Below are 58,428 nucleotides of genomic sequence, written 5' to 3' on the forward strand. Positions count from 1 at the left end.
CTCTTACTCATATACATTTATTTTAATACATCCATTGATTTGATTTGAACGTTTAAGCTCAAATATGCAGGCGGGATTGTATTTGAATCATTATTTGGCTACGACGTTACAAGTCCAAACACCCATATTTCCGACAGCCATGAACTACTCAGCTCATGATGCTGTTGACGTCTTTCACCACTGAAAACAGCCGCTGCCTGCCATACACAGCTGCATTAAAGCGTAAACCAATGGGACCTGACTGAGCGCGCGCTGTTGGCTTTGCTGGAGCATCTGGCGCGCGCCTCCGTCGCTCTCATCCTTCCGCGCGCTCGTTCACGTTGCGGATGCTCTCGCGCCCCTTTGCTCCCCCTGTTTGCTCCCTGTCATTCTCCCCCAGCCAGCTGAAATCAAGGATTAGCTATCGAACACAACAATGGCGGGCTTTGACGCATAGCACCGCTCTATTTAATTCCAATTTAGAGCGTGTTTTGGTGTCATTCCCCCGCTGAAAATGGCGTCGGGGGCAGGCTGGCAGCCTCCGTACAACACCTACACTAGCAGCAACCCCAAATATACCCCCTCTCCTACGGCGTCCAATATGTTTTACGAAGGGACTTTGGCGCTGAACTACTCTCAGGACCTGCATTTCAAGATGAGCAAGAAAATCGCCCAGCTGACCAAGGTGAGTTAGTATGTGTGTGTGAATGAGTGCGTGAGGTATAGTAGTAGGATGCTGCCGCTTTATTCACAGCAGGTTGACGTAAGGTGCGTCGGGGAGGATGGGACGGTTAGAGACGAGGGATGTGCTGGAATTTTGAATGTGTTTTTCTACATTTACATTTGCGTGCAGGTCGGGAGCTCGATTCCAAATGATATTTGAGTTAGTATGTCAGTAAGCATAAGTCACTGCTCTTGGGCAGTGTTAGATATTGGTCAATCATTTTAAACATTAGCTAGTCAGAGTTTGTGTTCTGTTGTGATCTCCCCTGTGTGTGTGTGTGTGTGTGTGTGTGTGTGTGTGTGTGTGTGTGTGTGTGTGTGAGCGAGAGACAGTGTGTGTGTGCGTGCATGTGCATTTGCTGTTCTTTGAATCATTACACAGATAAACAAGATTGTTCCACATGCCCAGTGTTGTAATTAAGTATCGCCCCCCCCCCCCCCCCCCCTTGCTGCCTAAACCATTTCTCAGATATCACAGCAGGGCTGCCATTGCTTGGGAAAGTTATGTAATGCTGGAGGATGCACAGGTCTTAGCAGAGCTGCGTCTGTATAGTCCCACCTGAAGACAACGATAAAGGGATACTAAAGTCCTTTACTGTGGTGGAAGATTTGAGCTGGCAGCGGGGTGGTTTGACAGAATTTGGAAGGCTTTTTGTCTTTGTTAACGGTGTATCAACTGTAAAAGAAAGCAGTTAAACGATCATTCAGGAATAAGGGAGGACAACAGACAGGGAGACAACAGACAGACAGAGAGACAGACAGAGAGACAACAGACGGAGAGACAACAGACAGACAGAGAGACAACAGACAGACAGAAAGACAGACAGAGAGACAACAGACAGAGAGACAACAGACAGAGAGACAACAGACAGACAGAAAGACAGACAGAGAGACAACAGACAGACAGAGAGACAGACAGAGAGACAGACAGACAGACAGAGAGACAGACAGAGAGACAACAGACAGAGAGACAACAGACAGACAGAGAGACAACAGACAGACAGAGAGACAGACAGAGAGACAACAGACAGAGAGACAACAGACAGACAGAGAGACAACAGACAGAAAGACAGACAGAGAGACAACAGACAGAGACAACAGACAGACAGACAGAGACAACAGACAGACAGAGAGACAGACAGAGAGACAACAGACAGAGACAATAGACAGACAGAGAGACAGACAGACAGAGACAACAGACAGACAGAGAGACAGACAGAGAGACAACAGACAGAGACAACAGACAGACAGAGAGACAGACAGAGAGACAGACAGACAGAGACAACAGACAGACAGAGAGACAACAGACAGACAGAGAGACAGACAGAGAGACAACAGACAGACAGAGAGACAGCATATATAACAGTCAGGATGACTTGTATATCGTTCTTGTTTCTTTATCAATAGTTAATTTTTAATGATAGATAATTTGAAAAAAAAGCATCAAAACCATATCCACACTTTACCTATGTGCACCAGATTTATAATAAGGTATTTTTCAGGCCCCCCAACAGGAATAAAGGAAGACATAACAACTACACAAGCGTGACTCACTCACACAAATATACAACGGATACACAAATCACACAGCCTATGTTCAGAAAGAAAATAGAAAACACAAACGCACTAAAAATAGTCAAGGGTGTGTGTGTGTGTGTGTGTGTGTGTGTGTGTGTCCGTGTACGAGCATGCGTGCATGTAAGAGAGCAGATGCGTGTGTCTAGGTGAAAAAAAAAAATTAGGATGTGTCACTTTTTAAATTGTGTGTGTCTTTCTGTGCGTTCCGAATCTCATACTCTTTCTTTTTTCTATTCTACATACTACATCCGACGATAAAAATAATCTAGTTAGGATGCAGTAGGCATACTATTGGGACATACTTTTACTGTTTTATTTCATCATAACATTGCGCCTTAATCTTGCCTCTTGCTTTTATATCCGGCGCATCCCCGTTTGTTTTCATACGGAGGCTTCGTCGATGTGACGCCACTTTATGTGCGCAATCTTGGCCGGATGAAGTAGGACATCCGGGTACTTCTAACCATCCTAAATCTGGCCACAAGAATCGGGACATCCTAAATCTTTTTTCTACCATACTATATAGTAGAACGTATGCGATTCGGAACGCATGGAGAGTCTTATGTTATTCACGTAGATTCTGATGCACTCATACAGACCTAACCTGTCTCACTCTCTGCCTGTCTGCAGGTCATCTACGCTCTCAACACCAAAAACGATGAGCACGAGGAGGAGATAGATTCTCTGAAAGAAGCCCACGAGGATGAGGTAATGGACACACATATATTATTATTACTTGATTTCTGGTTTACAGCACAGTTCAATATATTTATTTTTCAACAGTGTTATTTTGTTAGAAAGAAGAGAGAAATGTTACATCTTTGGTTATTTATTTATTCCTGTTCCTGTTATTTTGTTATTGGTGTTCACATCTGTTCAGGTTTATTTGTTTATTAAATGTTACATTAATACATTAATAAAATGCTTTTTTTAAATTTCATAAATCGTTGTACGTATGGAATCGTGGGTTAAAAATCGTTATACAAATCGAATCGTGATTTTTTGTATCGTTGCAGCCCTAGTTAGTGTACCAGTTTAATACGTTGCTGAAGGCTCACTTTTGTTGCATTGGCATTTAAAGCTGGGGTATATGATTTCTGATTGGTCAAAGTTAACATGAGCTGTACACTTTGACCAATCAGAGTGAGGTTCCGATTCTCTGTTCTTATTGGCTGTTGGGACTGTCCTCCACCTCAGCTTTAACAAAAGTTGAGTCTTTGACACTCCTAACTTTTTTTCTCATGTATCTTCTATGTTATTTTGTATCTTGTACAGCACTTTGGTCAACTGATGTCGTTTTTAAATGTGCTCTAGAAATAATTTTGACTTTGACTTAAGTGTCAACTTAAATGTTGTGGTGACATTTAGGGCCACTTTCCACAGTGACGATTTCGACACAAAAGTTAAGCATTAACTTAGCGAAACCATTAGTAAATGCTTAGTTAAGGCGTATCAAGCATTTCCTTAGCATTTATTAATGCTTGACGATGTAATGTTTAGTATGCATTTACTTTGCATAAACTAACAGTTAATTAATGTACCCTTGTTGTCAAGCGTTTAATTTCTTATTTTTTTTATGGACCCTCGGCTGTGTGACTCGGCCCGGCCCGGCCAAGTCACACAGCCGAGGGCCCTTCCCTCTCGGGAGTGCCATGGACATATAATTGTGCATGCAGGCTGTCAACTTCACCTGAAAGTTAAATAAAACTTTGTCCCAGGCCATTACTCATTATGAGTGGTTCTAGGCTGGGCCTGGCCCAAACACACACACAGCAGAGGGCCGCCCATTCAGAGGCTGCATTAAATTGTATTTATCATGCATTCAACTTCTACTCGGTAATTATGAGCATCTGACGATGGTCAGTTACGTTCAGGGCCGTACAGAAAATAGTACTAAATAGCTTACATAGGAAACAGTTGATTTAGCCTTAGTTTTCTCCTCAAAGTGCACCAGATTGATGAATTTTACTTTAACATTTGAAAAAAAATCTTCCGGGGGAGCATTCCCCCGGAACCCCCTAGAAGGTCCAGGGTCCACGACACAGTCTCCCAAATTCCTGTGAGAAACACTGTGTGTGTGCATGGTTATTAAGAGTCATTAGACCAGGGGTTGTGTTCAAGTACGCGTAATGATTTGGTAATTCATCAATAGAAACATTGTGTTGTTATCTAGCTCAGAGAGGGACCAGTCACTCATACGTTTTGGACTATAGACAAACATAGCTTTTACATGTTTGTATTGTAAGACCGCCTCTCAGAGGGCCCATCAGGACTTCCTGTATAGGGGCCCAGAATTTGGAGCAACGCCCCTGCCTCCACATATCGTATAAATAATCATGGTGGGCTGCCATGGCCAAAAATGCCAGGGCCGATTTTTTGTCCCAGTCCAGCCCTGCTAACTTCCTGTCTGTTACTGCAGTTAGCAGTCCCCTCCCTGGTCCCTACGTCACCACATTAATGCACTGTGGTCTTCAAGCAGCGAGTTATCTAGCATCATCTCAGATCCATAAGTGTGATAAAACATGACAAAAACCATCAAAACAGACACATTCACCCATCTGTCGCTCTGCACGTGCACCGGCAGAGAGACGGGTTTGTAGCGTTCTCTCTTCTGATTGGTAGTGGGGATCCCCGTTGAGAAAATATATTTGCCGATTACATGCAGAGCGGGTGACTGAGAGATCGGCTTTACGAAACGCGCACACTATACAAGTGATCACTGTATGCATAACGAGCGATTTAACACTCATATTAACATAAATAAATCACTTACTTCTCCTTTTTATCTGGCCAAAAACTTTTGATTTGAGGGTGTTTCTGTGCTAAAATCACTTCATTCTCATTTCTGTTGTTCCAGGTTGAACACATTGTGACGGAGACCAGAGACAAGATCCTTCAGTACAAGAGCAAGATGACGGACGAGGCAGACCTTAGGCGCAGGCTGGCCACCCTGGAGGAATCTGTGGAGCTCCAGGAACACATGAAGAGACAGGTACCTCCCATCCTGTAATCCCATCCTAACATCACGCCTTGATCTCGCCTCTTGCTTTTATATCCGTCTCATCCCCGGATTGTGGGTCAGAATCGCCCAAATAGGATGCAGTTTTCAACACTAACAATCTTGGCTGGATGAAGTAGGACATCCGGGGTACTTCTAACCATCCTAAATCTGGCCACAAGAATCGAGACATCCTAAATCTTTTTTCTACCATACTATATAGTTGAAAGTATGCGATTCGGAACGCAGGATTATTTTTTTGAGTGCACTTTGCGCAAAAACCGGAGTGTGTCAAAACGCAGCGCACTGTAAATTCCTCGGTCGTGCACTCAAAACGGTCCAAAACTTGAGAGTGGGACCGATGGCGATGGACGCTTTCCACACTCAACGTCCGCCATCTTGCCCACGTAGCAGAGAGAGGGCGGAACATTCAAATCAAAATAGAGGAGCTTGAAGCAACCATGGAGACGGACGCGCTCTACAAAAAGTTAAATCGCACATTTGTTTTGTTTTTCCGTACAACTACACTACTAACGTGCCTGTTTTGGCTATCGGTACCACCGAAGAAGAACCGTCAAAATGCAAAAAGTCATTTCCGGTAGGTGCGCGACAGCAGTTGTGACAGTGCACTGTAGAAATGAGAGCACTGCGCCAATAAGTAAGTGTACTGTAGGGATAATAAAGTGCACTCAATGTAAGTGTGCTTACGCAAGGATCAAATAAGATAAGATGAGAATTCTATGGTATGGATGGCCTAGAGGAAAAGGTGGCCGACCAGTAACCATGAGGTCGCTGGTTGGATCCCCGGCACCGGACAGGAGGGTGTTAGTAGCAATACTAGTAGTGGCTGGTATTACGTCTACGGTGGCCACCATCTTTACCATTGTGTCCTTGAGCAAGACACTTAACCCCAAAACTGCTCCAAGGGGCGCTGTACTATAGCTGACCCTGCGCTCTGACCCCCTCTGGAGTGTGGTAACTTGAGAGGGGGAAAAGACAAATTTCAATGTAACCATTTACTAATAACTTAACTAAGAACAAAAGGATACAATTTGGTAAAAAGAAGATAAGTAATATTTACAAAAAAGTACATTCTAAATAGTTCAAAAGGTAAGGCAAAACAAAACGGTATGTATCAAATAAAAATAAAAGAAGTAAAATAATTTCAATGTGCAATATGAGGAAGATTATTTACATTATTCACCGCTGTTCTGTGTGTGTGTGCTCGTGTGTGCTCGTGTGTGCTCGTGTGTGTGTGTGTGTGTGTGTGTGTGTGTGTGTGTGTGTGTGTGTGTGTGTGTGTGTGTGTGTGTGTGTGTGTGTGTGTGTGTGTGCGCGCGCGCGCGTGTGTGTATCAGCCAGCACTGCAGACACCCCCCCCATATGGAACGGTTAAACATGTACACGAAAAACAATCGCAATTGAAACCGTGCGTCCGTTTAGACAGTCATGCGAACGTTCACACCCCTAACTGTTACAGTTTTTTTTATACAGGTAAATTCCATTGAGACCGGAGACTCTTTTGCAAGGGAGACCTGTTCCCATTCCCACGTTACCATTCACACACACATTCATACACCAAATTACTTACCTTACTATCGACATTCACACGTCATCTGCAAAAATCTCAGAGACCAACAATCCACATCAGTACATGTGCATTTACTGGTAAAATAGTCCTATGCCCAGCCATGTGTAAGCTAACACTATGCTAGTTGTTTGCACTGCATCCAATAACATTGTAAGGCTATTGAGCGTGTGTGTGTTCTGTTTGTGTGACCGTCAGGCGCTAGCAGAGTTCGAGATGTACAGACAGAGAATGGAGGATTCCCAGCTGTGCACCGAGGCCCAACACACACAGAGAGTGGTGTCTATGAGCAGAGAGGTAAGAGAGGGCGGGCTTTTACACACACGCACACGCACACACACACACACACACACACACACACACACACACACACACACACACAGATGTTTTGCACCTTGTTCATCATAAGGGACATTCAAGAGGCGCTGTGAACCTTAAGCTTAACACAGGGAAATCTATAGAGGATGCAAAGAGAATAGAATATCCCTGCTTTCCAAATCACATTTTTTCTTTTTTCTATTCTACATACTACATCTGACCATAAAACTAATCTAGTTAGGATGCAGTAGGCATACTATTGGGACATACTTTTACTTATTTATTTCATCATAACATTGCGCCTTGATCTTGCCTCTTGCTTTTATATCCGTCGTGTCCCCTGGTTGCTTTCATACGGAGGCTCCGTCGATGTGACGTCACTTCCGGTGTGCACTGGATTGTGGGTCAGAATCGCCCGAACAGCACTCATGTTTTCAACGCTAAAAAAAATCTCGTCCCGAATGTACTGTAGTAGACATCGGGGTATTTTTCTAACCATACTACATCTGACCACGAGAAAAATTTGGACATCTTAAATCCTAAGACATCCCCTGCGTTCCAATCCCCATACTATTTAGTACGCCAGAAAAAGATTTAGGATGTCCCAAATACATGCACGTCAGTTGTAGTATGCTGAAAATACATAAATGCCCTACTAACTCCAATAGCATTTTGAAGTATTCGTCTTTATTATTGACATTTCTTGACATAATGAAAAAAAATCTTCCTTATCTGATTTCTCTCCTGTGGCCCTAAAACTCTTCTGTACTTTAGTATGTAGTGTAGTAAAAAGAAAGAGTATGTGATTTGGAACGCAGGGAATCTTTTTTTCTACCATACTACATACATAGACCACAGCTTTTATTGTTTTTGTTTGCTATGAAAACAGGTGGAGGAGATGCGTCGTGACTTTGAGGAGAAGCTGCGGTCGTTCAGCCAGGCCCAGGCCCAGTTTGACGCTGACAAACGCCGGGTGCTCGAGGAGTTGCGGGCCAGCCACAGGCACGAGGTGGAGGAGCTGGTCCACAACCAACACAACCAGAGCGCCACCTCCAGCGAAGACCAGGAGAAACTGGCCGAGCTCCATAGACAAGAGGTATGGGCTGTGAGAGAGAGAGAGAGAGAGAGAGAGAGAGAGAGAGAGAGAGAGAGAGAGAGAGAGAGAGAGAGATGATGGCTTGGTAACACTTTACAATAAGGGGTACATTAATGAACTGCTGGTTAAGGCTTAATTAAAGCTTAAGTAGCATTTACTAAGCATTACCAAACTGTTAATAAATGCTTAGTTAATGCTTAGTGAACACAAAGCACTAACTGTTATATTAACGCTTCACTAAGTTAACAAAGCATTAACTAACCGTAAATAACTAAGCATTAACACTTACTTAATGCTTAATAGGCATTAACCACACATGAACTACTCATTAATAGCATTAACTTAGCATCATATAACAGTTAATTAATGTACTTTTATTGTAGTGTTACTAAAATGTAAATACATTTCATCAGAGCACAAAGCCATGCTCTCTAATGTGTGTCTACAAATTAACTGTCAGATTAATTTTTGATCCTAGTAAAGTATAAAAATAATATGCGACCGTGTGTGTGTGTGTAGGTGGAGGCTTTGATGTCACGTCTGGAGGACTTAACCAGGGATAAGATGGGTCTGGTGGAGGAGTATGAAGCTAAGCTAGCTAAAGCCCAGGAGTACTATGAGAGAGAACTGGAGGCCATGAGGAGAACACACCAGCTCACTACAGAGAACCTGCTAGCCTGGAAGAGGACTGAGGTACAACCAGACAATATCCATGTGATCCAAACCTAACACCCACATACTACATCTGACCATAAATGTAATCTAGTTAGCATGCAGTATAGGCATACACTCGGGACATACTTTTTACTACTTTTATCATAACATTGCGCCTTGATCTTGCCTCTTGCTTTTATATCCGTCGCATCCCCTGTTTTGTTTTCATACAGAGGCTCCGTCGATGTGACGTCACGTCCGGTTGCGCACTGGATTGTGGGTCAGAATCGCTCAAATAGCATGCTGTTTTTCAACGCTAAAAATCTCAGTCGGATGAAGTAGGACATCCGGGTATTTTTAAGCATACTAAATCTGACCACAAGAAATGGGACATCCTAAATCTATTTTTTTCTACCACACTAAATAGCAGAAAGTATGGGGATTGGAATGCAGCCTATGTTTCAAGGAGCTTTCCTTCAAAGCTAACCGGTTACATCGACACTGCACTAGCATTAGCCGCCCTTTATGTATTAAATATTTTCAGGAATAGGGGCGGCTGTGGTGAAGTGGGTAGGGTGCTCGACCACTCAACCACAGGGTCGGTGGTTCGATTACGTATGTAACTACGGCTGCATTAACCTCTTCCGCCCGAGAGCCCCCGGTACCGGGGGCAGCTGCGCTTTTCGCAACATACACCATATAAGGGCATGCTAACCATGTAGCAACATATCATGAAGCACACCCACTTAACGGAAAGTATCTCGGCTAAAAGCTCATGATATTTATTTTGACCTAATCGAAACACAAGTCTGACACCAAGCAACTAAATGAGCAGGTAGAAACAAAAGACGCTAACGGCTCATGTCCGAAAAAATCGGCGCTAGCGATTATGCTACTTCATGCTAACGATACAAACAGCAAGTCATATGAACACAGTGTTGCCTCCTTGTGATTGGCGGATAAGTGTTGTTGTCGTGTATCTGGGGTCTGTATCTCGATCCTATTGGCTCTGACGGATCATCCACATTGACCAATGGATTGAATGAAGACGTTGCGGGTGATTGACAGCCCCGCGAAAATTGACAGCTCCGTAACAAAACAGCGGTTTTCGACTATTTAGATAATAGACAATTTGTGTTGGTTGTCTTGCCATTTTCTTCCGCACACCACCACAAGGAATAACGGCAGACAGGAATAAAACCAAATGGTTCACAGTTTTGGAGCTACTAGAGACTAGACATAGCCTACTACATATCGACAGCGGCACCCGGTTTAGTCCTGTCAACTCACCGTCGGAGGAGGAAGACAGCAGCGAGAACTGGATCCGGACAGCAGCAGTAATCAGATTACCTATATTATTGGCTATTTATTAAATCTGCTCCAGTTGGAGATAAACTTCAGTTCCTTTGTATGGTGTTCTTTGAATGGGAAAATGTATATAGGTCTGGTTTATTTTTCAAAACAAAGCCAAAACTGTTTTTAGAACAGTATTTAGATGGGTGGCTAATTTCCGCCTGAAAAATTTCTCTACTAAAACCTCTCTAACTTTGCTCTGCTTTACTTTATTAGCACCATTCTTGGCACAGGTAATATTCAGATTGTTTGCTATTATTTTCTGGAGGTTTTGGGCTGCAACTGCATGTTTCAAAGGGGATATTCACTCACAAAAGTGTACAGTTCTGTTAGGCGGAAATTAAATCTTTTGTTTATGCTGTGTTCCATCTTCATTTACTCTGACCCAGTAACATCTATACTTATGCTTACACCTTCTCAGCAATCTCACAAGTGTTACCTTTATTATGATACCAAGATTATTCATATAGACCTTGTAGTTGCAGAGATATACTCTATTCAATATGGCCATGTCATTTTCGAGCGGAATCCTGAGCCAGAGGCCTAGGGCTTAAGAGGTTAACAGAGTGTTAAGCACAAGAATCCTAGTTACATACACAATATATATATTTATATTTATTGCAGTTGTTTAACACACACAAACCAATATAAAAAAACAGGAAAGAAAAAAACAAAAACAGAACCGGAATAAAACAAAAATTAAAAATTATAAAAAAAGATAGTAAAGGTGTAGTGTGTAATATGACATCATCAAGAAAGTTCTACAAAGTTCTAGAATGCAACGCTCCCTGGGTAACCCGACCCCTTTTGAATAATAACAGAAGCTACAGTGGCCTTTAAGGACAAGAACAATTCTAAATTCTAAACAATGCACCTGATGACATTCCAACCAACATGGATTCCTCCACGAGACCTACCCGCTCAATGTACAAAATGTAATATTAATATTTGTAATTCTCCGCTCAGGAGGATCATTCAGATTATTGGCAGAGGTGATTTTACACCAATGAGGACATATTTTATGAATGAGGATATTGATTTTTAGCTAATAATAAAATGTTACACAGTGTCCCTTTTAATGTAACCCCCTGCTTGTGTTAAGGTGGAGCTTCGTAAGGAGTTCCAGGCCCAGGAGGTGGCTTTGCAGCGCTCGCTCTCCAAGCTGAGGAGTGAGCTGCAGAAAGCCCAGGAGGAGGCCAGAGAGAACCGCGACAAGACCAACCGCCTGCAGACCTCGCTGGCCAACGCAGAGGGGACTATCAAAGTGTGTGTGGGTGGATTGGACACGTGGGTCAATGGGTGGATCACGTATTTTCTGTTTAGGACCAATGCTTACACTGGCTGTGTTGGGAAAAACCCTACTAATGTCCTACCTCTCCTACATACTCAACATGCATATACTACATACTGTCGACTTAACTATCACCAATCGATTGTGTATGCGAGGTTCGTCGGACCGTTTACACTGAATCATAACAGAACCAAAAAAGAATAATTTTTTTTTTTATAAAAATGTTGTTTGAAAAGACGCAATGCATTGTGGGGCGGTTGAGTAGGAAAAGTAAACCTATCGATCCATACACAAATATATTGCTGGAAGTAAGTACTCATCCGGGCATTTTTCTCGTCTACACAAACGCGCATACACAACCACAACATACTCAAATTGACGTCAAAATGAGTAGGAGTAGGACGTTAGTAGGCTTTTGGAACACAGTCCACTTGTAGCTTCCCAACACTGATTGTGTGTGTGTGTGTGTGTGTGTGTGTGTGTGTGTGTGTGTGTGTGTGTGTGTGTGTGTGTGTGTGTGTGTGTGTGTGTGTGTGTGTGTGTGTGTGTGTGTGTGTGTGTGTGTGTGTGTGTGTGTGTGTGTGTGTGTGTGTGTGTGTGTGTGTGTGTGTGTGTGTGTGTGTGTGTGTGTGTGTGTGTGTGTGTGTGTGTGTGTGTGTGCGCGCGCTGCAGAACCTACACAAGCAGCTGGAAGAAGCCATCCAGGACGGGGAGATCTGGGTGATGCAGCTGAAGGACACGGAGTATGAGCTAGAGGGCAGCAGGGAGCGAGTCCAACAGCAGGCCACTGAAATCCTCCATAAAGCAGGTAGGATGTAGTATGATGTTAGCCTGGCAAATTAAATGTGCTGCGCCTGTTGGCCTGGGCACTCTCCATTGAAGCTCATTAAATATGTCATGAAATCCTGAGCTACCAATCAAATCGTTCTATCTGATATGGGCGGGCCAGAGCCCTATGTATGGTGCTCTGGGGCGGACGTAACCGGATGACGACAGTGCTGTGCATGCGCCGTCGAAGACATGATAGTATTCATCAAAGATGGCTGTGGATATGTTGTTTGAGTTTGAGACTGCTTTGGCCTCGACCCTTTACGATTTGGAAGACGGCACTCAAATCTTTCATTAGCAAGTAAGTGGAATGTTCTGTTTTGCCGACCGACCACGGCAAAAGTTTAATCTAAACAGTTACCCCGCCGTTCGCTAAATGAACGGGGCTTAACACGTTGTTCATTGCTCTGATTGGTTGAAGTGCTATCCAATTGCGTGCAGTGGCATTTGAAATGCACGAGTATGAGCCGCCCCTTGTGCTGGGAATTACTATTGATCGTGGCCAGACCCTCTATCGTTCAAGATATCAGGCTAGTATGATGTAGTATGTCGAATAGAAAAAAGAAAGTATGCGATTTAGAATGCAGGGTATGTCGGAAAAAATCGGAGCTACCAATCAAATCGTCCTATCTGATATGGGCGGGCGTAACCGGATGACGACAGTGCTGCACATGCGCCGTCGAAGCTCCGATAGTAAACAACAAAGATGGCCGCGGATACGTTGTTTGAAACGGCTTTGGCCTCGACTCTTAACGATTTGGAAGCGGCACTCAAATCTTAGATTCATTAGAGAGAAGTGCTATCCTATTGTGTGCAGTGGTGTTTTGAAATGCACGAGTAGGAGCCGCCCCTTGAGTTGGGAAGGTCTATTGATCGTGGCCAGACCCTCTATCATTCTAGATGTGGGTCTGGATTTCCAGGCTAGGTAAGATGTGCATGGAATTATTGTCATTCACTACAGATGGATGGATGGATAGATGGATAAATAGATAGATGGATGGATGGAAAGATGGATGGATGGATGGATATATGGATGGGATTGATGGATGGATGGATGGATATATGGATGGATGGATGGATGGATGGATGAATGCATTGGAGCTGTTTGCATGCTTCATATTTGCATACCACACCAGTCCAGCATTGTATCTTCTCTGGTGGAGCAGGTGACAAAGTGTCGAAAAGTCAGCAGTGAAACAAGTGTGGCACAAGTCTCCATAGATCGATGTGAAAGCATTTGGCTGTGACTGAGCTAATGACACCCCTCCCTCCTCCCCCCACTTTGTCTACAACTGAGATTTTCGTGGCTCAAAATTCTCATCTTATCTTACTTTATCCTCTTGTCTTTATTGCACCGTGGGTCAGAGAGAAAAAAAACATAATTTCGATTCCTCTGTATGGCTGGCACATATTGCAGAAATTGATAATAAAGTTGATTTGACTTGACAATGAGCGGAGGCTTGTGACATCCTGTTTTCTCTACAAATCCAGAAGCTAGCTGCAGTAAATGGAGGCCACTGCACTATTTCCCCTTTCCCATTTACTTATTTCCCCTGAAGTGTCCCTGAGCAATACACTGAACCCTGAATTGCTCCCGATAGTTAGCCTGCTATCGCTGTATGAATGTGTGTGTGTGTGAATGGTAACGTGGGAATGGGAACAGGTCTCCCTTGAAAATGAGTCTACGGTCTCAATGGAATTTACCTGTATAAATAAACCCTGCGTTCCAATCCCCATACTTTCTACTATTTAGCATGGTAGAAAAAAGATTTAGGATGTACCGATCCTTGTGGCCAGATTCAGCATGGTTAGAGATTCCCCGGATGCCTACTACATCCGGCCGAGAGTTGTAGTGTTGAAAACGGCATCCTAATTTGGCCGATTCTGACCCACAATCCAGTGCGCACCGGAAGTGACGTCACATCGACGGAGCCTCCGTATGAAAACAAACAGGGGATGCGACGGATATAAAAGCAAGAGGCAATATCAAGGCGCCATGTTTATGATGAAATAAATAAGGGAATCACATTTGTCAGGTGGCAGTTGGTTCCACAAGCACGGAGCAACTAGTGCAAAGTACATTTCTGAGAGTTGTGCCAGTGGCATGGCTGTATACGCTGGTCACCAAAAGAAAGTGATTGTCTACAGTAGCTCAGAAGAGGGTGACATCTCAATTCCACTTAACGACACCACTGATGAGAGTTCAGATGGCCAGAAAGATGATGATGGTGACTTTGTCATTGTGACACAATGACGCACAAATCACCCCACTACGTGGGGTGATTTGTGCGACAAGACAACTTTTTTTCCAAAAGCTATATTTCTTAAACAGTTTATTCCAGATCCAAAGTTTTTATTGCCAGGGATGCACAACATCCTGAAATATATGTACATATTTGAGTTGGAGACATAACTGTCAAGGCCTGACTTTAAAATCACTTTGAGTAAAAAGTTGCACAAATCACCCCACCTTCCCCTATGTAGAATAGAAAAAAAATATGTGATTTCAGGTTAAAATACATTTCTGACAGTGGTGCCCTGTGTGGTGTGTGACTGGTCCCAGGTCAGATAGGGTCTCTGCAGGCCACCCACATGGCCCACGAGGCCTCCATCAGGAACCTGGAGACGGAGCAGAGTCGGCTGCAGGAGAAGATGAGCAGGCTGGAGGAGGAGAGGGGGAACCTGCTCAACCAAAGCCAGGCAGCCAACCACCAACACAAGCAGCAGGTCACCAGGCTAGAGCAGGTACTGTACCAGGCTATGAGGGGGCGACCGTGGCTCAGGTGGTAGAGCGGGGTCGGTCAATGATCCAAGGGTTGGAGGTTCGATCCCCGCCCGCTGCCCTGCCACTTGTGTCATGGTTTGGGCAAGACACTTCACCCGCCTCGCCTCGTGTGAATGTCGATAGTAATGCCTGCTATCGGTGTGGGAATGGTAACGTGGAAATGGGAACAGGTCTCCCCTTGCAAAAGAGTCTCCGGTCTCAATGGGATTTACCTGTATAAATAAAGGTAAAGAAAAAGAATGAAAAAAAAGGCACCCATCCACCATTTTTCAGTCTGATTCGATTCCGATATCTTGGTTTTTTGGTTATATCGTCCGATACCGTTACTGTCCGATATCATAATCATTATAGGCTACATTTCTTTTGGTGGTGGGTGATGTTATGTGTAAGGTTAGGAAGGCTTAAGCAACACAGCAATTCTAAATTTGAAAGAGCATATCAAAATGAAACAAGGTTTATCTGAACTGCTTTGAACTGTGTGAATGCAGGAAGGACATCAGAACTCAACTTTTGAATTGCTAATTACTAATATTAGCGAGTGATATGTCGCATAGCTATGGTCTTAAAATTTAAATTTCTTTCATAGTGAATTTTTTTTAGATTTCTTTAAAAAAATAAAATTATCGGAGTTGTCAGTCCGATATCCGATAACTATATTGCAGCCATATCGAAATTCTATATCGATATTGGATCGGCTCGGCCCCATCCATACTACCAAGCCTTCTTTATGCCCTGTCTATCTGTCTGATGGGGGGGGGGGGGGGACACAGCCTCATCTTCCTCTGCTCTCCTCCCACACAGTCTCTGCGTGAGGAGCACCAGGGCTATGAGGGGGAGCTGTCCAGGCTGCGTGCCCACTACGAGGCAGAGACCCTGGGCTTCAGAGAGGCTCAGGGCCGGGCTCTGGAGGACATGGAGGAGAAGCACCATGCCATGAGGGAGGAGGCCCTGCAGGAGAGGACTGAAGAGAGGGAACTTCTTATGACGGTCAGTCCACAACTTAGCGTTCACTGTCGAGCCGCTTGTCTTCACGGCATCTTGCTTCAGTACAGGGCGGCAGTGGCAAAGTGGGTAGGGAGATCGCCTCTGGAGTACAGGGTTGGAGGTTGGAGGTTCGATCCCCCGCTTACCCGCCACATCCCTGGGCAAAGACACTGAACCCCACATTGCTCCTGATGGTTCAGAGAGCGCCTTGCATGGCAGCTACTGCCATCGGTGTATGAGTGTGTATGAATGGGTGAATGTGGTAAGAAATGGTAAAGCGCTTTGGGGCTGACAAAATCGGCAAAAAATCGCTATATAGTCCATTTACCATTTTTGCACTTTGACGACACAGCAGTGAATGATCTGACAAAATAATCTCAACTCTAAACTCCCTTCCCCTAGCTGTCAATGGGGAAATAAATGAGAAATACAATTGGAAGGCCTTTAATCCCTAAAGTATATACTGCGTTGGTTGAAATTGCAATACTTTGAAAAACACGTCTTAAGCTAAAGGATGAGATTTCCAGGATAGATTGTGGGTTCATTCTTACACCCAAAACTTCCTTTCACTTTTATCTCCAGCTATAGATGTTCTAGAAAATCAACTTGAAAATGATCAAACCATGTATTTATTGCTACTTTTTTAAGTCCAAACAATTTGGCAGTTTGAAAAGTGTTGTAGAAGGGACAAATTGTTGATTCTTACGGCACCACAAAAGCGATTGGGTCAGGGTTAGGGTTTTGGGTTTGGGTTTTTGCAACATAATCGCATGCCGGCGGCGCATGTATTTGTTAAAGGTTCAGTAAGTGGAATGGTTCTTTTAGCTAACTTCCTGTCAGTTACTGCAGTTAGCAGTCCCCTCCCTCGTCCCCACATCACCACATTAATGCACTGCGGTCTTCAAGCAGCGAGTTATCTAGCATCATCTCAGATAAGTAAGTGTGATGAAACATGATAAAAACCATCAAAACAGACATGGGGAAGGATTTTTACCTGCTCCGCCATTGTAGGCGCATAAACATTCATCGACCTGTCGCTCTGTGCGTGCACCGGCAGTGAGACGGGTGCCGGTTTGTAGCGTTCTCTCTTCTGATTGGATATCAGTAGTGGGATCCCCGAAAAGTTTATTTGCCGATTACATGCAGAGCGGGTGACTGAGAGATCGGCTTTATGAAACGCGCACACTAAATACGTGATCACTGTATGAATAAAGAGCGATTTTACACTTATATTAACATAAATAAATCACTTACTACACCTTTAAGGAAGCGAGTGTAAGAGAAAGAGCGAGAGACCCCAGGATGTGCTGTATAGTACATGTACGAATTTGTGACTGTCAGATTTATAATGGTGTTATGACCAGGGTGATGCAGCTTCAACTTTGGTTTGGTAGCCTTCGGGAAACACAGGCTTTTCCCATCTGCCTCCCGTAAATCATTTTTGGATCACATACACTTTCATAATATAGCTCAAGTTAACTTATTTTCTGACTGTGAAATAATAAGGATTTTTACTTGTCTGTCTCTTCATATTTTTGACTCTTCCAGAACATTTCTCTCTCTCTCTCTCTCTCTCTCTCTCTCTCTCTCTCTCTCTCTCTCTCTCTTTTTCTCTTCTGTAGCTCATAGAGCCGATGCCGTTTGAAGCTGCCTGCTAATTAGTTGATTTTCATTGACATTAAAATCCTTCCTCCGAGCGCAGTGAGTGAGCATGTGTGTTTCCAGATTCCCTTGAAGAGAACAGTGGATGGAGGGAGGGTTGAAGAGAGAGAGAGAGATATTATATAAGCTAGAGTGTTTTTTTTTAAACATTTTCCCCTACTTCACCCGTGGAAATATGAAGGTGTATTGAACTCTGAGATCCTATGTAGTATAATTGTGCAAAGAAAATTTAAATGGGTTCATCCTAGCCTGAGAAAAGGCAGAAAGAGTGTTTTATGGTCTCACTGTCTAACCCTACATTTTCCTATGCGTGACATCACACCTCATGGAAAAAATGTAGGGCTAGGATTAACAGGACAGCTGGGGCCAAGGGAAGACTGAGGGAAGACTGAGGGAAGAAAAACTTAATTCATTATATTATAATAGCGATTTTATAAATGATAGAACGCCGGTTCCGTTTGGGTGAAGTATTCCTTTAATGTCTGTCAGCGAGATATTAATGAGTTTCTGAACCGAGGCGATACAGTGGGATCATTCCACAAATTGCTTGTGCAATATTAATTCATAATTCACAGCAGTCTCCTTAAGGCCAGATGAGATGAGGCCAGTTCTATCTAGTAATGTAGTAGTGAACAGTTCTGATACACTTGATTGCCATCAACCTGCCAAGTGAAAAAATGAGCCTGCAATGGCTAAATCTGGCACATTTTACACGTTGAACTTTGGTGCTCATGTTTATCAGTGTTGTGGTGGGAAAATCAAGCAAACAGTGATATGTTGTATAGCATCAGGTTTATTTTCAATCAATATAGCAAGAATCTCCGCGGAGAGGCCACTAATACAATCACAGGGAAATGTGTTGGCAAGAGTGACACATTCTTCCTTAAAACGTCATGTATTTAAGGGACATTTGCTCCCCAGGGGGGGAGGCGTCTAACAGTAGTCGGAGGGGAGACAGGCTGAGAGGCAGACAGTTCTAATGTACATAACTTAACCATAGGAGGAGTTTGAGCTTAGGACAATAGAAGAGCAGACAGAGTAATTGTGCATAAGTTAACCATAGGCGTGGCTGTCCGAGTGGTCTGTTGGGTCACTTCACATTTGAGGGATCTACATTTCAGTTTACACCAAAACACATTCAATATATCATTGCACTATGGTCTACACAAGATAATAGCAAATGTTTACTATTGCATTATTAAGTATTCCAACATTTGAGTCCAGAGATATATCATATGCAAAATCTGCTACCACAGTGTCAAAAATCAATTGAGAAAGTATATAGAGTATATATTTGATATAACATATAAGTTATACGTATAGTTAATAATAAATTAAAATATTAATAAAAATGATAGTAATGGTTACCGAGAAGGGGTGGGATTAAATAAGTGTATACTTCTTCCCACTCCTTTTCGAACATGTTGTTACAATTATCAAGTATTTGTCATTCATGTATCTAAGTATGCTTTCTATTTTGTGTAACATCATTATTTTTCCGTATGATATTTTGTCTGTTTTTTGTTTGACGTAAATTTCAATCGAATCAAATCAAAATGTGCACTGTCTCTTATTGAAAAAAAATAAAATAAAAAATAAAAATAAATAAAAAATAAATAAATAAATAAATAAATAAAAATTAAATTAAATAAAATTAAATTAAATTAAATTAAATTAAATTAAATTAAATTAAATTAAATTAAATTAAATTAAATTAAATTAAATTAAATTAAATTAAATTAAATTAAATTATAATAATAATAATAATAATAATAATAATAATAATAATAATAATAATAATAATAATAATAATAATAATAATAATAATAATAATAAATCCTCCTCTCTTCTCCTCTCTCTCTCCCCCCTGTCCTCCCCAGAAACTGAGTCAGGAGTTTGAGATCAAGCGCTTGTCGATGGAGGAGCAGAGAGACCGCCTCCAGCAACAACTGGACAACCTGAAGGAGGAGCTCTCGGCCAAGCTGAACATGGCCAATCAGGAGGTTGGAAATTGTTACCTCAACTCTTCCAGCCCTGCATTCCAAAATTTGCATACTCTTTTCTTTTTTCTATCATACTACTATCTGAACATACAAATAATCTAGTTAGCATGCAGTAGGCATACACTTGGGACATAATTTAACTTGCATAACAATAACAATGCGCCTTGATCTTGGGGGGTGCACACTTTTTCTTTTGTACAACAGCAATGCTGTAGGCCTTCAACTAGCATCCTTTTCTCGTTCACATAAATTAGATAAATAACATAAGTCATTTAATAAATAGCACCTAATTTCCCACAAACGTTGCGCCAAAATTTCAAAATGCTCCCCTCCTTCCCCCAAGACAATGATAGGGGAAACACTACATGCAGCATTTATAAAAGGCGCTGTACGCTTGCTTGTCCTTTGTCTATGTGCATGTGTTTTCTTAAATTGCAGTGTGTTGAGCTCTCAGGGCCACCGTAGAACAGAAAATTTTTTTTTTTAGATTTGAGCCGCCAAGTAGCCCAAACCCCATCAGGTTGATAACGAACCACTGGGCCATGCCGATGATGTCATCCGAACCCTGTGTTGTCTCTTCAGGTGTCTCACCTGGAGGAGCAGGTGAGGGAGGGGCAGCAGAGCCTGGGTTCAGCCCAGACCCAGATCAGCTGTCTGAGGGAAACGCAGGACAAACTCAAGATAGAACTGGACGTGACCAGATCCAGGGTCAGAGAGACCAGCAACCTGCTCACTGACCTCCAGGTATGGAACCTTGCCTTTTTTACAGAATATTTGAATATGTGTTTGTTAAGTTAGTATTCAAAGCTGAATTCAGTATCCGGGAGGTGTGTGTGTGTGTCTGTCTGTGTGTCGTCTGTGTGTCTGTCTGTCTGTCTGCCTATCTGCCTGTCTGTCTGTCTGTCTGTCTGTCTGTCTGTCTGTCTGTCTGTCTGTCTGTCTGTCTGTCCGTCTGTCCGTCTGTCTGTGTTGCTTTTCAACCATCCAGCTAGCAGTTGTGATGCAGCATACTACCGTGGCCTTGAACAGGGATGATAGTATAATGTGTGTATAACGTGTGTGTGTGCGCGCAGGAGGAGATCGAGAGCCAGAGGCAGCAGCATGAAGCCAGAGTCATGTCCATCAGGACAGAGGAGAAGCAGAAGATGGACAAGATGGCCGACGACTTGGAAGAGAAATGGAGAGATGCACTGCGGTAAAGAAGTAGTGACTGTTGCTCCTTCCTCATGGCCTGGAACTTTAGGACGCATTCACACTAGGCCATTCTGTACTGTGCACAAGTACCTTTGCCCTCTAAAGTCTAGTCGTTTGACCAGTGTGCCGCGCTTTGTACTCAGTACACTTGGATGGTAGGATGGCCTAGAGGAAAAGGTGGCCGACCAGCAACCATGAGGTCTCTGGTTGGATCCCCAGCACCGGACAGGAGGGTGTTAGTAGTAAAATTAGTGGTTGCTGGTATTACGCTGGTATTACGTCTAGGGTGCCATACCATCTCTACCATTGTGTCAAGACGCTTAACCCCAAAACTGCTCCAGGGGCGCTGTACTATGGCTGACCCTGCGCTCTGACCCCTTCTGGAGTGTGGTAACTTGAGAGGGGGATATACAAATGTCAATGTAACCATTGTCTTATGAAGTAACTTAACGTCCTCGGCACACTTGGCAGAGGTGTGCTTGGGCACGGTACAGCTGATAATGAAGCCGACACACGCATAAGCAATTTATATGAGACTGTTCCCCTGCGACCCAATACTTAATCTGAAAACAGCACATTTCAAAATAAAATACGATTATACGGACAAACATTATACAGAAATCCTTCAGCAAGACAAAATCAAGCACAGTGGGTCTTCACAAGACGCACTAAAAATCTTCCTTTACCTTTAAGTGTGTGTGTGTGTGTGTGTGTGTGTGTGTGTGTGTGTGTGTGTGTGTGTGTGTGTGTGTGTGTGTGTGTGTGTCTCTGTGTGTGTGTGTGTGTGTGTGTGTGTGTGTGTGTGTGTGTGTGTAGGGAGGAGGTGCGTCTGCTGAAGGAGGAGTTGAGTGAGGAGTATGAGGCAGACAAACAGGCCACGCTGAGCCACATCTCCCAGCAGAAAGAACTGGAGCTGATGGCAGCCAGGGAGGGTTGGCAGAGGAAGGTGGAAGACCTGCTGGAACAGGTACTGACACACACATCCTTTGTATTGAAGGAGACCTGTCTTCTGCAAACAAACTTAATTAAAACTTAATCAAACATCCATTTAACAAAAAAAAAACCTTACTTTCTTTAAAACCACGACTCTTGTCTGTCTATATGAGCTGTTTTTGTGAAAAATTGTTGAGTCATTTTCAATATTGAGGTGTTTTTTCCCATCCGACCTGGCGAGGATGGAGTATACCTGAGGGTTAGCCTACAGCAGAAGGCTAACATTAGCATACATTAGTTAAGAGTTTTGTCTCGATATTGAAAATTACTCAATAATTTTTCACAAAAACAGCTCGTATAGACAGACAAGAGTCGTGGCTTTAAAGAAAGTAACGTGTATTTGTGAAAGACATGTCTTATTAAGTTCTTATTAAGTTTGTTTGCAGAATACAGGTGTCATTCAATATAAAGTGAATGGAGCTCTGTGTATTGTTGTATGACTGTTTGGTACTTTTCATGCTTTTTGCACACTGGCCTGTCCCATTGAGCCTTTTATTATCCGTCCGTTTGTCCATTCTTTGTTTCCATTTGGAATGCAGCCTAGTACAGATGGGTAGTTCCCCCTCAGTATTCCCTCCTCTCTCCTCTCTGTGCAGATCTCTCTATTGAAACAGTCTCTAGAGCTCCAGTTGTCCCAGTCCCAGTCTGCTCTCCAACAGCTGCAGTCTCAGTTCAGCCAGGAGAGGGAGCTCCTTAGCCAAAAGCTCAAAGGTAAGCTGCTACAGTCAAGTTCAGTGTTGGAAATGCCCTATTAACGTCCTACTCATACTAAAAGTCCTACTAACATCCTACTCATACTCATTTTGACATCAATTTGAGTATGTGACGGTTGTGTATGCAAGTTTGTGTAGGCGAGAAATGCCCGGATGAGTACTTACTTCCGGGAAGATTTTGTGCATGGATCGATAGGTTACTTTTCCTACTCAACCGCCCCACAATGCATTGTGTCTTTACAAATGGAATTTTTTTTTTATTATTATTTAGTGCTCCTATGTATACCTCAGTGTAAACGGTCCGACAAACCTCACATACACAATGGATCGTTAAGTAGACAGTATGGAGTTTATACATGTTGAGTATGTAGGAGAGGGGACGTTAGTAGGCCGTTTGGAACTCAGCCCTATGTGTGTGTTTGCAGAGCTGCAGAGGGAACATCAGAGGAGAGAGCACCGCTTACAGGACGCTCACTGCTGTGCACTGAGCACAATGGAGGAGGCCAGACAACACCAGATAAGGGTAGGACTCAAACACTCCACACCACCTATGAGCATGTAGGCGTGCACTCTTTGGCTTGGGATCCCTCACGTCTACTGCACTCTCTAGTCTGTGATTTGGTATTACTAATTTGACAAAAATCTCCTGAATATTGTCTGATGAAACAAATAGCAACAGAGGCATCCGGTAAATGCTAAGATAAATAAAATTGAAAAAATAGATTTTTTGCAAATTATGAATAGAATCAGATTCTCAGATGATAGGAATCACGATTTTTACATGAAGTAATATTTTTTCCACACCCCTACTTAAAGGAGACGTAAGTGATATTGTACTTTTAGTCTAACTTCCTGTCAGTGACTAGCAGTTAGCAGTCCCCTCCCTCGTCCCTACGTCACCACCACATGAACACACAGCCGTCTTCGTCAGATAGTGCCGCGATGGAGAGCAGCGAGTCATCGTTAACGGGGCACAGAGACCCGCCTCTTTATAGCGCCCTGTCTCCTGACTGGATAAAAACGAGCAGGATACACAAAATGTTATCTGGCAATTACTGCCAAGCTGGATGACAGGGAGACCTGTGTTATGAACTGTGCATACTGTTTAAGTGATTGCTGTATGAATAAAGAGTGATTTAACATGTATATTAACCAAAAAATATCACCTGCAGCCCCATGAATAAAGGTGTGTGTTTGCTGTAAGTTGTGGTCCCTTGGCTTGCAGGCCCTTGGGGTAGGGGTTAGGGTTAGAGGGTTAGCGTTAGGGTTAAAGGATTAGGGTTAGGGTTACACTTTTGTCAGCCCTGTGTCACAACTGTGTCAGCCCCCATGTAAAGGGTTAGGGTTAGGGGTTAGGGTTAGAGGGTTAGGGTTAGTATAAAGGTGTGTGTGTGTTTGTGTTTGCTGTAAGTTGTGGTCCCTTGGCTTGCAGGCCCTTGAGGAACGTCTAAAGCAGGAGCAGAGGGAGGAGGTGCATGCGCTGAAGGAGGCCCACCGGAGAACCTTTGACATCCTCAGACAGCAGTCAGACCAGGAGCTCCAAACACTACGCTTTGAGCTGGAAGACGAGGGCAAGGCCAAGCTGGGTAAAAAACCTGCTTTTTTGGGGGGCTCTTTCAACCACCTCTCTTTCCCCCCATGCTTTATTTTATTAGATACTTTCCCCCGCGTTCCAAATCGCATACTTTTTTTCTATTCTACATACTACATCCGACCATAAAAGGAATCTAGTCAGGATGCAGTATGCTACAATTGGGACCTACTTTTTACTTATGTATTTCATCACAACATTGCGCCTTGATCTTGCCTCTTGATTTTATATTCGTCGCATTCCCCGGTTGTTTTCAGTCGGAGGCTCCGTCGATGTGACGCCACTTCCGGTTCACACTGGATTGTGGGTCAGAATCGACCCAAATAGCATGCTGTTTTCAAGACCAAAAATCTCGGCCGGTTGTAATAGCCATCCGGGTATTTTTAAAGCATACTAAATCTGACCACAAGAATTGGGACATCCTAAATAGTTTTTTGTATCATACTAAATAGCAGAAAGTATGGGGATTGGAATGCAGGGATTGTGTTGAAATGTGTGACATAAAGAGAGAGAGCCATGTTGCTAAGATGTTGATTGATGTTTGGTGTAGATTTTATAATGTATAAAAAAACGGTGGTGTCTCTTGTATGGCAGCTTCTCTCCGTGCTGAACTCAACCACCTCCATGCTACAGCCATAGAGCATCTGAAACAGATCCACATCAAGGAGCACACTACTGTCAAACGAGAGCTGGAGAAGGCCATGGAGCACAGCCACCAGCAGGTAGCTCTTCTCCTTTTGTTTGAGTGTGCTACTTAGTGTACACTTTTGAGTGTGCTACCTAGTGTACACTTTTGAGTGTGCTACCTAGTTAGCACCTTCGAGTGTGCTACCTAGCTTGCACCTTTGAGTGTGCTACCTAGTTAGCACCTTCGAGTGTGCTACCTAGCTTGCACCTTTGAGTGTGCTACCTAGCTTGCACCTTTGAGTGTGCTACCTAGTTAACACCATTGAGTGTGCTACCTAGTTAACACCTTTGAGTGTGCTACGTAGTTTGCACCACTGTGTGTGCTACCTAGTTTGCACCACTGAGTGTGCTACTTAATTTGCACCTTTGAGTGTGCTACCTAGTTAGCACCTTGGAGTGTGCTACCTAGCTTGCACCTTTGAGTGTGCTACCTAGTTAGCACCTTTGTGTGTGCTACCTAGCACCTTTTGCTAACACTGTTCATGTATTGTGTCCAGGAACAAGAGCTCTTGGTTCGTATCTCAGACCTCCAAGCGGAGTTGTGTTCGCGTAGCAACCGCATCAGCGACCTGGACCATGAGATCCACTCGCTGAACGAGACCATCCACACTCTGACCAGAGAGCTGGAGATCAAGGGCAAAGAGGTGCTGCGTGTGCGCAGTGAAGCTAACCACCAGATCAGGTTACACAATACAAATACTGTCTGTTTTCTAATTCAGATTGTATTGCCACCTGTGTCATGGTTGTTGTGTCCTTGGGCAAGACACTTCACCCACCTTGCCTTGTGTGAATGTCGATAGTTAGCCTGTTATCGGTGTGTGATTGTGTGTGTGAATGGTAATGTGGGAAAGGAAAACAGGTCTCCCTTGTAAAAGAGTCTTCGGTCTCAATGGGATTTACCTGTAGAAATAAAGGTTAAGAATTGGGACATTGTATATTAATTTACATATTTTAGGATTGAAAAATTAAAAGCTAGCTTTCATCGGCTGTCCCTTCGCCTGTTGTAAATAGGCATCTTGAAGTAAAGAATAAAAAAAGGAATATCAGTGTTGGCATCGTTGCCATTTTGAGTGAATAACCATTTGAACGGCTTGTTTTACTATTAACATCCTCCTGTCCGGTGCCGGGGGATCCAACCAGAGACCTTTGTCGTTATTAATTGCTTTGTCAATCTTGTGGTTCCCTGTGTGTGTGTGTGTGTGTGTGTGTGTGTGTGTGTGTGTGTGTGTGTGTGTGTGTGTGTGTGTGTGTGTGTGTGTGTGTGTGTGTGTGTGTGTGCGTGTGCGTGTGTGTGTGTTCTGCAGGGCGCATGAGCAGGACCTGACCAAGAGACAGGAGAGAGACCTAGGGGAGCTCAGTGTGCTCCACCACAGAGAGACACAGATCATGCTAGCTGACTTCAACAAGGCCCAGGAGGTCCTCAAAGACAAGATCTCAGCCCTGAAGATACTGTACGTACACGGCTTGCTTTTCCTTTTTAAACAGCAACTCAACTGTCTGTCTTTCTGTCTCTACTGGGAAAAAATGGGATTGATTTCTTCTTTGGGCGGTTAGGGTTGGGAGGTATTACCGTATACCGGTAATAAAAAATAGCAAAGGTATTCCTTTAATTACCGTGGATACCGTCATAGAAAATGCCTGGTGCCAGCAGTCCAGAAAAGTGATGACAAAACTCCTGTTAATAATGTAGGTGTTATGTGTCCATTAAACCTGTCGAAAAAAGCACACAGATTTTTTTTAAGACCTGCCACGCTCACACTAGCGCCTCACGTGGTAGCTCAGTCCGTGTTGCCAGTGTTGGAGTGTGGACTGGTAAGATGCTCTGCTGAGGTGAGGCGAACCCTTGAGCAAGGCACCCCAAACCCTTGCACTGCTCACAGCGCCCTCTCTATGAGACAGGCTGGCCATCATTCATGCTGTTTGCATGTCTGTATTTCAGGCCTGTTTATGACAAATGATATAAAAGTATGTAGAATTTGGGGATTTTTTTCATAGCAGACTTGGTAGAAAATAATTATAATATCCATAAGTACGTTTAATTTAGTGCATAATAGCTGATTTTTCTTTTAGGATCATTATTTTGCCCTTAGAAAGGGTCTCTTATATCTCCGTATTTCTCCATACCATGGACCAAGGCATGGGCGCCGCCATTTTGGAAGCGTCATAGTTGGAATGTCACCATTTCAACAATGACGCTGGAATGTTCTTGAAGAATTTCTGTTGCTTCTCTGAACAGGAGCCATAGACACCAACTGTTGTGATGATTTCATGTTACACACTGCACCTTTTAATAAATGAATCTACAGACCTAACGTTACTACTCTGCATTACATCCCCCCCACCCCCTGTGTGTGGATGTCCAGGTTGGAGGGGACAGAAGATAAGCTCCGACACAGAGAAAGCCGACCGGAAGACCTGCACGTGATCGCAGAGCTGAGGGAGATGGTGACGGAGAGAGAGGGGCTGGTCAAGAAGCTGGTGGTAAGCACACTGACTGACTGGCTGCCATTAAAGGGACACTGTAACATTTTAAGTAATTTATTAGCTAAAATCAATATTCTCATTCATACATATGTCCTCATTGGTGTAAAATCACCTCTGCCAATAATCTGAATGATCCTCCTGAGCGGAGAATTACAAATATTAATATTACATTTTGTACATTGAGCAGGTAGGTCTTATGGAGGAATCCATGTTGGTTGGAATGTCATCAGGTGCATTGTTTAGAAGTTAGAATTGTTCTTGTCCTTGAAGGCCACTGTAGCTTCTGTTATTATTCAAAAGGGGTGGGGTTACCTAGGGAGCGTTATATTTCTAGAACTTTCTAGAACTTTCTTGATGATGTCATATTACACAGTACCCCTTTAATAATTAAGCATAATTAATAGTAATAATAATAATATTAATAAGCATTAGCTTAGCTTTAACAAACCATTAATAGCATTGACTAATCATTAAATGACAGTTAATTAGCGTACCCTTTATTGTAAAGTGTCACCCACGGCAGCCATATTGTCACGTTATCTTTCTTCATAGGACGATAAAAAGTTCTACCAGTTGGAGTTGGTCAACAGAGACACGGGCTTCAGCAAGGTCTTCAATTCCAGTGCCAATGTCGGTGTCATAAACCCTCTGATTAAGGTAAGGGCGCCATCTTGTGAGCCAAGTGTGAGTGCTGTGGATGTGTGCTATCATGCCCTTCATTCCAAATCGCATACTCTTTTCTTGTTTCTATTCGACACACTACATCTGACCATAAAAAGAATCTAATTAGGATGCAGTAGGCATACACTTGGGACATACTTTTAACTTGTTTATTTCATAATAACATTGCGCCTTAATCTTGCCTCTTGCTTTTATATCCGTCGCATCACCCGGTTGTTTTTTCACACAGAGGCTCTGTCGATGTGACGTCACTTCCGGTGCGCACTGGATTGTGGGTATTTTTTTTAAGCATACTAATTCTGATCAAAAGCATTGGGACATCCTCAATCTTTTTTTTCCACCATACTAAATAGCAGAAAGTATGGGGATTGGAACACAGGGATTGTGTTTTAGAAATCATGGCCACTTTGAGCTGAGTGTTTTTCATACAACAGCCCCTGGTTACCCACAACTCACCAAATGAATGGACTATGTTGTTAGTGTCTAAAGTAGGTGGCGGCAGTGGCGAAGTGGGTAGGGAGATCGCACTGATGGGGTGCCTTACTACACACAACCTAGCGCCTTTTTATCGTATAAAGTGTTCTTGCATTGACACACGGTTAATAAAGTAAAGTATATGGCCAATCAGATCAGCTTTCCTTAGCCAACCAGCAACCTCCAATTCAACAGCCCTTCCACCATTGGTCATAATACTTCACCGATACGCAAACAGTGTTTTATCATTAGAAAATCGCTATTTAAGAGTCAGAGATCAGACCACATGACACGGTAAAGGCGGGTGGTGCCTCGGAGGGCAGCGAGCTAAGCAGCGAGCGCAGTGCATTGTGGTAGTTGGAGGATTTCTTACTTTTGAGCCGGAGAGAGAGAGACCATAAAAACACTCTTTCTGCCTTTTCTCAGGCTAGCTTGAACCGATTTCTAAAAATGTCTGCACATTTATACTACACAGGATCTGCGAAGTTCAATAAAGCCTCATGTTTCCACCGGTGAGATAGCTCTTTAACGGAGAGGGAGAGGTAGTTTTCAGCCCTCTCTGCCCCCCCCCCCCCCTGTCTCCTGTCTCTCTCTCTCTCTCTCTCTCTCTCTCTCTCTCTCATAGCGTCCTTCTCCTCATCCACACCCTCCCATCATCTCCAGCCTTTGTCTCCCTCAGGAAGCCCTGGTTCTTCCGGGCTGTAGGAGGTGAGAGCCTGCCTGTCTGTCTGTCTGCCTGTCTGTCTGCTGCCCGGGCCTCACTCACCTCACCGGGGAGAGAGTAACACACTGTCACTATCCCTCACCTCCCTCACTGTTTAAATTGACCCCCTCCCCCCCCCAAACCTGAACAAGAGCTAATGCTGGCCTAATGTAAAAAAAAACTCAACTTTCAGTACTACAGCTGATAGTGCATCTTTACCATACTGTTATCAACACATACACTATATTGCCAAAAGTATTAGGTCACCTGCCTTGACTCGCATATGAACTTAAAGGTTCAGTAAGCGGAATGGTCAGTTTAGCTAACTTCCTGTCAGTGACTGCAGTTAGCAGTCCCCTCCCTCGTCCCCACGTCATCACATTAATGCACTGCGGTCTTCAAGCAGTGAGTTATCTAGCATCATCTCAGATCCATAAGTGTGATAAGACATGATAAAAACCATCAAAACAGGCATTGGGAAGGATTTTTACCTGCTCCGCCATTGTAGGCGCATAAACATTCACCCATCTGTCGCTCTGCACGTGCACCGTCAGTGAGACGGGTGCCGGTGTGTAGCGTTCTCTCTTCTGATTGATTATCAGTAGTGGGATCCCCGAAAAGTTTATTTGCCGATTACATGCAAAGCGAGTGACTGAGAGATCGGCTTTATGAAACGCGCACACTATATAGACACACAATATGGTAGATCCCATTAAACTGATCCCAGGCCTGCGGTGTGGCTGGCTGCTCGGAAAACGAAACCCCTGGGAATAGCAACTGTGAGTGACCCAATGAGAAAGCGGGACTGCTTAAAGCACTATCTATCTATCTATCTATCTATCTATCTATCTATCTATCTATCTATCTATCTATCTATCTATCTATCTATCTATCTATCTATCTATCTATCTATCTATCTATCTATCTATCTATCTATCTATCTATCTATCTATCTATCTATTTCTGTCTGTCTGTCTGTCTATCTAATTAATTAATAATTAATAATTGATATATAAATCTTATCAATTATTAATTATTATTATTATTATCTATCCATCTATCCATCCATCCATCCATCCATCCATCCATCCATCCATCCATCCATCCAGCGTAAGGTGGGTACAGAAAATGTTTGCTCTTCCTCATGTGCATGTGTGTGAATGGGGATACGGCTCTTGCTTTGACATGATGTTCAGTAAACCACACCATACCTTCACCTGTTTGGCATCCCTGTTTTCACCCTTGGGGGGGGCATGTCCACTGTCCACTGTCCGCTGCTCACAGGCCCAATGTCCCTCCACTGTCTTCTGTTGTGTTAAAAAAACGTTCAAATTGTGATACAAGCACCACACTTTGGCATGCACACATCTCTCACATTTTTTCCCCAAGATGGCCGCCTTTTGCACCATTTAAAAAAATACAATTGTCACCATAACATTAGACGGAAGGCTCCAGAATGAATGATTGTTGCTGTCAAATCTGACATTTCTGACCATAACGGAAGCTGAATCTACTACTTTCAACCGATGTTGAGATCATGAAGTGTTGCCATTCATCATGTAGATTTTAGACAAAGACTTTAAACTAACCGAAATTATGTCTTTGAACGCTTTTAAATCTAAGCTGAGAGCACTTCAGACCACCCCTTTTAGTTGTAACTGTTTTTTATTATTTTAATTGATAACAGTTTTTTATCATTTTAATTTCTGTTTCTATGCTGTGAGTGTGATATTGTGAGTCTCAATGGGACTTTCCTGGTTAAATAAAGGTTAAATAAATAAAAAATAAATGTAGGGGAGACCGGGGATAGTAGGCACACTTTTTACTCTAGTGAGAATTGCTCATCACCTAAACATCTTTCAATAGTCATTCCTACATTAAATTGAAGCTTAATGTGTTGGCTTGAAATGTGTACCCCTCACTTTTTCTAGAAAGAAATTAATCATCAAAGACACCCTTACACATTGTGACAACCAACCCCATCAAGGGGTCGGTTGTCACACACTATGGGGTTGTTTGTCACAATGTTATCTTAATGGGAATCATCTTAAAAAGAAGGCAAAAAAGCAGAACTAAATTTGAAAGTTTAATTGCATTGTCAAGTTGACAAATAGGCCTACGTAACTTACTGTAGCCTTGGCAGCTGGTCTAGTTTGGGATGCACTGGGTTGTTTTGATTTTGTTCCCCTTTTTTCTTTTGCATGCTAGCTGCCTTTTCCTGCTCTATTCTTTCTTTCTCTGGGGTGTCAGTGAGGATACAGCTTGACAATTTCTTTCGTTATTGGGTTCCTTTTCTGGCTGCAGCCTTTGGATAACATGTGACAACCAACCCCCCAAAAAATGTGACGCCCAACCCCAACTTGAATTTCTTGCTAGCATCAAGGCCAACAACCATCTGACAACTAATTAGCTCGCTAACCACAATCTAAACTATAGTTTACCCTTCACACTTTTTTAGGGTCACAACTTTTGTTATAAACCCATTGTGTAAAAGCCTCGAAGAAAAATACTGAGGAGCTAAATATTTTCAATTTGACATGAAAAACACAAACAGTCCTCTCACCTCAAATTCAGCAGTCTAACTCTGATCCCAATTCTGGATATTTACATACCAAAATCTAACAGACAGCGCCTTCTGGTTCCGAGACATAACGATTGGGACAACCAACCCGTGTGACATATAACCCCGTTCTCCCCTACTCTGATTTTAGTGCTGGCATCTGCAGCTGCACAGTGCTGTACAGGTTAGGTTGAACAACTGGCGGCACCTCCCACGACATTCACTCTAGCATCCACACTTGCTGAACACGCTAGCTATTAAACGTCTGTGTGTGTCTGATGGTACAAATCAAAATGTGTGTGTTGTGTCCCCTCTCTCTCCCCAGCCGTCCTGAGGCCAAGGCCACGCCCCCGTCCCTTCCCCAGGGGAAAGAGGAAGAGGAGGAGAGGAGCAAAGAATATGTTGCACAAGAAGAGGAGCTGTACTCCCAGTCCTTCACCTTCTGAGCCGCAAAAAAACTCAAATCCACATTCTGTCAAAAACAAAAAGCAAGAAAAAAAGCAATGGGACAGAGGGCTAAAGCCAAGTTAGACAGCGATGAGTTGAATATCAAGCCTGCGTTCCAAATCCCCATACTATCTACTATTAAGTATGGTAGAAAAAAAAGATTTAGGGTGTCCCGATTCTTGTGGCCAGATTTAGTATGGTTGGAAATACTACATCCGGACGAGATTTTCAGTGTTGCATGCAATTTGGGGCGATTCTGACCCACAATCCAGTGTGCATCGGAAGTGACGTAACATCGACGGTGCCTCCGAATGAAAACAAACAGGGGATGCTACGGATATAAAAGCAAGAGGCAAGATCAAGGGCAAGGCGTAGTGTTATGATGAAACAAATAGGTAAAACTAGGTCCCAAAGTGTATGCCTACTGCATCCTAACTAGATTCTTTTTATGGTCAGATGTAGTATGTAGAATAGAAAGAAAAAAAAATGTCCACGGCACCCCCCATTATTTGATGTGATGGACATCTGAGGGCTTCCATAGACAGTGATGAGCTGTGTCATCATTTAAAGAGTGAGTTGAGGCCTTATAAACACAGTTGACTGTCATTTCTATTAGTGGTCATAGCATTGCTGTCAACCAAATGACTTGGGAACACTGTAAAAAGTTAGCTTGACGGTTTGTCATTATGAAGAGCCGTATGTGTCAGGTGTTGCCGAGCATTGGGCTACACGTGTGGCCTCATGTTGTGAACTCCGGTAATGTGATGTCACACATGGGAAAATGTAGGGTGAGATAGTGAGACCATAAAACACTCTTTCTGCCTTTTCTCAGGCTAGGATGAACCCAATTTCTAAAATGTTTGCAAATTTATACTACTTAGGATCTCACAGTTCAACACACCTTCATAGTTCCACCAGTGAAGTAGGTCTTAAAGTAGCCCAGCATCAATACGTTCTGAATTGTCTTGGACACACTAGATGGAGAGGTAGTTTGTCTATTGTAGATTATGGTGTGTCTTACCAGGCCATAATGTGAGGCTTCAGTATTTCTTGCAGTGTGTTAACACTCTCAATGCAGCCGACGAATGCAACACCAGCATTACAACCTAACTTTAGCTGACTGTCCCAGTGCTTTGACTGTGTACATACAGTATATGTTTAAAATACATTTTGAACTAACTGTGTGTGAGGATGGGGGGGGCTTGATTTACTAATCCAGATGCCTCAAAAGTCTTCAAAGAAAGTCAATCAAGCACCCCCCCTCGTATTTTTATTCTTCCAGTATATTTATAATGTAACAACTGCTGTTTTTTTCTACGGTCTGTTTGCGATTGCCGAATCAGAGACATACAGAAAAACGGTTACGTCAGTCAGTGATATGAATTCATTGCCAAGGAACGCAGAATTGCAATAGAATCTAGAAAGTTCCATGCAGTTGACTGGACTCTTTTTGGCTGTATGTCTCTGCCTTGCCTGTGTGTTGGGAGGGAGTGGGGGCGGGCCATAGAAGCATGTGAAAAAATAGAAACACTGGCAATTATGCTGCTGTCAATCACGTCAGGCTTTTTTGCTGTTCTTTAACTCAAAGGTTTACATAGTTGCTAACTTGTAGTGTTTTTTTTTTTAGACTGCATGGTTACCATCGCAATCGAGACAACATGCTAACATGCTACGCAAACACTCATGTACACTATATAGCCCCCACAGTCTTCCACAGCACAGGCAACAGAGCTTCTGTTTGCACATGTATTCATATGAATCATATATTAATAATGCAGACGGGCCCTGTATTGGATTGCTTCTTTTAATCTAGTATGTATCTGACGTGAGCACAGTTCCAGTGGTATACTACACTACAGACAGTTAAAACTAGAGCTGCCCCGTTTCCAAAAAAAAAAAAAACTCTCCCTGCGTTCCAAATCACATACTTTTTCTTTTTACTACACTACATACTAAAGAACAGAAGAGTTTTAGGGCCACAGGAGAGAAAAAAAATCAATCAATGAAATTTCTTTTCATTATGTCGACGAATACTCCAAAATGCTATTGGAGTTAGTGGAGCATGTATGTATTTTCAGCATACTAAAATTGACTTGCATGTATTGGGAAATCCTAAATCTTTTTCTGGCATACTAAATAGTACAGAAGTATGGGTGTTGGAACGCAGGGTCTGTTTCCTCCTCCCGCAAACACTGGAAGGTCGTAAACCGCCCTCGACAGATGAAATGATATGTATGTACAGAAAGAGAGAGATAATTCAGTCATGCACTATACTGCAAACCTTTGTGTATTCTTTACACAATTTTAAGTGTTATTTCTAAAGACACACACGGACTTCACAGATGCATGATGGGGGATGCAGCTAATGCGACAAAAAGGAAACACATTTAAAGGAGTAGTTTAACTATTTTTTTTGGAAATGCATTTTATTCACTTTTTTAAATGAGTTAAGTGAGAAGATTGATGTCACTCTCGTTGATAATCTGTTTGTGGTCATGGAGTGTAACCTATAGTCGGGTTGCTTGGCCTCCAACAGTGTTTGCGTTCCGAATCGCATACTTTCTACTATATAGTATGTAGAAAAAAGATTTAGGATGTCCCGATTCTTGTGGCCAGATTTAGGATGGTTAGAAGTACCCGGATGTCCTACTTCATGCGGCCAAGATTGTTAGTGTTGAAAAGTGCATCCTATTTGGGCGATTCTGACCCACAATCCAGTGCGCACGTGAAGTGACGTAACATCGACGAAGCCTCCATATGAGAACAAACGGGGATGCGACAGATATAAAAGCAAGAGGCAAGATCAAGGCGCAATGTTATGATGAAATAAGAGAGTAAAGTATGTCCCAATAGTATGCCTACTGCATCCTAACTAGATTATTTTTATCGTCGGATGTAGTATGTAGAATAGAAAAAAGAAAGAGTATGCGATTCGGAACGCAACCAGTATCTCTGCTAGCAACCATAGAGCGTAGCTAGCAACCCATTTTGACAACGTATTGCTAAGCTAAATTTAGCATCTCTTAGCCGTTAGCTTCAATATGACACACCAGAGCGTTTCTATCTTCTCATCTAACTTAAGAAAGCAAAAATAAAAAAAATCTATCCTGAAATGTGAGGAAATAGATCAGATGTGAATACAGGGTAAAGATCCATTCCCCTGATGTTTTTTCATAGTATGACTGTGTATGGAGTGTTGTAGTTTTTATATTGTTTTGATCGTCTTTTTTTGGTCCATCCATCCATCCTATGTGTCTTCGAAACATGCCCTTGTGACCAGGTTACACCTTGTTCTTTAGGGGATGTCCATGGTTAACCGGTGAACTGTTTACCGCTAAGAAGATCTGTAACCGCTTAAAACTATTGGTTGAACGGTTTAAAAAAAAATATATGACATCATCTTAATTTCTCTCAGATGCCCCTTTCCCCACGTCACAACGCCAATAACTGAGACGGTGTGCATTATTAATTATTATAATATATTTCATTTATATAGCGCTTTAATGCAGCCTATGTGTGTGTAAATGTCCCTTTTTCAGTCACTTAATGCACTTTCTGCTCCCACATTCTCATACTAGACCTCTTCTCACAACAGACGAGGTGCCGTGTGAATGTCAAAATGCACATGCGTGGACCAAGAGTTTGGCGCAAACCAGCGAAAAAATGTACTACTGGTCCCTGAATTGTTTTTAAATTAATATAACAGTCCTTGGAACAAAAAACCCTGCTTTACGCCATCATGTATTTCAAAGCTTGTCTGTAGTTATGTGGGAAAGTACACATCAAACCTCTATAATGCATCCAACTGTCCCTGTCATAACTTGGAACACTGAATGCTACCATTGAAGCGCTAACAATGCTAAATGCCCTCAACACTGACTTAGTGAAGTGAATGCTTTCCTTATTGTAAATATTGACCCGTGGACCAATAAAAAGGCCCCAAATGCTGAGCCACGATTGGTTCATTGCTCCATGCACACTGTGAACATTCTATTTATTCAAAAATAACTTGATTAAGTATTCATTTTTTTTCGTACTCTTTTTCATAATAATGCATTTTTCTCACAATCATCTCCAATTTTACTGCCTCTCTTTGTTTGCTGCGATTGTCTGATAATGAAGGTGTAAAAATTAAAATTAAAGGTGCTCCAAGGAACTTTTTAGTTTTTGCTAATTCGGTAATGTTTTTTTACTACGCCAGCTGTAGTTTCCGGGTGAGTGATCCCATTAAGAAAAGCTATATAAAAAAAAATAGCTTCCTTTGCACTGACGGTCTCGCGACATGTCATTTATGATCATCAGAGGAAAAAAAATTAGACTGTTTCAGAAATATTTAAAAAAGTTCCTCGTGGCACCTTGTAACTTCTTTGAAATGGCAAAAGTGGAAACATAGGAACTGCAACCGTCTATTACAGTTTTTCTTTGATGTGACAATACACTGGCGAGTTCATTTCACTTTCAAAACTCCGAAAATACCGAAAAATTGTCGGCAAGATTGTGGCATGTTTACATTGTAGCTAGTAAACTGAAAACACAAACTAATGCCAGCCAGGTGACTTGTCATTGACTCATGTCTATTGTATTGTCGTAATTCTTTTGAAGTAAGCTATATAATATAACATGTATTGCGACATATGTTCATATTTGTATCATTTCTGTTGTATGTTACGGAACAGTAAAAATATGATTGTGAGACAAAAACTTTTGTTGTGTTCCTTTGCTGTGTTTCAAGAATCGGAGTGTGTGTGTGTGTGTGTGTGTGTGTGTGTGTGTGTGTGTGTGTGTGTGTGTGTGTGTGTGTGTGTGTGTGTGTGTGTGTGTGTGTGTGTGTGTGTGTGTGTGTGTGTGTGTGTGTGTGTGTGTGTGTGTGTTCCAAATTGGTGGTGGGATTGTGTGTTTGGCTCTGATCCATCAATACCTACACACAGCACACACACACACACACACCAGTTACAAGTCCTGTACAGTGGGTGTCTCTCTCTCCACAGACAGAAGGGGGCGCTGCTGCTCCATACAGTACTATCAATCTTATTTTGCCATATGTATTGGTGCCACCAAAAACCACCCCTATCTGATGACACCAGCTTTGTAAATTATTACTATTTCCAAATATTCCTGAAAAAAACAAAATTCAAAAATAAAATCCCTCGGAGAATGTATTTATTCATTCATCTGTACAGTCCTTACAACCACAACATAGCCTACAGTAGCCTATATGCCACAGTAATATGATATTCCACTGTTGAAACGTGCAACCTACATTTGTTCGCGTCACTTGTAGGCTATAGTTAAAGGTGAAGTAAGCGATTTATTAATGTTAATATAAGTGTTAAATCGCTCTTTATTCATACAGTGATCACTTATATAGTGTGCACGTTGCATAAAGCCGATCTCTCAGTCACCCGCTCTGCATGTTATCGGCAAATAAACTTTTCGGGGATTAGGTTAGAGTTGGGCCCAGGTAAGGGTTATTGTAAGGGTTGGGGTCAGGCATTAAGTTGTGATCGTTAGGGTAAGGGACAAGGAAATGCATTGCGTCAATGAGTGTCCTCACAAAGATGGAATTACAAGTGTGTGTGTGTGTGTGTGTGTGTGTGTGTGTGTGTGTGTGTGTGTGTGTGTGTGTTACGGAGCAACAGGACAACAGACAGCTGACATTTAATGACATTTTTCCTGGCAGCAGGTGTATTTTGCGGGAATCTTATCAAGGGAACAAATTCTTGTTACTTCTTTTTTCCTTTTTCTCCATTCCCGAGTGCCAGCTGGACCTCTCGACCACACTCTGCTGTAGCCAACACTTCATTTAACTGGATGGGTACAACACCATGATGTACAATACCGCACTTCCTTTGTGTAAATCTTGTCTATACCAGTTTCATGGTCATAGCACACGTCAACTGAGCACTGGTCATCTGGTTGTGCCAAGTCCGCAAACAAATTTAATGACGAGAACTTTTTCTTTATAGGGCTTCTTATGCTTGGAATAAGGCCTACTTCACCGGTTGGAATATGAAGGTGTATTGAACTCCGAGATCCTATTTAGTATAAATGTGCAAAAAAAATTGAATTGGATCATCTTAGCCTGAGAAAAGGCAGAAAGAGTGTTTTATGATCTTACTGTCTAACCCTACAGTTTCCTTCTTGTGACATCACAGTAAGGGTTAGGATTAACAGGACAGCTGGGCCAAGGGAAGACTGAGGGAAGAAAAACCTCATTCATTATATTATAATAGTTATTTTATAATGATAGAACGCTGGTTCCGTATGGGTGAAGTATTCCTTTAAGCATCAGACTGGCCAAAAGCAGACGTTCTTTTAAATATCTGCTGAAAAAACAACTGTTGAACCCCATTTAGATCATTAGTAAGAGTGCTTATGGATTACTATCAGTTCCTTTTGTTTGTTAGACATGGTTTCATTTATTTCAGTGTGGACCCCAGGAAGACTAGCGACCACTTTATGGAAGCTAATGGGGATCCGAATAAAGAAAGAAAAGAACACCAAACACAATGCATGTATGCTCTTTGAAGGCCTCCAATTTGAAGAGAAAAAAATGTGTGTCCAGGTAGTCCACTTTCTTTGTTCACTATCTTACCATAGAGTCTTGAGGATAGATTAACAACGGGCCGCATTAATTGGACATTTGCATTTCTGGGATTTTTAATGAGGCTTTAATTAGGCCGATAAATCACTACTTCGTTAAATTTGATTGTTTTTCGCCCTGGATACTCAACAACTAACAGTGGGAAGTCGAGGCAATCTCTTCAAATTTTCTCCCATGTTTGGTCCCTTGTTTTGGTCAAATCCACTGTGAAGTATACAGTGGCTCGCAAAAGTATTCATACACCCTTGAACATTTTTTTTCACATAGTGTCATGTTACAACCACACACGTACATTTATTGTGTTGGGATGTTTTGTGATAGACCCAGCACAAATTGTCGAATGAAAATTAAACAAGGATTTAAATTTTTCTTTAAAATAAAAAAAAACTGAAAAGTGTGGCATGCAAAAATAATCAGCCCCCCTGAGTCAACACTTTGTAGAACCACCTATCACTGCAATTACAGCTCCAAGTCTATTGGGGTATGTCTCCACCAGCTTTGTACATCTACAGACTGACATGTTTTGCCCATTCTTCTTTGCGAAATAGCCCGAGCTTCAGATTCAGTGTCAGATTGGATGGAAAGCGTCTGTGAACAGTAATTTTCAAGTCTTTCCAGATATTCTCAATTGGATTTAGGTCTGGACTTTGACTGGGCCATTCTAACATATGCATATGCCTTGATCTAAACCATTCCATTGTAGATCTGGTTGTATGTTTAGGGTAGTTATCCTGCTGGAAGGTGAACCGCCACCCCAGTCTCAAGTCTCAAACAGGTTTTCTGCCTATAATATTGTGAATGAAGTAATCCCTTATGGTCCATCAACTCTAGTTGGGGGAGTAACAGACAGCTATTGGTGCTGAGCTGCCAACTGTCTTTGCCATTACTACATCCTCAGTGTGTATTTCAACATTATTCTTGACATTCTGACTTTTTTTCGCAAAGTGCATAACAACCTAACACTATTCCATAAAAGCCAGTCTCATAAAGGCTAGCAAGAAGAAGGGCCATGTCCTAAAAACAGTGCTCCGCCTTTAAAAAAAAAAGAAAAGCTGGCCCCTTTCTTGATACTTCTCTGGTTTCAAGGCTTGTCCCACTCCTCTCCTCTGCGTTGACTCCTTTTAGCACATCCAAACGTGGACAGGTCCCTTCTGTAGTCCAACCCCCCATCCCGCTTTTAAAATGTAAAGCATGTCTTGCACCCGCGCATTCAACTGGCCCTCAGCTGTCACAGCTTGCTTTTTTTAACCTTTATTTCTACAGGTAAATCCCATTGAGACCGGAGACTCTTTAGCAAAGGGAGACCTGTTCCCTTTCCCACGTTACCATTCACACACACATTCATACACCGATAGCAGGCTTACTATCGACATTCACACGAGGCAAGGTGGGTGAAGTGTCTTGCCTAAGGACACAACAACCACGACACAGGTGGCAGGGCGGGGATCGAACCTCCAACCCTTTGATCATTGGCCTACCCGCTCTACCACCTGAGCCACAGTCGCCCCAAATGCTGTCACGTTGCATTATAAAACACTTGTCTGCTTTCCTACAACCGGCAACATAGTTTTCTAACAGTTGGGGCGGAAGACCCTGGGCACACACACACACACACACACACACACACACACACACACACACACACATGTTCGTTTTCATTTGTTTCTAATACATTCAAATTGCATTAAAGGTGGAGTCAGCCATTCTGCAGAGAAAGCTTGTTGTCTAAAATCACTTCTAGTCAAAATCAGTGAATATCTACCTGTCCGTGCTGTGTGAAAAATAATCCAGTGTTTGTACATAGCTTACACATATAGGCTTTTTCTAGGCTCTGTTAACAGGTAAACAAAGGGGGCTCCACCGTAGCTGGCAACATGCCCGTTTACAGAAGCTAGGTTGTGTATAAAGACTGGATTTGTTTTACGCGCACACACAGTAGGCTCATGAAGAGATATTCCCTGTTTTTGACGAAAAAAAGTGATTTTGACAATTGTATTCTCCAGAAAATTGCTGACTGCACCTTTATAACCCCCTTTTATCAGATCACAGTAAGAACATTTCCAAGTTTTAATTTTTTTAATGGCTTGTTTGGACCAGGCCCAACTCTGCAGGCGGCCGAGCGTGTAGACAGGGGAGGGGTGGGGGGGGGGGGGGCGTTCCAACATGAAGCACAAGACAACATGTCAACGGTTCCGGCTGAGCTGCTACGGCTCTGATGATCAAATCCTTTTAGCTGCAGATGGTTTGGTATGCTCCCCGGTGTCCACATGGACATGACAGTGTGCGCTATCACTGGAGGCTGTCTCTAGTTGTGCTCAGTGCATAACTGGAGACATGGGATATTAGAAAGAAAAAAATAAGCATTTTTTTTTTAATAGCATTTTTGGTCCTGACTATTTATTATCTAATAAAGCTTGTATATCAACAAGCAGGGATTGTGTTGAAATGTGTGACATAAAGAGAGAGAGCCATGTTGCTAAGATGTTGATTGATGTTTTCGTCTAGATTTTATAATGTATAAATAAACGGTGGTGTCTCTTGTGTGGCAGCTTCTCTCCGCGCCGAACTCAACCACCTCCATGCTACAGCCATAGAGCATCTGAAACAGATCCACATCAAGGAGCACACTACTGTCAAACGAGAGCTGGAGAAGGCCATGGAGCACAGCCACCAGCAGGTAGCTCTACTCCTTTTGTTTGAGTGTGCTACTTAGTGTACACTTTTGAGTGTGCTATCTAGTGAACACTTTGGAGTGTGCTACCTAGTGAACACTTTTGAGTGTACTACCTAGCTTGCACCTTTGAGTGTACTACCTAGTGTACACTTTTGAGTGTGCTACCTAGTGAACAACTTTGAGTGTGCTACCTAGTGTACACTTTTGAGTGTGCTACCTAGTGAACAACTTTGAGTGTGCTACCTAGTTAGCACCTTTGAGTGTGCTACCTAGTTAGCACCTTGGAGTGTGCTACCTAGCTTGCACCTTTGAGTGTGCTACCTAGTTAGCACCTTGGAGTGTGCTACCTAGTTAGCACCACTGAGTGTGCTACCTAGTTAGCACCTTTGAGTGCGCTACCTAGCTTGCACCTTTGTGTGTGCTACCTAGCACCTTTTGCTAACACTGTTCATGTATTGTGTCCAGGAACAAGAGCTCTTGGTTCGTATCTCCGACCTCCAAGCGGAGTTGTGTTCGCGTAGCAACCGCATCAGCGACCTGGACCATGAGATCCACTCGCTGAACGAGACCATCCACACTCTGACCAGAGAGCTGGAGATCAAGGGCAAAGAGGTGCTGCGTGTGCGCAGTGAAGCTAACCACCAGATCAGGTTACACAATACAACTACTGTCTGTTTTCTAATTCAGATTGTATTGAGGCGACTGTGGCTCAGTTGGTAGAGCGGGTCGGCTAATGATCAAAGGGTTGGAGGTTCGATCCCCGCCCTGCCACCTGTGTCATGGTTGTTGTGTCCTTGGGCAAGACACTTCACCCACCTTGCCTTGTGTGAATGTCGATAGTTAGCCTGTTATCGGTGTGTGATTGTGTGTGTGAATGGTAATGTGGGAAAGGAAAACAGGTCTCCCTTGTAAAAGAGTCTTCGGTCTCAATGGGATTTACCTGTAGAAATAAAGGTTAAGAATTGGGACATTGTATATTAATTTACATATTTTAGGATTGAAAAATTAAAAGCTAGCTTTCATCGGCTGTCCCTTCGCCTGATGTAAATAGGCATCTTGAAGTAAAAAATAAAAAAACGAATATCAGACGGATTAGTGTTTTGAGTGAATAACCATTTGAACGGCTTGTTTTACTATTAACATCCTCCTGTCCGGTGCCGGGGGATCCAACCAGAGGCCTTTGTCGTTATTAATTGCTTTGTCAATCTCGTGGTTCCCTGTGTGTGTGCGTGTGTGTGTGTGTGTGTGTGTGTGTGTGTGTGTGTGTGTGTGTGTGTGTGTGTGTGTGTGTGTGTGTGTGTGTGTGTGTGTGTGTGTGTGTTCTGCAGGGCGCATGAGCAGGACCTGACCAAGAGACAGGAGAGAGACCTAGGGGAGCTCAGTGTGCTCCACCACAGAGAGACACAGATCATGCTAGCTGACTTCAACAAGGCCCAGGAGGTCCTCAAAGACAAGATCTCAGCCCTGAAGATACTGTACGTACACGGCTTGCTTTTCCTTTTCAGACAGCAACTCAACTGTCTGTCTTTCTGTCTCTACTGGGAAAAAATGGGATTGATTTCTTCTTTGGGCGGTTAGGGTTGGGAGGTATTACCGTATACCGGTAATAAAAAATAGCAAAGGTATTCCTTTAATTACCGTGGATACCCTCATAGAAAATGCCTGGTGCCAGCAGTCCAGAAAAGTGATGACAAAACTCCTGTTAATAATGTAGGTGTTATGTGTCCATTAAACCTGTCGAAAAAAGCACACAGATTTTTTTTAAGACCTGCCACGCTCACACTAGCGCCTCACGTGGTAGCTCAGTCCGTGTTGCCAGTGTTGGAGTGTGGACTGGTAAGATGGAGAGGTGCCAGTTCACCCCCTCGGCTCTGCTGAGGTGAGGCGAACCCTTGAGCAAGGCACCCCAAACCCTTTCACTGCTCACAGCGCTCTCTCTATGAGACAGGCTGCCCATCATTCATGCTGTTTGCATGTCTGTATTTCAGGCCTGTGTATGACAAATTATATAAAAGTATGTAGAATTTGGGGATTTTTTTCATAGCAGACTTGGTAGAAAATAATTATAATATCCATAAGTACGTTTAATTTAGTGCATAATAGCTGATTTTTCTTTTAGGATCATTATTTTGCCCTTAGAAAGGGTCTCTTATATCTCCGTATTTCTCCATACCATGGACCAAGGCATGGGCGCCGCCATTTTGGAAGCGTCATAGTTGGAATGTCACCATTTCAACAATGACGCTGGAATGTTCTTGAAGAATTTCTGTTGCTTCTCTGAACAGGAGCCATAGACACCAACTGTTGTGATGATTTCATGTTACACACTGCACCTTTTAATAAATGAATCTACAGACCTAACGTTACTACTCTGCATATCACCTCCCCCCCTCCCCTCCCCCCCCCCGTGTGTGGATGTCCAGGTTGGAGGGGACAGAAGATAAGCTCCGACACAGAGAAAGCCGACCGGAAGACCTGCACGTGATCGCAGAGCTGAGGGAGATGGTGACGGAGAGAGAGGGGCTGGTCAAGAAGCTGGTGGTAAGCACACTGACTGACTGGCTGCCATTAAAGGGACACTGTAACATTTTAAGTAATTTATTAGCTAAAATCAATATTCTCATTCATACATATGTCCTCATTGGTGTAAAATCACCTCTGCCAATAATCTGAATGATCCTCCTGAGCGGAGAATTACAAATATTAATATTACATTTTGTACATTGAGCAGGTAGGTCTTATGGAGGAATCCATGTTGGTTGGAATGTCATCAGGTGCATTGTTTAGAATTTAGAATTGTTCTTGTCCTTGAAGGCCACTGTAGCTTCTGTTATTATTCAAAAGGGGTGGGGTTACCCAGGGAGCATTAAATTTCTAGAACTTTCTTGATGATTCATATTACACAGTGCCCCTTTAATAATTAAGCATTAACAGTTAATGGATGTTTAATAAGCATTAGCTTAGCATTAGCAAACCATTAATAGCATTGGCTAATCATTAAATGACAGTTAATTAGCGTACCCTTTATTGTAAAGTGTCACCCACGGCAGCCATATTGTCACGTTGTCTTTCTTCATAGGATGATAAAAAGTTCTACCAGTTGGAGTTGGTCAACAGAGACACGGGCTTCAGCAAGGTCTTCAATTCCAGTGCCAATGTCGGTGTCATCAACCCTCTGATTAAGGTAAGGGCGCCATCTTGTGAGCCAAGTGTGAGTGCTGTGGATGTGTGCTATCATGCCCTTCATTCCAAATCGCATACTCTTTTCTTGTTTCTATTCTACACACTACATCTGACCATAAAAAGAATCTAGTTAGGATGCAGTAGGCATACACTTGGGTCATACTTTTAACTTGTTTATTTCATCATAACATTGCACCTTAATCTTGCCTCTTGCTTTTATATCCGTCGCATCACCCGGTTGTTTTTTCACACGGAGGCTCCGTCGATGTGACGTCACTTCCGGTGCGCACTGGATTGTGGGTATTTTTTTTAAGCATACTAATTCTGATCAAAAGCATTGGGACATCCTCAATCTTTTTTTTCCACCATACTAAATAGCAGAAAGTATGGGGATTGGAACACAGGGATTGTGTTTTAGAAATCATGGCCACTTTGAGCTGAGTGTTTTTCATACAACAGCCCCTGGTTACCCACAACTCACCAAATGAATGGACTATGTTGTTAGTGTCTAAAGTAGGTGGCGGCAGTGGCGAAGTGGGTAGGGAGATCGCACTGATGGGGTGCCTTACTACACACAACCTAGCGCCTTTTTATCGTATAAATTGTTCTTGCATTGACACACGGTTAATAAAGTAAAGTATATGGCCAATCAGATCAGCTTTCCTTAGCCAACCAGCAACCTCCTATTCAACAGCCCTTCCACCATTGGTCATAAAACTTCACCGATACGCAAACAGTGTTTTATCATTAGAAAATCTCTAGTTAAGAGTCAGAGATCAGACCACATGACACGGTAAAGGCGGGTGGTGCCTCGGAGGGCAGCAAGCTGAGCAGCGAGCGCAGTGCATTGTGGTAGTTGGAGGATTTCTTTGAGCCGGAGAGAGAGACCATAAAAACACTCTTTCTGCCTTTTCTCAGGCTAGCTTGAACCGATTTCTAAAAATGTCTGCATATTTATACTACACAGGATCTGCGAAGTTCAATAAAGCCTCATGTTTCCACCAGTGAGATAGCTCTGTAACGGAGAGGGAGAGATAGTTTTCAGCCCTCTCTGCCCCCCCCCCTGTCTCCTGTCTCTCTCTCTCTCTCTCTCTCTCTCTCTCTCTCTCTCTCTCTCTCTCTCTCTCTCTCATAGCGTCCTTCTCCTCATCCACACCCTCCCATCATGTCCAGCCTTTGTCTCCCTCAGGAAGCCCTGGTTCTTCCGGGCTGTAGGAGGTGAGAGCCTGCCTGTCTGTCTGTCTGCCTGTCTGTCTGCTGCCCGGGCCTCACTCACCTCACCGGGGAGAGAGTAACACACTGTCACTATCCCTCACCTCCCTCACTGTTTAAATTGACCCCCTCCCCCTCCCCAAACCTGAACAAGAGCTAATGCTGGCCTAATGTAAAAAAAAACTCAACTTTCAGTACTACAGCTGATAGTGCATCTTTACCATACTGTTATCAACACATACACTATATTGCCAAAAGTATTGGGTCACCTGCCTTGACTCGCATATGAACTTAAAGGTTCAGTAAGCGGAATGGTCAGTTTAGCTAACTTCCTGTCAGTGACTGCAGTTAGCAGTCCCCTCCCTCGTCCCCTCGTCACCACATTAATGCACTGCGGTCTTCAAGCAGTGAGTTATCTAGCGTCATCTCAGATCCATAAGTGTGATAAAACATGATAAAAACCATCAAAACAGACATTGGGAAGGATTTGTACCTGCTCCGCCATTGTAGGCGCATCTGTCGCTCGTGCGCTTGCACCGGCAGTGAGACGGATGCTGGTTTGTAGCGTTCTCTCTTCTGATTGGTTATCAGTAGTGGGATCCCCGAAAAGTTTATTTGCCGATTACATACAGAGTGGGTGACTGAGAGATCGGCTTTAAGAAACGCGCACACTATGTATAGACACACAATATGGTAGATCCCATTAAACTGATCCCGGGTCTGCGGTGTGGCTGGCTGCTCGGTAAACGAAACCCCTGGGAATAGCAACTGTGAGTGACCCAATGAGAAAGCGGGACTGCTTAAAGCACCATCTATCTATCTATCTATCTATCTATCTATCTATCTATCTATCTATCTATCTATCTATCTATCTATCTATCTATCTATCTATCTATCTATCTATCTATCTATCTATCTATCTATCTATCCATCCATCCATCCATCCATCCATCCATCCATCCATCCATCCATCCATCCATCCATCCATCCATCCATCCATCCATCCATCCATCCATCCATCCATCCATCCATCCATCTATCCATCTATCCATCTATCCATCTATCCATCTATCTATCTATCTATCTATCTATCTATCTATCTATCTATCCATCCATCCATCCATCCATCCATCCAGCGTAAGGTGGGTACAGAAAATGTTTGCTCTTCCTCATGTGCATGTGTGTGAATGGGGATACGGCTCTTGCTTTGACATGATGTTCGGTGAACCACACCATACCTTCACCTGTTTGGCATCCCTGTTTTCACCCTTGGGGGGGCTTGTCCACTGCACACTGTCCACTGTCCGCTGCTCACAGGCCCAATGTCCCTCCACTGTCTTCTGTTGTGTTAAAAAAAAACGTTCAAATTGTGATACAAGCACCAAACTTTGGCATGCACACATCTCTCAATTTTTCCACCAAGATGGCCGCCTTTTGCACCATTTAAAAAAAATACAATTGTCACCATAACATTAGACGGAAGGCTCCAGAACGAATGATTGTTGCTGTCAAATCTGACATTTCTGACCATAACGGAAGCTGAATCTACTACTTTCAACCGATGTTGAGATCATGAAGTGTTGCCATTCATCATGTAGACTTTAGACAAAGACTTTAAACTAACAGAAATGATGTCTTTGAACGCTTTTAAATCTAAGCTGAGAGCACTTCAGACCACCTCTTTTATACATTTTAATTTACTTGTAACTGTTTTTTATTATTTTAATTGATAACAGTTTTTTTTTATCATTTTAATTTCTGTTTCTATGCTGTGAGTGTGATATTGTGAGTCTCAATGGGACTTTCCTGGTTAAATAAAGGTTAAATAAATGTAGGGGAGACCGGGGATAGTAGGCACACGTGTTACTCTTTCAATAGTCATTCCTACATTAAATTGAAGCTTAATATGTTGGCTTGAAATGTGTACCACTCACTTTTTCTAACTTATTGTAATAAAGAAGAAATTAATCATCAAAGACACCCTAACACATTGTGACAACCAACCCCATCAAGGGGTTGGTTGTCAAACACTATGGGGTTGTTTGTCACAATGTTATCTTAATGGGAATAATCTTAAAAGGAAGGCAAAAAAGCAGAACTAAATTTTAAAGTTTAATTGCATTGTCAAGTTGACAAATAGGCCTATATAACTTACTGTAGCCTTGGCAGCTGGTCTAGTTTGGGATGTACTGGGTTGTTTTGATTTTGTTGCCCTTTTTTCTTTTGCATGCTACCTGCCTTTTCCTGCTCTATTCTTTCTTTCTCTGGGGTGTCAGTGAGGATACAGCTTGACAATTTCTTTCGTTATTGGGTTCCTTTTCTGGCTGCAGCCTTTGGATAACATGTGACAACCAACCCCCCAAAAAATGTGACGCCCAACCCCAACTTGAATTTCTTGCTAGCATCAAGGCCAACAACCATCTGACAACTAATTAGCTCGCTAACCACAATCTAAACTATAGTTTGCCCTTCACACGTTTTTAGGGTAACAACTGTTTTGTTATAAACCCATTGTGTAAAAGCCTTGAAGAAAAATACTGAGGAGCTAAATATTTTCAATTTGACATGAAAAACACAAACGGTCCTCTCACCTCAAATTCAGCAGTCTAACTCTGATCCCAATTCTGGATATTTACATACCAAAATTTAACAGACAGCGCCTTCTGGTTCCGAGATATAACGATTGTGACAACCAACCCGTGTGACGTATAACCCCGTTCTCCCCTACTCTGATTTTAGTGCTGGCATCTGCAGCTGTACAGTGCTGTACAGGTTAGGTTGAACAACTGGCGGCACCTCCCACGACATTCACACTTGCTGAACACGCTAGCTATTAAACGTCTGTGTGTGTCTGATGGTACAAATCAAAATGTGTTGTTGTGTCCCCTCTCTCCCCAGCCGTCCTGAGGCCAAGGCCACGCCCCCGTCCCATCCCCAGGGGAAAGAGGAAGAGGAGGAGAGGAGCAAAGAATATGTTGCACAAGAAGAGGAGCTGTACTCCCAGTCCTTCACCTTCTGAGCCGCAAAAAAACTCAAATCCACATTCTGTCAAAAACAAAAAGCAAGAAAAAAAGCAATGGGACAGAGGGCTAAAGCCAAGTTAGACAGCGATGAGTTGAATATCAAGCCTGCGTTCCAAATCCCCATACTATCTACTATTAAGTATGGTAGAAAAAAAAGATTTAGGGTGTCCCGATTCTTGTGGCCAGATTTAGTATGGTTGGAAATACTACATCCGGACGAGATTTTCAGTGTTGCATGCAATTTGGGGCGATTCTGACCCACAATCCAGTGTGCATCGGAAGTGACGTAACATCGACGGTGCCTCCGAATGAAAACAAACAGGGATGCGACGGATATAAAAGCAAGAGGCAAGATCAAGGGCAAGGCGTAGTGTTATGATGAAACAAATAGGTAAAACTAGTGTATGCCTACTGCATCCTAACTAGATTCTTTTTATGGTCAGATGTAGTATGTACTGTAGAATAGAAAAAAAAAATGTCCACGGCACCCCCCATTATTTGATGTGATGGACATCTGAGGGCTTCCATAGACAGTGATGAGCTGTGTCATCATTTAAAGAGTGAGTTGAGGCCTTATAAACACAGTTGACTGTCATTTCTATTAGTGGTCATAGCATTGCTGTCAACCAAATGACTTGGATGGGTAATGGGAACACTGTAAAAAGTTAGCTTGACGGTTTGTCATTATGAAGAGCCGTATGTGTCAGGTGTTGGCGAGCATTGGGCTACAGTGTGGCCTCATTGTTGTGAACTCTGGTAATGTGATGTCACACATGGGAAAATGTAGGGTGAGATTGTGAGACCATAAAACACTCTTTCTGCCTTTTCTCAGGCTAGGACGAACCCAATTTCTAAAATGTTTGCAAATTTATACTACTTAGGATCTCACAGTTCAATACACCTTCATAGTTCCACCAGTGAAGTAAAGTAGCCCAGCATCAATACGTTCTGAATTGTCTTGGACACACTAGATGGAGAGGTAGTTTGTCTATTGTACATTGTGGTGTGTCTTACCAGGCCATAATATGAGGCTTCAGTATTTCTTGCAGTGTGTTAACACTCTCAATGCAGCCGACCAATGCAACACCAGCATTACAACCTAACTTTAGCTGACTGTCCCAGTGCTTTGACTGTGTGCATACAGTATATGTTTAAAATACATTTTGAACTAACTGTGTGTGAGGATGGGGGGGGGGGCGCTTGATTTACTAATCCAGATGCCTCAAAAGTCTTCAGAGAAAGTCAATCAAGTGCCCCCCCTCGTATTTTTATTCTTCCAGTATATTTATAATGTAACAACTGCTGTTTTTTTCTACGGTCTGTTTGCGATTGCCGAACCAGAGACATACAGAGAAACGGTTACGTCAGTCAGCGGACATGGATACATTGCCAAGGAAGTCAAAACGCGGAATTTTGCAATAGAATCTAGAAAGTTCCATGCAGTTGACTGGACTCTTTTTGCCTGTATGTCTCTGCCTTGCCTGTGTGTTGGGAGGGAGGGGGGGCGGGCCATAGAAGCATGTGAAAAAATAGAAACACTGGCAATTATGCTGCTGTCAATCACGTCAGGCTTTTTTGCTGTTCTTTAACTCAAAGGTTTACATAGTTGCTAACTTGTAGTGTTTTTTTTAGACTGCATGGTTACCATCGCAATCGTGACAACATGCTAACATGCTACGCAAACACTCATGTACACTATATAGCCCCCACAGTCTTCCACAGCACAGGCAACAGAGCTTCTGTTTGCACATGTATTCATATGAATCATATATTAATAATGCAGACGGGCCCTGTATTGGATTGCTTCTTTTAATCCAGTATGTATCTGACGTGAGCACAGTTCCAGTGGTATACTACACTACAGACAGTTAGCGCATACTTAAAATTAGAGCTGCCCCGTTTCCAAAAAAAAAAAACTCTCCCTGCGTTCCAAATCAAATACTTTTTCTTTTTACTACACTACATACTAAAGAACAGAAGAGTTTTAGGGCCACAGGAGAGAAAAAAAATCAATCAATGAAATTTATTTTCATTATGTCGACGAATACTCCAAAATGCTATTGGAGTTAGTGGGGCATGTATGTATTTTCAGCATACTAAAATTGACTTGCATGTATTGGGAAATCCTAAATCTTTTTCTGGCATACTAAATAGTACAGAAGTATGGGTATTGGAACGCAGGGTCTGTTTCCTCCTCCCGCAAACACTGGAAGGTCGTAAACCGCCCTCGACAGATGAAATGATATGTATGTACAGAAAGAGAGAGATAGAGAGATAATTCAGTCATGCACTATACTGCAAACCTTTGTGTATTCTTCACACAATTTTAAGTGTTATTTCTAAAGACACACACGGACTTCACAGATGCATGATGGGGGATGCAGCTAATGCGACAAAAAGGAAACACATTTAAAGGAGTAGTTTAACTATTTTTTTTGGAAATGCATTTTATTCACTTTTTTAAATGAGTTAAGTGAGAAGATTGATGTCACTCTCGTTGATAATCTGTTTGTGGTCGTGGAGTGTAACCTATAGTCGGGTTGCTTGGCCTCCAACAGTGTTTGCGGTCCGAATCGCATACTTTCTACTATATAGTATGTAGAAAAAAGATTTAGGATGTCCTGATTCTTGTGGCCAGATTTAGGATGGTTAGAAGTACCCGGATGTCCTACTTCATGCGGCCAAGATTGTTAGTGTTGAAAAGTGCATCCTATTTGGGCGATTCTGACCCACAATCCAGTGCGCACGTGAAGTGACGTAACATCGACGAAGCCTCCATATGAGAACAAACGGGGATGCGACAGATATAAAAGCAAGAGGCAAGATCAAGGCGCAATGTTATGATGAAATAAGAGAGTAAAGTATGTCCCAATAGTATGCCTACTGCATCCTAACTAGATTATTTTTATCGTCGGATGTAGTATGTAGAATAGAAAAAAGAAAGAGTATGCGATTCGGAACGCAACCAGTATCTCTGCTAGCAACCATAGAGCGTAGCTAGCAACCCATTTTGACAACGTATTGCTAAGCTAAACTTAGCATCTCTTAGCCGTTAGCTTCAATATGACACACCAGAGCGTTTCTATCTTCTCATCTAACTTAAGAAAGCAAAAAAATCAAAAAATATATATCCTGAAATGTGAGGAAATAGATCAGATGTGAATACAGGGTAAAGATCCATTCCCCTGATGTTTTTTCATAGTATGACTGTGTATGGAGTGTTGTAGTTTTTATATTGTTTTGATCGTCTTTTTTTGGTCCATCCATCCGTCCTATGTGTCCTCGAAACATGCCCTTGTGACCAGGTTACACCTTGTTCTTTAGGGGATGTCCATGGTTAACCGGTGAACTGTTTACCGCTAAGAAGATCTGTAACCGCTTAAAACTATTGGTTGAACGGTTTAAAAAATATATATATGACATCATCTTAATTTCTCTCAGATGCCCCTTTCCCCACGTCACAACGCTAATAACTGAGACGGTGTGCATTATTAATTATTATAATATATTTCATTTATATAGCGCTTTAATGCAGCCTATTTGTGTGTAAATGTCCCTTTTTCAGTCACTTAATGCACTTTCTGCTCCTACATTCTCATACTAGACCTCTTCTCACAACAGACGAGGTGCCGTGTGAATGTCAAAATGCACATGCGACGCGTGGACCAAGAGTTTGGCGCAAACCAGCGAAAAAATGTACTACTGGTCCCTGAATAGTTTTTAAATGAATATAACAGTCCTTGGAACAAAAAACCCTGCTATACTCCATCATGTATTTCAAAGCTTGTCTGTAGTTATGTGGGAAAGTACACATCAAACCTAATGCATCCAACTGTCCCTGTCATAACTTGGAACACTGAATGCTACCATTGAAGCGCTAACAATGCTAAATGCCCTCAACACTGACTTAGTGAAGTGAATGCTTTCCTTATTGTAAATATTGACCCGTGGACCAATAAAAAGGCCCCAAATGCTGAGCCACGATTGGTTCATTGCTCCATGCACACTGTGAACATTCTATTTATTCAAAAATAACTTGATTAAGTATTCATTTTTTTTCGTACTCTTTTTCATAATAATGCATTTTTCTCACAATCATCTCCAATTTTACTGCCCCTCTTTGTTTGCTGCGATTGTCTATAATGAAGGTGTAAAAATTAAAATTAAAGGTGCTCCGAGGAACTTTTTAGTTTTTGCTAATTCGGTAATGTTTTTTACTACGCCAGCTGTAGTTTCCGGGTGAGTGATCCCATTAAGAAAAGCTATATAAAAAAAAATAGCTTCCTTTGCACTGACGGTCTCGGCGACATGTCATTTATGATCATCAGAGGAAAAAAAATTAGACTGTTTCAGAAATATTTAAAAAGTTCCTCGTGGCACCTTGTAACTTCTTTGAAATTGCAAAAGTGGAAACATAGGAACTGCAACCGTCTATTACAGTTTTTCTTTGATGTGACAATACACTGGCGAGTTCATTTCACTTTCAAAACTCCGAAAATACCGAAAAATTGTCGGCAAGATTGTGGCATGTTTACATTGTAGCTAGTAAACTGAAAACACAAACTGATGCCAGCCAGGTGACTTGTCATTGACTCATGTCTATTGTATTCTTGTCATTCTTTTGAAGTAAGCTATATAATATAACATGTATTGCGACATATGTTCATATTTGTATCATTTCTGTTGTATGTTACGGAACAGTAAAAATATGATTGTGAGACAAAAACTTTTGTTGTGTTCCTTTGCTGTGTGTGTGTGTGTGTGTGTGTGTGTGTGTGTGTGTGTGTGTTCCAAATTGGTGGTGGGATTGTGTGTTTGGCTCTGATCCATCAATATCTACACACACCACACACACACACACACACGCACACACACACCAGTTACAAGTCCTGTACAGTGGGTGTCTCTCTCTCCACTGACAGAAGGGGGCGCTGCTGCTCCATACAGTACTATCAATCTTATTTTGCTATATGTATTGGTGCCACCAAAAACCACCCCAATCTGATGACACCAGCTTTGTAAATTATTACTATTTCCAAATATTCCTGAAAAAAACAAAATTCAAAAATAAAATCCCTCGGAGAATGTATTTATTCATTCATCTGTACAGTCCTTACAACCATAACATAGGCTACAGTATATGCCACAGTAATATGATATTCCACTTTTGAAACGTGCAACCTAAATGTGTTCGCATCACCTGTAGGCTATAGTTAAAGGTGAAGTAAGTAAGCGATTTATTTATTTTAATATAAGTGTTAAATCACTCTTTATTCATACAGTGATCACTTATATAGTGTGCACGTTGCATAAAGCCGATCTCTCAATAACCCGCTCTGCATGTTTTCGGCAAATAAACTTTTCGGGGATTAGGTTAGAGTTGGGCTCAGGTAAGGGTTGGGGTCAGGCATTAAGTTGTGATCGTTAGGGCAAGGGACAAGGAAATGCATTGCGTCAATGAGTGTCCTCACAAAGATGGAATTACAAGTTTGTGTGTGTGTGTGTGTGTGTGTGTGTGTGTGTGTGTGTGTGTGTGTGTTACGGAGCAACGGGACAACAGACAGCTGACATTTAATGACATTTTTCCTGGCAGCAGGTGCATTTTGCGAGAATCTTATCAAAGGGACAAATTCTTGTTACTTCTTTTTTCCTTTTTCCCCATTCCCGAGTGCCAGCTGGACCTCTCGACCACGCTTTGCTGTAGCCAACACTTCATTTAACTGGATGGGTACAACACCATGATGTACAATACCGCACTTCCTTTGTGTAAATCTTGTCTATACTGGTTTCATGGTCATATCACACGTCAACTGAGCACTGGTCATCTGGTTGTGCCAAGTCCGCAAACAAATTTAATGACGAGAACTGTTTCTTTATAGGGTTTCTTATGCTTGGAATAAGCTCACCTTAAAGACCTACTTCACCGGTTGGAATATGAAGGTGTATTGAACTCCGAGATCCTATTTAGTATAAATGTGCAAAAAAAATTGAATTGGATCATCTTAGCCTGAGAAAAGGCAGAAAGAGTGTTTTATGGTCTCACTGTCTAACCCTACAGTTTCCTTACTGTGACATCACAGTAAGGGTTAGGATTAACAGGACAGTTGGGCCAAGGGAAGACTGAGGGAAGAAAAACCTCATTCATCATATTATAATAGTTATTTTATAATGATAGAACGCTGGTTCCGTATGGGTGAAGTATTCCTTTAAGCATCAGACTGGCCAAAAGCAGACGTTCTTTTAAATATCTGCTGAAAAAACAACTGTTGAACCCCATTTAGATCATTAGTAAGAGTGCTTATGGATTACCATCAGTTCCTTTTGTTTGTTAGACATGGTTTCATTTATTTCAGTGTGGACCCCAGGAAGATTAGCGACCACTTTATGGAAGCTAATGGGGATCCGAATAAAGAAAGAAAAGAACACCAAACACAATGCATGTATGCTCTTTGAAGGCCTCCAATTTGAAGAGAAAAAAATGTGTGTCCAGGTAGTCCACTTTCTTTGTTCACTATCTTACCATAGAGTCTTGAGGATAGATTAACAACGGGCCGCATTAATTGGACATTTGCATTTCTGGGATTTTTAATGAGGCTTTAATTAGGCCGATAAATCACTACTTCGTTACATTTGATTGTTTTTCGCCCTGGATATTCAACAACTAACAGTGGGAAGTCGAGGCAATCTCTTCAAATTTTCTCCCATGTTTGGTCCCTTGTTTTGGTCAAATCCACTGTGAAGTATACAGTGGCTCGCAAAAGTATTCATATGTTACAACCACACACGTACATTTATTGTGTTGGGATTTTGTGTGATAGACCCAACACAAATTGTCGAATGAAAATGAAACGAGGATTTAAATTTTTCTTTAAATAAAAAAAAAACTGAAAAGTGTGGCATGCAAAAATAATCAGCCCCCATGAGTCAACACTTTGTAGAACCACCTATCACTGCAATTACAGCTCCAAGTCTATTGGGGTATGTCTCTACCAGCTTTGCCCATCTACAGACTGACATGTTTTGCCCATTCTTCTTTGCGAAATAGCCCAAGCTTCAGATTCAGCGTCAGATTGGATGGAAAGCGTCTGTGAACAGTAATTTTCAAGTCTTTCCAGATATTCTCAATTCGATATAGAAAGTATCAGCTCCGCTCTGAGGACTTGTTTTTAATGACTGTGCCTAGAGTCCGTACTGAACTGGGGAAAAAGGCATTTAGTTATGCTGCTCCTTTTTCATGGAACCAGCTGCAAAATGCGCTAAAACTTAAGGAGCTGGTTTCTCTAAACATGTTCAAGTCCTTACTTAATGATGTTGAAGCTGGCTCTTCTGTCTGTACATGCTTTGTTTGATGATGTTCTGACTGTGACTCTGTTTTTATGTTTTCTGTTGTTTTTAAATGATTGTCTGTAACTAACTGTGCTGCTGCCTGTCTTGGCCAGGACTCTTTTGTAAAAGAGATTTTTAATCTCAATAAGACTTTCCTGGTTAAATAAAGGTTATAATAATAGGTCTGGACTTTGACTGGGCCATTCTAACACATGACTATGCTTTGATCTAAACCATTCCATTGTAGATCTGGTTGTATGTTTAGGGTAGTTATCCTGCTGGAAGGTGAACCTCCGTCTCAAGTCTCAAACAGGTTTTCTGCCTATAATATTGTGAATAAAGTAATCCCTTATGGTCCATCAAATCTAGTTGGGGGAGTAACAGACAGCTATTGGTGCTGAGCTGCCAACTGTCTTTGCCATTACTTCATCCTCGGACTGTATTTCAACTTTATTCTTGACAGTCTAACTTTTTTTCGCGAACTGCATAACAACCTAACAATATTCCATAAAAGCCAGTCTCATAAAGGCTAGAAAGAAGAAGGGCCATGTCCTAAAAACAGTGCTCCGCCTTTAAAAATAAGATAAAAGCTGGCCCTTGATATTGCAACAGAGGTACTTCTCTGGTTTCAAGGCTTGTCCCACTCCTCTCCTCTGCATTGACTCCTTTTAGCACATCCAAACGTTGACAGTTCCCTTCCCGTCCAACCCCCCCATCCCGCTTTTAAAATGTAAAGCATGTCTTGCACCCGCGCATTCAACTGGCCCTCTCCTATGGGGCCTCAGCTGTCACAGCTTGCTTTTTTTTAACCTTTATTTATACAGGTAAATCCCGTTGAGACCGGAGACTCTTTAGCAAAGGGAGACCTGTTCCCATTCCCACGTTACCATTCCCACACACATTCATACACCGATAGCAGGCTTACTATCGACATTCACACGAGGCAAGGTGGGTGAAGTGTCTTGCCCAAGGACACAACAACCATGACACAAGTGGCAGGGCGGGGATCGAACCACCAACCCTTTGATCATTGGCCGACCCGCTCTACCAACTGAGACACAGTCGCCCCAAATGCTGTCACGTTGCATTATAAAACACTTGTCTGCTTTCCTACAACCGGCAACATAGTTTTCTAACAGTTGGGGCGGAAGACCCTGGGCACACACACACACACACACACACACACACACACACACACACACACACACACACACACTCACACACACACACGTTCGTTTTCATTTGTTTCTAATACATTCCAATTGCATTAAAGGTGGAGTCAGCCATTCTGCAGAGAAAGCTTGTTGTCAAAATCACTTCTAGTCAAAATCAGTGAATAACTACCTGTCCGTGCTGTGTGAAGAATAATCCAGTGTTTGTACATAGCTTACACATATAGGCTTTTTCTAGGCTCTGTTAACAGGTAAACAAAGGGGGCTCCACATGTAGCTGGCAACATGCCCGTTTACAGAAGCTAGGTTGTGTATAATGACTGGATTTGTTTTACGCGCGCGCACACACAGTACGCTCATGAAGAGATATTCCCTGATTTTGACAAACAAAAGATTTTGACAACAATTGCATTTTCCAGAATTGCTGACTGCACCTTTATAACCCCCTTTTATCAGATCACAGTAAGAACATTTCCAAGTTTTCATTTTTTTAATGGCTTGTTTGGACCAGGCCCAACTCTGCAGGCGGCCGAGCGTGTAGACAGGGGAGGGGTGGGGGGGGGGGGGGGGGCCTTCCAACATGAAGCACAAAACAACATGAAGCACAAGACAACATGTCAACGGTTCCGGCTGAGCTGCTATACGGCTCTGATGATCAAATCCTTTTAGTTGCAGATGGTTTGGTATGCTCCCCGGTGTCCACATGGACATGACAGTGTGCACTATCACTGGAGGCTGTCTCTAGTTGTGCTCAGTGCATAACTGGAGACATAAGCATTTTTTTAATAGCATTTTTGGTCCTGACTATTTATTATCTAATAAAGCTTGTATATCAACCTTGTAATGCACAGTACAACTTGGCTGGAA

The 58,428-nt window shown here is 42.5% G+C and overlaps 1 protein-coding gene across 1 annotated transcript; it reads left to right on the plus strand.

Moving 5' to 3' along the window:
• Positions 1–493: 493 nt before the first annotated feature.
• LOC307269633 (protein FAM184A-like) lies at positions 494–32,366 on the plus strand (the record flags this gene model as incomplete). The annotated part of the gene is made up of 25 exons (XM_080052630.1): positions 494–664; positions 2,911–2,988; positions 5,138–5,272; positions 7,065–7,163; positions 8,074–8,280; positions 8,800–8,973; positions 11,390–11,551; positions 12,251–12,386; positions 14,970–15,151; positions 15,993–16,178; positions 19,718–19,840; positions 20,423–20,584; positions 20,914–21,035; positions 21,851–22,001; positions 22,624–22,738; positions 23,166–23,263; positions 24,173–24,326; positions 24,926–25,053; positions 25,516–25,700; positions 26,323–26,469; positions 27,382–27,499; positions 28,055–28,159; positions 29,337–29,365; positions 32,072–32,104; positions 32,246–32,366. 25 exons carry the CDS (start codon positions 494–496, stop codon positions 32,364–32,366), a joined length of 3,321 nt encoding a protein of 1,106 aa, XP_079908756.1.
• Positions 32,367–58,428: the final 26,062 nt, after the last annotated feature.

The sequence above is a fragment of the Ammodytes marinus genome (assembly GCF_949987685.1).
Source record: "Ammodytes marinus genome assembly, chromosome: 24".
NCBI classification, from domain to species: domain Eukaryota; kingdom Metazoa; phylum Chordata; class Actinopteri; order Uranoscopiformes; family Ammodytidae; genus Ammodytes; species Ammodytes marinus.